Source organism: Streptopelia decaocto, assembly GCF_964273445.1.
Source record: "Streptopelia decaocto genome assembly, chromosome: 1".
NCBI lineage: Eukaryota > Metazoa > Chordata > Aves > Columbiformes > Columbidae > Streptopelia > Streptopelia decaocto.
In genome coordinates this window covers 208,962,647-209,023,392 of record NC_138663.1, presented here as the reverse complement: position 1 = coordinate 209,023,392, position 60,746 = coordinate 208,962,647, and the positions used below count along the sequence as shown (strand labels likewise).

At 40.9% G+C, this 60,746-nt stretch overlaps 1 protein-coding gene across 12 annotated transcripts; it reads left to right on the top strand.

Moving 5' to 3' along the window:
• Positions 1-8,143: 8,143 nt before the first annotated feature.
• EMSY (EMSY transcriptional repressor, BRCA2 interacting) lies at positions 8,144-48,804 on the top strand. Of its 12 annotated transcripts, none has more exons than XM_082074187.1 (21): positions 8,144-8,257; positions 9,625-9,733; positions 13,225-13,324; positions 13,962-14,036; positions 16,274-16,449; positions 18,082-18,234; positions 21,592-21,851; positions 26,329-26,599; positions 28,544-28,852; positions 30,836-30,985; positions 32,479-32,652; positions 34,921-35,057; positions 36,481-36,654; positions 37,558-37,756; positions 38,883-39,047; positions 39,301-39,456; positions 40,742-40,801; positions 41,818-41,972; positions 43,296-43,862; positions 44,745-45,254; positions 47,324-48,804. In XM_082074187.1, the coding sequence occupies exons 2-21, from the start codon at positions 9,664-9,666 to the stop codon at positions 47,516-47,518; spliced, it is 4,056 nt and encodes a 1,351-aa protein (XP_081930313.1). In that variant the 5' UTR covers positions 8,144-8,257; positions 9,625-9,663; the 3' UTR covers positions 47,519-48,804. The 12 variants fall into 12 exon arrangements, with proteins under 12 accessions (XP_081930313.1, XP_081930316.1, XP_081930309.1 ...); XM_082074190.1 differs by having other exon boundaries at positions 39,298-39,456; positions 47,359-48,804; XM_082074183.1 differs by having other exon boundaries at positions 39,298-39,456.
• Positions 48,805-60,746: the final 11,942 nt, after the last annotated feature.

Sequence of the window (60,746 nt, the reverse complement as noted above, 5' to 3'; positions counted from 1 at the left end):
TATTTGAAGTCTGAAAAACTTTCGGGACTCTTATCACTATTATATTGTCTTGCAAGTCTTACAGCTGCATTGTTGGGATAACTTGTTCGTAAGAACCCAAGGGACATCAGGTTAATCCCACAGAGGTATTTTTGTAGGTATCTCTTTGAGATGTGCTGAAATTCACAATGACAGGACGAAAAACACGTTGTTTATGTCCACGGTTTGTCTGCAGTCCTGGAGAACAGGAAGGGAAAGGTGGGGAATAACTCAAGTCTTGCACACTGTGTGAGAGGATCTGTGAGGCCACGTGGGTGCACACTCAGTGTGCAACGTTAGTTGCAACATGCAGCTTCGCTCACAACCCTCAGTTGGAATCATGCAGCGCCCTGCTTCCTCCCTCAGGGCTAGTTTTTTTGCAAATGAAAGCTAGTGATGTCTGTGATGATATTCAAGGGTTATCAGACCCATTTCCCACCGCATTTTCCCCTATTTCAGTAGCATCTTTTTTTTCTTGTCTGATTCAAAGACTGCTGATTTTTCATAGGTTTTGTATCAGGTCTTCAACATGAGGGAATCCAGAGGGCGGTTGGCGTTGCAGCACCGTACTTTTGTAGAATCATAGAATAGTTTGGGTTGGAAGGGACCTTCAAAGCTCCTCCAGTGCCACCCCTGCCATGAGCAGGGACATCTTCACCAGCTCAGGTTGCTCAGAGCCCCGTCCAGCCTGGCCTGGGATGTCTCCAGGGATGGTTCATCCACCACCTCTCTGGGCAACCTGGGCCAGGCTCTCATCACCCTCAGTGTAAAAAAAATCCTTCCTCATGCCTGGCCTGAGTCTCTCCCCGCTTTAGTTTAAAACCATCAGTCTTTGTAACACAAGGGTGTTGTGTCAGACTCTGCCCAAATGACGTGGTTTGGAGCTGCTGCAGCTTCTGAAGGGCTCAGCCAGCCCAAGGAGATGATACAGTACATGCTAACGGACAGACAGACATACATATCACCGTGAAGGATTTAAAGTGAGGGAATCTGAGTCACCTTTTATTTTCCCTATTTGCTTCCCCCAAACTGGGAGTGACACCTTGTCTTTATTTGACTGCAGAAGCCTTGATACTACCAGTATTAAGACCAATCTCATAAAAAGTACATGTGTTTCTCCCAAATTTTCAGGGAAGGCTGCACAGAAACGTTAATTCTTTCTGGTTTACAAACTCAGCGCTAGCTTGCTTTTCATTTCCACTGCTGTTTTCGCCCCATAACGATACAGTACGTTTAAATGAACTTCCTTTCACAAAGCGTTCCAGGATCAATATTAATTTCTTGAATCCGGGGCACAACGAATGAATAGGATCCTTCAAAAACAGTTGGGCATAAAGAGTTTGTAAATTATTGTATTGCTAGGAGAAACAAGGTTGGTGATTGTCCAGATAAACAAATGCCTAATTTCATTGGTAATTACAATCATTAATTGCTTATCCTGTTGGCTGTGGAGCTGCATTTGTTTTGCAGTCTCTGCAGAGTGATAAAATACATCCTTTACCAGTCAAGATGTTCACTTGCTTCCCCAGCATTTATTTCCCCATCTTAGCCTCGTAAAAATTAGTCAAAATCAGGAGCAAATAATTCACTTATGAGTTGTGTTGGACTTCGATGCAATACACTGTCACTCTTCATGGGTTAGAAGTGCAATTCAGGGGAGAAAACGCAATCTCCCCTAAAATACAATGCAAATCAGGTCCTATTGCGGCTGAATCTTACTTAATGCTAATCTGGGGTATGTTCATTGAATTGCAGAAGTATGTCAAGAGTTACCAATGGTTTGTAATACACGTATGTGACCATAGATAAGGACACAAGTTGCACGGCGAAGCGATAATTTTAATACTTCGCCTTATTCCCATGCTCGCTATTCTGAGAAGCGCATTTGCTTTCTTCGCAGCAAGTTTATATGTTCTGCACCAATACAGCAGGCTACAAAGAGGCTGCATCTGCCTCCCTAAATTGCAGAGGGCACCGACTTTAATTCGCTGTTTGATATGCTGCAGAATGACACAATGAAGTTGTGGGTATTTTTCGTTATCTGAGGTTATATAATCAAGTTTTTGCAAAGTGCTTAAATCGGCGCTCGGTTCAACGCACGGTGGCGTTTTGATGGATTTAAGCCTTGCTGAATTTAGGTACTTTCAGCACTGAAGCTCTTATGCTTTGTAAAATAAATACACTTTTAATATAATATGTCTTACTTACAATAAGGGGAAGAAAAATATATTAACTGGCAACACACAGCTGTCTTCCATGAAAGCAGTTGAAATATCTTTGTGGATTTAAATACAAATAGTCCTGGGTGACAATCCCTGTATCTGACAAACTGTATATAAAAGGCTTCTCTGGCGAACTGCCAGCACCCAACCATCGCTGAGGCTTCTGCTTTTATCTTAACCAGGAGAAAAAAATGTGATGGGGAAAGCGTTTGAGGGGGAAGAGAGAGTTTGGGAGTGGTCTGAGGGCGATGGAATGAAATTAAAATAGAGATGTTTATGTCAGGAAAGCACATCGAGTCACTGAATTATCTCTTCAGAGAAGTGGGAACTCCATTGATTAGACCATTTAACTCAGAAACAAAAAAAGGCCAAGAAATAATTAAACTTTTCACAGAATCACAGAATGGACTGGGTTGGAAAAGACCTCAGAGATCATCAAGTCCAACCCTTGGTCCAACTCCAGTCCATTGACTAGATCATGGCACTAAGTGCCATGTCCAATCTCAGCTTAAAAACCTCCAGGGCTGGTGAGTCCAGCACCTCCCTGGGCAGCCATTCCAATGCCTGACCACTCTCTCTGCACAGAATTGCTTTCTAATCTCCAGCCTCAATTTCCCCTGGCAGAGTTGAAGCCCATGGCCCCTTGTCCTATTGCTGACTGCCTGGGAGAAGAGCCCAATCCCCACCTGGCTAGAACTGCCCTTCAGGTAGTTCTAGAGAGTGAGGAGCTCACCTCTAAGCCTCCTCTTCTCCAGACTAAACAAGCCCAGCTCCCTCAGCCTCTCCCCATAGGGCTTGTATTCAAGTCCCTTCCCCAGTCTTGTTGCTCTTCTCTGGCCCCGCTCCAGCACTTCAATCTCTTTCCTGACCTGAGGGGCCCAGAACTGAACACAACACTCCAGGTGTGGCCTCCCCAGTGCAGAGCACAGGGGAAGGATCACTGCCCTTGTCCTGCTGACCACGCTAGTTTTGATACAGATATTTTTGTTAGACTATAGGCTATTTCTCTCTTATGCAAGACAGGGAAGATAATTTAAACCATCTTTAAATTCTTCACATTTAAATTACTTACAATGTTGCATTCATCTTAGTATAAAAGCATAGCTGGTTTCTTTCATCTTTTCTCAGTTGCTGTCAAACTGATACAAATAATATATATATATATTTTTTTTCCTTGATTTTCCAATTTTACTTTTGAAATTACCAACGTCAGGCTCTTGGAAGCTGAAAATTTAGTGTTTATGGCAGAAAAGAAGCAGCTGCATCGTTCTCATCTCGCACCAAGCTGATGTGCCTCTCATCTACCCAGGAAACCCTGCTCAAAAAAGAAAGGAAAAAAGGATTATTTTGGAGTCTGTATCCATCATGTTGTAGCAATGTGAGTGGAGGTGTAGTGAATAATCCAGCGAGAGCTATGAGCCTGGTGACCTGGGCTGCATACAAATCACCTTCTCCACCTGAAAATCTCCCCCCTGATGCTTCCGAGCTCATTGTCTTCCCCTTTCCATTGTCTTAAGGTATAAAAGGACGTGTGGTAAGACAGAGTTTATTCTGTTAGTGCTCAGAAAGCTTAATTAATTAGACCGGTGTCTGTAATTGATGAGAATCGTATTATTCAAGCTGATGGCGTACTCAAAGTTGCACAAAACAAAGTAAGAGTGGTTGATGGTTGCTACATTTCTTTCCCTTATTGGAAGGGGGAACATATGTTGCTTAAATGCATATAATTGAGCAATTTCTTAAACAGAAAACCCAGCGGTGTGCTGTTATAAATAATAATGCATGGCTTATGTATATCACTGATTAGTTTTTTAAATGCTTTATAAAAGGGGGAAGTGGAGGCGCAAGAGAGGTGACACAACTTGTGTGGGTTGCTCACTAGGTCACCATCAGATGAAGAATACTGCGGGTCCTGATAGATCCCCGTTTCATCTCTGCTGGCCAAACTACCAAAATTCACTGATTTTACCCCTTGAGGCTGTTTTAAATTATGCGAGTTCCTAGCTTGCTTCGACTGCAAAATAAAGCAGACTATTACAAACGACTTTTACCTCGTGGGTTTTTTTTATACTGTTGAGCTTCGCCTCCTTATGAAACAACAAAATGTAGCTGCTATCGACAAGTTTCTCTGTTGTTTTTGTCAGAAAGCGCTCTGTAATTTTGGGCGTCCTTAACCGATGACTCAGTCAGAGACTGCGGATGTAGGTAATGAGAACTAAGAAAGTGATTAACATCTGGAAGGCAACTCAGGCGAGAAAAAAACACTGGCATTTTCACATTCTGCATTTTCTTCCTTCACCCACGGTGAATTTGTTTATATTACAGGAATTAACTGGGAAAATTTCACCTGTGGGACGTTTAGCTATTCTTCTCTATTAGTGAAGTAAGTCTAAACTATATTGTTTTATTTTCATACCGACAATTTCAAAATAGACATTTCATTCATCAGACATAAAGAAATGGTGCCAAGTCTCAGCCTCCTTCAGGTGACCTCCCTGGATTAGGACAGAGGATCCAAACTGGCTCGTACGCTCATTCTGAGTCCAGATAACCTTAACTGAGTCTTCTGGAAAGCTCCATGATGCTCCTGGGTCCAGTTAGGTCTTCTTGACTTGAAAAGACTCTCATGACCACAAACCAGAACCTGCTGGTGCATCTGCTGGGACAACTTTGGTGGACCCATCCCAGGTGATCAACCACCTCAAAGCTCAGGTCACTTAAGCTTTTCAAGACTCATTATTTGTATGTTTTGGGTCTTTTTTTCTTTGCCCATGGTATCTCTGCCCTCACATTTTTATGGGTAATAAAGAAATTATTGTAGGTTAATCTGAACTAAATGGAGATGTTACTGCCGTAACTACATTCAGAATTTGGCCTTCAGATTTTCTGGACCAATCGCAGTTTCAGGTACTTCATACGTAACTGGCTCATTTTTTTATTATTCGCCTCTTTTCTGTTGCGTGTGCTGAAGGAAATTAAGCGTATATGTATTGAGTATATACATATGCACATATGTGAGTGTCAATGCATGTCTGTCCACCTTGCCCATAATACCTTTTGATCCCATTGGCTAGTTTCATCGACTTTTGGAAAAAACAAAAAAACAACCAACCAAACAAAAAAGATCCAAAAAACCCCACCAAACTGATCTAATTAAGTTTAACGAATATCAGTGCTGAGCAGAGCTAAGAAAACATATTTGTGCTCTCCCCGAGCTGCCTTCTTAGCAGAGATTGAGAGCAGGGTATGAGAACAAAGTGCATTAATAAACCCACGAACTCCAAGAACACATTCAGCTAAAATCCACACCTTGGTAGATGCATTTTCTTAAGAAGTTTTGATGGTTTCTTTGCTCGCGCAATGATTTATTTTGCAAATCTAAGGGCCAGATGTTAAACACTTCAGACGCAATAAAACCCATACTCTGCTAGAGCATCAGAGTTAAAACTGATGAATAAACCTCACAAAAAGCTTATTTTATTCTGCTAAGCAGTGACACTGTCCTGCCTGTTCCCATTGACCAGGGTAATCCACCTAAAAGCCACATTTTCCGATCTGTTTGCTGTGGTGTCTCCGACCTGCAAAGGAAAACTGCAACTCCTGATGCTGAACTGCTTTTCATCTTCCTCAGTTTTGTACAAAGCTGAGGACATTTATTTTTATTAGGTAATATTATGCAGATATAATGCTACTTGCCTTCAGCTTATTCTTGTTTAAGAAGGCATTAAAGGAAAATTGTTCTAGTTCTCCTGTACTGTTCAGCACAATTGTTCTCAAGTACTTGAGGTTTATGCCGCTGTGAAGAACAATAGGAAATCGGAAGCGAGAAAAATGTTCATTAATGATCACGGGGAAGAAACAATTTATCTGTAGTTAGGTGGGAAAATGAAATAAATAAAGATGTGGAAATAGGTGTTACGGTTCAACGCACACCATCCAATTGCCTCATCTTCACCTCAGCAAATGTCCATCTGTTTCCAGCACTCTGAACCCAAACTATACAATAGGATTGTGAAAAATGCAGCTGTGATTCGTGCTAAGATGTTTGATATTTACAGGTATAACCAAATGAGGCACGGACTCTGAACTTGGAAAAGGGAAAGGTGGTTAAGTTCTATGTAAAAAGTTATGAAACTTGTTTAGGAAGTTATATTGATAGAGCGAACTAACATTTTAAGGGTTAAGCAACTATATAATAAGGGCCTACTAACAAGCTAACATTTTAAACCACATAATTAATATCTAGTTTAGAGCTGTATGTAAATAATTGTGCTAAAAAAAGCAGGACTTCATTAAATGCCGAGATAAGAAGTTTTACAGCACCAGCTGCAACCTTGAGGAGACAAGTTAGCCAAGATTTACAGCAAAAAGGAGGCGCCAGTCTGGTTTCAGTCGGTTTGGTAGCTTGGGTTCCAGCCAGTTCCTCCTAATGAGCCAAAGGTAAAAAGTCCACTGTGACGAAGCTGAAGGAGCTTCATCCAAAGACCCCCAAAGACCCTTCCTCAAATTCACCAAGTGACACTGCGCAGGCGCAACAGGGGAGGGTCAAGGAGGGGAATATGTAAACGGTTATCTGAGACTCATTTTAATAAAAAGCGGGAAAGGTCATTAATATGTATAGGTGTTTCTGGGGTTATCATGAATATGTAACACCTTACTGTATTTAAGCACACTTCTTATTGTTAAAAGGGTGCGTGTTGGGTGGAGCGAATCCCCCGCGCACCCAGCGCTGTTTTGCTTATGCTCTAATGAACACGTGTTTAAAGAATACAATTAAGGAATTGGATTAAACGTTGTTTATCCATAGAAAAAGCGTAAGTTATTTATTTCAGGATTTTACAGGATAAAGCGGAATGAGGAGGAGCCCTTCCCTCCTCTTCATCAAACCTCCCGTCCCCCCAGGGGGGCCTGTTTGCGAAATCAGAAAAGCGTGCAAGACGAAGCGTGGAAAATAAGCGCCCACAGCAAAAACGAAGCGTTGTGAGGTGGAGACCCGACGGCAAACGCTCATCCTGAAGGGGTTTTCGTATGATTTTCCAGCGGTCGCCTCGAGGATGGTTTTATAGATGATTTTTGTTTGCTTTTTCGCAGCAACACGCGGCCACGGATGGATTGTTTTTAAGCTCCGGCGGCACCTCAGAGGTGTTTTCTATCTCTAGTCAGATCTACGGTCTTTTAGAAATGATACAATTTATTGCCATTCTTAGAAATCTGCAGGGAAAAAAACAAAAGAAGCTGTAATTCCTGTTATATATAAAATAACTGCCAGGCCATGGCTGTGAAAACAGCGCTTACGGCGTTTTGGAGCAGGTGGTTGCTCCGCTCCCCCAAGAATTACCGCAGGGAGCAAAAACACCCCGAAGCGGCTGTGAATGTGGTTTTAGGTGTGGATTTTATGACCTTTTTGCTCGCACGGCAGCGCGGTGACCGCAGCCCCGCGCGTAACCGCGGCTGCTTTTCAGCCAGAAAAGCTGGAAACGGCCAAATGACGTCAGGGCTGATGTTAACCCGCTCAGATTTCGTTGTAGAAGCGGCGGTCAGACGTTAAGGGCTTAAAGTTTAGGAGCGCGGGGGGCGCGTTTAAAACACGCCGAGACCGGAGGTATTTTACACAGCGCGCAACGCGGGCGGGGTTGTTTGACCCCAGTCGCTGCCCGTACCCGCCCGGCGGGCCATGGCGGGACGGCCGGCGCCGCTTCCCACCGCGTCGACAAACGCCGAGAGAACTACAACTCCCAGGTACACCCTGCGCGGCCGCGCATGCGCAACGCTCTCGCCCCGCGCCATCTTGCCACCCGCTTCTTCCATCTCCTCGCTGGCCAAGGGTGGTGGCAGGGACTACAACTCCCGGCGTGCCCCGCGGCGCGCGCGCACGCGCAGTGCGCCCCGCGGCCATCTTGGCCCGGGGAAGCACTGCCGCCGCCGCCACCAAACAAACCCGAGAGCGGCACCGGGAGGGGAGAGGAGGGGCCGTGGCCGCCGAGGGGCCTTTCGATGTGCAGGGCACGGCCGGGCAGGTGGGTCCCGCTCCCCGGCAGCCTCCGCTGCCCCTCCCCGGTGCGCTTTCCCCCTTCCTCGGGGAAGGGGGCAGCTCCCGTTCCCCGGACGGCGGGACCCGCCGCCCCCTCACGGCCCCGTGGGCAGCGGGGAAGCAGCAGCCGCCGCCCCGCTCCTTCTTCCCCTCCCTCTCGACATCGGGGGCGGCCACCGGGTACCCAGCGCCGAGGAGTCGGCGGGTGGCGGCCGCCCCCGGGCGCCCCTGAGGGGAGATTCTCCCGCTTTCCCCTCCATTCCCCCCCTCCAGGAACGTGCGGCGGCGCCGGGGCTTTTGTTCCCCCATCCCCCCACCCCCTCCCCGGCACCAACCGGCTCGTCCCGCTCTCCTCCGGCTCCTCTTTTATATATATGTATCTATATGTATTTTTTTTTTCCTTTATTGGAGATGCGCCCTCCTTCCCCGCCACCCCCGGCATCTCGCCGAGATGCGATCGGGCGAGGCGGTGTTCCCGTGTTTGTTTTTTTATTTTGGTTTGTTTGTTGGGTTTTTTGTTTTTTTGTTTTTTTGTTTTTTTTTGGTGAGTGTTGGTACGCGTAAAGCGAATTTTCACTTTTAAAAATTAATTATTTATTAATTTTGGCGTTGTGTCATACAACAGGCTGGTGATAAATGCATTGATCGGGCGAGGGGTTGTTCCTGTGTTTTGTTTTGTTTTTTTAATTTTTATTTATTTATTTTTTTTGGTGAGTGTTGGTATGCTTAAAGCAGATTTTCACGTTTTAAATTTTATTTATTTATTTAATCATTTTGGCATTCTGTCACACAACAGGCCGGCGCTAAATGCGTTCCCTGGGGCGAGGGGGTGTTCCCGTGTTTTATGATTTTATTTTATTTATTTATTTATTTTTTTGGTGAGCGTTGGTACGAGTAAAGCAAATTTTCACTTTTAAAAATGTATTTATTTATTTGTTTATTTATTTACTCATTTCGGCGTTCTGTCGTACAACAGGCTGGCGCTAAATGCGTTCCCTGGGGTTGGCCGGGGGGGGGGAAGTGGGAGCGAGTGGTGAGCTGGGAAGAAGTTCTTATAAATAGGTGCTCTGTGCATAAAGGAGAGGGAGGAGACTCCAGCATCAATTTGAGGAGCGTTCCAGTGTGGAAAAAAGCCTATAAGATACTCAATAAAAAGGTCTGGGCGATGGGTTTGAGTAAGAGAGTATAGGGAGCCTGTGCCCTTTTGAAACTGCTGGATTCCTGCATGCAAAACCCCATTACAGGGGCTGGGAGTGAACATGTTGGCGGAGTTACGAGCAGGCTGAGGAGAGTTTTGCATTCATTAATAAACGAGGGGCTTGTGCTTACTGCATTTATATTCCTTTTCTCCAGCAAGGCTGAGCTCTGTGGGAGCGCAGACGCGAGGGAAAGATGCCCGTGGTGTGGCCAACTCTTCTGGATCTCAGCAGAGATGAGTGCAAGAGGATCCTTCGCAAACTGGGTACAGTAAGATACAATTTGTGGGTCTGTATGTTCGCCCTTTTAAGATTCGCCTGCCTGCTGCTTCCGTGAAATACTTCAATATGTCTACAGGCAACTTACAAGTCATTTTTTTGTGCTTTGCATGTGTCATTGGTTTGACAGCGCTGGTTTGAAGTGATGTTTAGCAGATGCTCTCTGCCTGCGCAAAATGAATAGAGAAGAATTGGTTTTGGTCGAATCCTTCATGGATGCACCAGTCCATCTCTGCCTCGATGTCGCAGTGTTGCATTGCTGTTCTTTTTATGATTATTAACATGCAACAGGATACTCTGTGAGAGGAGGGTGTTTGTTTTTCAGTTCTGTGTTTGAGGCCTTTTTTTTACCAAAAAAAAATCATACAACCCTGACTTAACTGGCACTCTGGGACTCAGTTTAAGTTGTAAAGATACTATCATGAAGACTTGAAACAGGAGACAAAAAAAGAAGTGATAGTTTGTGATTTGCAGTTGCACAGATTATCAGGGAAATGTGACAACAGTCTTCTCTTTTAACTGTCATAACAGCAGGAGCTTTTAGCATTGTTTCAAATGTCTTGCAATATCCGAGAGTCCTGCCCAAAAGCCTTATAGTGGGAGATTTTTTTGTGCTCCATCCTTATAAATACATGTGTACAAGGAGACACACTTTTGCATTTTGGAAGGTAATAAAACTATTTGCTTGCATCCACTTCTGGCTACCACAGGAGAGAGAATCCTTTGTTAGACGTTTGATCTGATCCTGCCTGGTGGTTTTTGGGTTCTTAGAGCTGTATTTATTTTTTAGTTTAGCTGTTTGGCTGGTTAAATGATGTGTAGTATTAGAAGAGGAAAAAAAAAACACCTAAGATTTCTTTTCAAACTTCTGAGGAGCATAATCTAAGAAATTACGTCAGGAAGAAAGTTGAGACTGCCTCTAACTTCCTCTGACGGTCAAGTCACAGCTTTTTCTAGTTCTCATTTTACCTGAATGTTAAATGATGTGCTGCACTTCTTAACTGTGCCAAGGTTCTCTACATTATGAAGCCATCCACTTTCTTTTCTGAGAGTTGAGAATTTATTTTCCCTCGCTTTGCCCTATTTTTTTTTTTCATTCCTTTGGAATCTGGGATTTGCTTTCTGTTCAAACAGACAGTGATGCGGCTGTTGCGCGTGACACTGGAAGCTGTACATCCGTTAAGGCGACAGCCCTAGGTTTAAGTGAGGCTCAAGAAGCACGAAAACCAGGAGAAAGTACAGGATGCAAAAAGACTTGGACTGGATCTGCGCTACTAAATTTTGTTAACGCAGCTCCACTGGCTGGGAGCGTGGAAAAATAACCAAAACAACCAACTTCTAGCCCAGCTGACGGTGCTGTGCTGGCACAGCCTCGCTGGTGCAGCTGAGCCAAACAGAACTGCAGCTGCACCTCCTTCAATGACATAACCTAGGCTGACAGGAAAGAAAAAAAATAAAAAAATAAGTAGTGTTTTCTTTCTTTTTTTTTGCTGGCATGAGCTGTGTCCCCACAAGAGGGCCCTGCCAGCCTAACAGAGGAGCAGAGCCCTGTCTCTCTAGGGTACAGAAGCTCTCAGTTTAAATAGACGCTTCACAAGGTTAGAGGGGGAAGGAGCAGGGGCAGTGAGAGCAAATAGCTCTTTAAATGGTCATATCCTGCAATATTAATCTGCTTTAGAAGGTCCCACTTTTCCAGCTCTCAGCCCAACTGCTTATTTTTGACCGCAACAGTGGGATTGTCTGACATGGGTGAGATGCGGTGGTGCAGGTGAGAAATTGGCAATACCCGGTGTTTTTCTGCGGTGTTCATGGTTTGTAACTGAAATAGGGGATGTTGCATCTTATGCTTGAAATAATTATATTTATTTGTGAAATCTGTTTAGGCCGTTTGATGTGTTTTGTGTTGGAAAGAGGGCGCACCAATTACTGATTGCTACGTAGACATAAGGGTGAGGAAGCTGGTTAAAGCTGTTCTGTTATCTTTGCTAGCTTCCAGAAGGCCAGAATGTGCCTTTTTTTAAAGCACTAGTGTAGAGGATCGCTATTAAAAATGCAGAAAGAGAAAAACAACTATCCTTGCTAAATAATTATATGGTTGTATCTAAGAATTACTTTATGTGGTTAACAGAAGAAAATAATTAGTATCTTAAATACCGTAACGTGGTTGTCTAAATAAATGTTGATATTAGTAATAACCGTTGCTTTAATTAGTGAATGTTTTATAACTGAAGCTGCGAACGCTTCTGTAGGTCACTCAGCATCCTTGTGCAGGCTGCATAGTTAACCAAAGCGACTCTGCTTTGTGTGTTGTCTGCTTAATCAGGACAGGAGAGCAGGACTTCTTTTGAACCCAGTTCCTTGATTTGATTTGTAAATTAGCTCTTTGGAATCCCGCAGGCTTTTCAGAATAGCATCAGTCTTTCTTTTGCAGCAAACTTCAGAGGTGTTAGGTTTTGGTCTGCCCCTTTGATTCTCGCTTTTGGTTAACTGTTGGGGGGTGGGTTTGGGTTGACCACTGAAATGGGGGTGTCGAATGAAAGACACCTATGTAAGTATTGGGAAAAAAAAATCTGTATTTGTGGTTTAAAGCAGGAGTTTCAGTAACGTTTCCTTAAACCGTGCTAAGCTTAGAATAGCAAGTCATTTGGGGGCAAATTAGCAGACTCCATTATTTGTATGAGATGTATTTTCCTACTGCTGAGTAGGACAAAATTCAGAATGTTCAGCAATCTTTAGCTATTCTATTTTTTTAAAAACATCAGTGGACTGGTATTTACATAGGTCACCTGGAATTATAAATTTTGGTAAATCAGAGTTGTATTTTTGTGAATTAATCTTCATGCTGGCTCTACATTTAAGAATAACCAGATTGTTTCTTTTGTGTTGAGCAGGTTTAGTTCAGTGCGTTGCATTCTTTTCACACTCAAGCAGTTGTACATATCAAGTAAATGGGCATAAAAGATTATGATGATCGTATTTAACAAACTAGAGATTATGTTCTCCATGCTAATTAAGGGAAGGCATTATGGAAAAAATTAGTTGTTCTTTTGATAGTGTATTACTTTTTCAAGCCAAGCTTCTCTGTGGAACTTCTAACAATGATACGTGTTAAAGATTTTCTTCTCCTCCTTCTAGAGAGTTCTGAGCTACTCTCCAAATTTGGGGACTGTTTCTTCAAGCGTTCTGGCTGAACTGTCAGCTCAGAGAGAGCCTGAAATATTTGGTTTGGTTTATAAACTAGATAATCCTCTGTGACGATACAGTTGTTTCGTAGAAAAGCTGTACGCTGCAGAGTAATTGACTGAGAGAGCTCTAAATCATCAGTCTCTTTTGAAAAGCACTGAATAATTGAAAGACATGTTCCTTTTAATGATTTTCAAAATTAATAAAATACTGTCAGTAATAGTGAAAATAACTTTTCTCTTTCCCCCTTTGCTGTGAGTGTTAAATAGAAATATTATTTGCTTTAATTCTTCAGAACTGGAGGCGTACGCAGGTGTCATCAGTGCCTTACGTGCGCAGGGAGACCTTACGAAAGAGAAGAAGGATCTTCTTGGAGAACTCTCTAAAGTGCTTAGGTAACTCTGACCTTTTTAAAATAAGAACCGATGACCTGTTTTCTTTTAAGGTATCGCGTTCTTTTTCTGTTGCTAGTATCACCAAGCAAATATTAATTTACGGAAGTCATTCTCTGCCTTGTGGAGGTTTAATTCCTATTCTGCTTTGAGTTTTTAATAAGGAAAAACAACTGTGCTTTAGTGGTTGAATCGTTGTTGGTGTTTTGTGAGATACTGAGTGTTAAAGGATTGCAGCTGGTTCAATTGTGTGCACTAGCTTGGAGTTCTATCAAGATACGACTTCAAGGTCTTTGGCCCCAAGTTACAAGAAGAAAGAACGCTGCATATTCTGTGCAAATTTTCCTACTATAGGCATTAAATGTATTGCTCTCATTAGGATATTGGATTCTAGCTGTTTTGTAGGGGTACCCTATGAAATACAATGTTCTTTTTATTCTTCACTAATATTTTAGGACAATAATACATTAATTCTTCCTCACTGTGACAGCAGAAGTTAAGTGACAATCTCCTAAATGTAAATGGCCGTTCCCTTTTGTCTCTTGAGTAGATTATTCATAAGTTTAATTTTAGTTAGAAGTTTTAGATAAATGTTCGTGTCACGCTCTGACTAAAATATATTGCTGGGTTTTTTTAATAGTATTTCAACAGAGCGACATCGTGCTGAAGTTCGGAGAGCAGTAAATGATGAACGACTAACGACTATTGCACACAAGTAAGTTACAGGCCATTTTCTGTGTGGTTTCCAAAGGTGCTCTTTGGAAAATCCATTATACTTTAACTGAGCAGCAGAACTTGGAAGATTGATGCTGGTTTAAAGAATAGTGGTTAAAACAGTGTGTGGATGAAGGAATTACTGTATCAGATTTACATCCTGGAACTAGAAACAGTTATTTAATACTGTTGCATTTTGGATCTGAAGGCATCTAATTCCTTTTACAAGTACAATATAAGAAACAGTCTTTTGTCAGGAGGAGCTTTCTTTAAGATAGTCCAGAACAGAAAGTGGAGAAAATAGAGAAATCCATGAGCCAGAAAGAGATGTTTGCTTTATTATTGGTTATTTCACCTTTAATTTTGTTTAAATCCATTTGGAGAGGTTATGTGAGGAGGGACTTAACCATGTAGAAAGACAAAGGGAGGGAAAGAGGTGGCCGAGATTAGTGGAAAACAGTGTGTCAGCGCAGAGGGGGTTGAAAAATGTTAGAGTAGAGAAACTGCAGCAAGAGAACTGATGACATCAGTTCCACTGTTCTGTGCTTGATGCAGCTGCTGTGCTGACATCAACGGGGCTGGTTCCTCCTTGCGTTCCCTTTCACAAGCTCCACATGATTTTGAGAGGTGGAGAGGAGCAAGAGGGCAGCAAGTGCTTACTTATTTTCGATAAATACTTAACAGCCTTAATGTTAAGAACTGTCTTTAAACAGAGCTGGATGGCGAGTTGTCTGTATTTTTTTTCCTTTATCTGTGTTACAACCGTAGATTTTTAAGTTTGATTACTTAGGTGTCATACGGAGGAAAAGAAAGGAAATCGTACAAATAGGAGTTGGCAATTGTCCTTCCAAAATCAGCGTACTGTTTTAGTGCTGCAGAAGGATATTTAGCGTTTTAATGCTTTAATGTTCAAGTTTAAAGAGTTAGAAAGAGGCTGTTTACTGAAGAAAAACCACTGAGTTCCTTACTCTTCTTTAAAGAAAGGGGAAAAAGTAATGAAAACCAAGTATTTAATTTTCAAATCAGGATTCTTCTCTTAAATCAAGCTTCCTTTTTAAGTAGTAGTTCTGCTTTTAGCATTTTACAGAAGAAGCATAAAGTTTGTCCTGAGGTGTTGAACTTCAAATGGCTGAAATGTTATAATCCAGACAAGGTGCAATTGTGAAGTGCTGCGTCTCTTTATTTTTCCTGTGATAACTCGTTGTAAGTGATGGTTGATAATATAGTATTTGACTTAAATAATTCTCTAACTCATTAGGAAAGCCGACTTTGCCAGCTTTGCTATACGCAACATTTGTAGTCTTATTTTTGATTTTAAAGATGTATTTTTACCTCGGCTGATATAGCTCTGCTTACACTGTATGAATACGTATGAAGAACACTGAAGCGTATCAGGATTTAACAACAGAGCAGATACTCTGCATTTTACGAACTAATTTGTGGTAGCTTTTGCTGCAAGCTGCTTGTAATAGTTCATGTGAGGAGTTGTTTTTTCAGAATATATTAATACAGTGAATGGGTTGATTTGCTTAAGAACATAACAGCATTGAAAAATAATTCGCCTTTTTGGTTTTGCTGATTTGACAAATGGTTTATGTAAACCAGTCATAACCAGAAACACTTCTCCATCTAGATAAGAACAGCCTTTTTTGGAAACATTCTAGTCAGTGTGTGAGTACTAAGGTTAAGAGAAAATGAGAGCAGTAGGCTGGTTTCTGTTGAGGAAGATGCACAAGGTGCATTTAAATAATATAATGTTCTGTTACCTTGTTTGGGATTAATTTAATAAGTTGGAGAAACTTTTCAGGTAGAACAAGATTTGCTTCAGAAGCCAAGGGTTTTTCCCTGTAATATAACCAGTTTGAGTAGTCTTATGTTGGATGTGTAGGTATTTTTGTCATCCAGAAGCAGAGTGTGTAGCCACTCTACCTGAATAGTAGCTAATTAATAAGGGGGTTTTGAACACAACATTCACAGACCTCTGGACTTTTAAGGGCTCTGCAAAATCAATCAGCAAAAGAAGCAGCAACTCTTAAGTTTTACCGTGGGAGGATTTCTGTATCAGGTGGGAAAAATGTAAGGGCTTTCATGAAATGAATAAGGTTCAGGATTATTTCTCTAGAATACCTTGAGAAAGTGTCTTTTAGACTTTGGCTGTTGAAAAAAGGTGTTTGAATGAGAGCACTGAGTATTTTGGAAACTTGGCAGTGTACTTACAGAACCTTCATTTCTATTTAGTATGTCTGGACCAAATAGCTCCTCCGAATGGTCTATAGAAGGTCGTCGACTGGTGCCGCTGATGCCGCGACTTGTTCCACAAACAGCTTTTACTGTTACCGCTAATGCTGTCGCCAATGCAGCTGTTCAGCACAACGCGTCTCTGCCAGTTCCTGCAGAAACTGGAAACAAAGAAGGTGAGAGAAAGCCGGGATTCTTCTGCAATTGATGGGAATATCAAAATAATGTCACATTATAAGTTGTTATCTTAGATTCCAGGTCCCAGTATAAGTTGGGGAATGACCTATTAGAGAGCAGCATAGGGGAAAGAGACTTGGGGGTCCTGGGGACAGCAGGATGAGCATGAGCCAGCACTGGGCCCTTGTGGCCAGGAAGGCCAATGGTAGCTGGGGTGGATTAGAAGGGGGGTGGTCAGTAGATCAGAGAGGTTCTCCTGCCCCTCTACTCTGCCCTGGGGAGACCACATCTGGAATATTGTGTCCAGTTGTGGCCCCTCAGTTCCAGAAGGACAGGGAACTGCTGGAGAGAGTCCAGCGCAGGGCAACAAAGATGCTGAAGGGAGTGGAGCATCTCCCGTGTGAGGAAAGGCTGAGGGAGCTGGGGCTCTGGAGCTGGAGAAGAGGAGACTGAGGGGTGACCTCATTAATGTTTAAAAATATATAAAGGGTGAGTGTCAGGAGGATGGAGCCAGGCTCTTCTCGGTGGCAACCAGTGATAGGACAAGGAGTAATGGGTTCAAACTGGAACACAAAAGGTTCCACTTAAATATGAGAAGAAACTTCTTCATGGTGAGGGTGGCAGAGCCTGGCCCAGGCTGCCCAGGGAGGTTGTGGAGTCTCCTTCTCTGCAGACATTCCAACCCGCCTGGACACCTTCCTGTGTAACCTCATCTGGGTGTTCCTGCTCTGGCAGGGGGATTGCACTGGATGAGCTTTCGATATCCCTTCCAGTCCCTGACATTCTGTATTTCTGTAAACTCTAAAAACTTGGATCAATGGCTTAAGATTTTGTAAAGTTCTGTAAGTGATGGAAGGTGTTTCATAACACTTAAAAAACATAAGTAAGTTTTGGTGAAGGTCAAGAAAATTAAATTTTGTTGGTTTCCTTTTTTTTTCTTTTTACTTCACATTAAACATACCAAATTAACAAATTAAAAGCTACTTTCTGCTTTCCGTGTGCCTTTTAAATAATGTTAGTACACATTCCATTTAGCTTGGCTGAATAGGTTCGAGTTACGCTTCATGCAACTGGAGAATATGTGACACTTATTGAAATGGGCTGTTTTATTCCAGTTTTGTGAGAAATATTGGATTATTGCAATATTACTTATGAGCAAGGGTTTAAAAAAAGCTGGTTAGCAAAATGAGTTGTTCATTACGGAAGGAGTATTTTGGTTTCTTCAGCTGATGTACTGTTGAGGAGAGGCACTAGTGATCAGTTGCCTGTCTGGATGTGGTCATTTTCTGAAAAGCAAAAAGATCAAAATATTTAATGCTAAAAAGACAAATAACCAATTGTAAAATACAACATCAGATTAATACATATAAAAAAAACCTAGAATCGACAGCACAGACTTCTGGGGATGGGAGGAGGGGAAATGAGATTTCTATATTGTCTTTTGAGGCTGTTAATTCCAAGACCGCGCTTAAGTCAAACTGGGGACTGTTCAACAGTAACAGGACTGCAAAGGCAAAGACGTGGCTAATGACCCGAGAAGTCTTTGACTTCCATTTCAGCTGTTAAAATAGTGATAGAATAACGGGATTCTGCACTTCGGTTATACGGAAGGTGTCTTTTCTCCTCTTCAGTGGTGGTTTGCTATTCCTACACAAGTACCACTTCAACCCCAACATCTACCCCTGTTCCAAGTGGCAGTGTAGCAACAGTGAAGTCCCCCAGACCTGCCAGTCCAGCCTCCAATGTAGTCGTCTTGCCAAGTGGAAGTACTGTTTACGTCAAAAGTAAGTGATACTAGCAACTGATTAACAAAAGGGAAAGAAAGGGAGAGTCTCGTGGCTGAAGCATGGACTGAGTTAAACACTCTGACCTTGGGCAAGTCATTTAGTGCCTTTATGGCTTCATTTAATCTGAAGAATGAATGTATTGCTTCCCTTTTTTTAAAGAAATTGCCTTCAGGATAAACCCACTCACTGTAATATGCTGCAGGGAACGGCAATGACAAGGGACAACACCAGTGAGAAGTATTTTGAAAATAAAATATAGGAATTGCTGTGTATCAGTGGATTTCTAATCCATCTTGCTCAGAAATTGTTTTTAAGGTGGCTCTGCTGGTTGCTTCTGCAGAGGACTTACCTCTTCTTTATGCTTAAATAATGCATAGGAGTCACTTATTTGGGTTAGAAAAGGTCCTTTCTTTTCAATTCCACAGTTGGCCTGTACATTTTTAGAATACAGTAGTTTGGCAAGCATTTATATGCTTACATTAACTGTGTTGGCGCATTTTGTGATTTATTTGGAAGCGAATCTTAGTGACGCTTGCATTCCTGCGCAACTGTGAAAACTCCATACAAAATCCCACCAGATACCCGTTTTCATTTATTTAAATTTGTAAATCCAGGGTGTAACGTCTAGAAACAGTCATTTTTCTTGTCCCTCCCCATCTCTTTCTTTGGCTAATAAATCAGGTAGTTGTAAAAACAGAGTATATCCTCATACATATGTCTAGCTCATCAAAGGTAGTTTTATTTAACTAATAATTAAAAATGTTTCCTTTTGTCCTTATTTGATGCCTGTCGAAATGCGGGTGACAAAGATTAATAGTAAAGTTGATAAGAGCTATTTTTATGCTTGCCTTGGATACATTTAATATTTAAAGAATTATTTTAATCTTTATGACTTATGTGCCTGTTTGTATAAACTTTTAGCTAGTCAAATATGTCACATATTACTTTAATATAATATTACCTGTAAACCACCATCTTTAATGGCTATATCAACCCATGGAACCCATTAAGATTTTTCATTTTTCTGATTTAATGCACTAATCACTCATCTTTAGTTTAACGATTCAGGGGGAAAATGTTCTTAACCTCTTAAAAATTTAATTTCGACCTCTCTTGAATTATTACTTGGTAATGAGTATAAAACCAGTCTAGACACACAATGGAGGGGGATGAAAGGTTCTCATTTTTATTCTGCCCATCCCTAGATTTTATTTTTTCCCCCACTTCACATGCTTCATTTTGTTCATTTTTTGTTTTGTAAGGAAAAGTGTCTTTCAGAGTGTATTATATCAGTCATGTTAGTTTTAACAAACCTGCTCAAGAGCAAACTCAGGGGACCTGAGTTAGATTCATGACTTTGCTGCTGATCTGTTGTGTGACCTTGTCCAAGCCACAGGCTGATGGAGCCATTAGCCTCTCTGTGCCTCTGCTCCCTTGCTCACCAAGTGTGAGTTGTAGTTGAGCTGCATTAACTTTTAGCTGAATGCATGTGGAAAACTTTCTGCAAACACAGTTTCTAACATGAAATTATAGGAATAACATTTTTGCAGAACCTCAGCTGTGAAAACAGGAGATGCAGTGAGCTGTATTTAGCGTAAAATAATGTTCTGCTAGTTTAATCTGTGGTGTGTCCTATTTTTTGTTTTTTTTGTTGATGAGGACCACAAATAAATACCTTTCTCTGCAGTGTTTCTTGGTGACCCACCAAAATAACAGCTGTGTCCTAGCATCTTAGCTGCATGTGTTTTCTTGCTTGGAATGGATTCTGAAATTCCTACACATTTTCAGTGTGATTAGTGACCTCACAGTTATCAATCTGCGTAGTGTACTCAGAGTAATACTTAAAAGCCTGTTCATGATAGACCTTGAAGTCATGGAACCAAATCCTTGCTTTATAGGTGGAGATCACCACTAGGCTTGTGCAGGGCCATGAAGTGAATTCTTGATTAGAGCTTTGAAATCTGGGCTCATAAATCCATGCTTCATCTGTACTGTTACATCCACCTCAAACTATTTTTTGGGCTTCAAAGCAAACTTAAAAAATAGTTTTTGCTTCTCTTCTCTAGCTCGTTTTTCCATCTTTGTCAGCGTTCTGAAGTGTACCTGCAAATGAGCTGGTACTCGTGATAAGAAGGAATCCCATTTTTCAGAAATCACTTGCTGTTCTACTGGGCACTCTCTTGTCCATGTTAATTCCTGCGTCTTCACTTTTTCAATGTCAGAATATTTTAATTAGAGACTAATTAGATCTTAACCCTAATTAGAGATTGCCAACCAAGTTTGCTTGGGTTACCAGCAAGACTGTTTCTTGTCATGACGGCATTTTTTTGTCTTTAAGCTCCAGGCAAACGGAACAAGACACTTGGTCTTGTTTTGCATAGGGGAGACTGTGTCTTTTTGGCTTATCTCCGTATTTTAAAAAAACACTGGCTAATTGGTAAACCTAAATGCTACCCAATAGCTATAAGAAGTTTTCAGTTATTAAACTGGATCTTTGTGTAATGTATACCAATTTATGAACCTGTTGCCTGCTTTGGAAAGTTTCATATGGATTTAAGTTGCATTGATCACACTGTTATCCTGAATATTGCAGCAGACTTTATATGTGTACAGTAGATGATTGTGAGGAAGAATGAACTCCTTTGATACTGGACTCTGTTTTTCATTATTGTGTGTTAGGTGCTGGTTTATATCTGTGTGTGTGTGTGTATATATATATATTCATATATGCACCAAACAAGACAGAAGCTGATAAAGTGAGGTTTGACCTTCATAGTTAAAGTATGTAATTAAAAACAAAAAGGATCTCGATGCTGTATCGAGGTGAAAGGGAAAAAGGTGTTTTAATGATGGCATTAAAGTAGGTACGAAAATTGAAATCAGAGAAGACTACAGGAGGATAAACTTCAGTAGTCCAGGGGCTTTAAACAAAACCAGCAACAACAACAGTGTAGTGTAAAATTTTAAACTGGAATGTACAAGACGTTGTCCAGTCCCCTTGTGTATATAATCTCATTAGTCAAACTTCTGGAGATAGAATGAAATCCCTGTATTGGCTCCAATGTTCTTTTAATATCTTAAACTGAATGGAATTAACCCAATAACTGAGCGACTTGTTTTTTATGATGTTTTGTTTCTTGGCTTTATGGCACTGTAAGTGTGGTCTGTATAAAGGACCGAGACCATCTGTTGCATGGTGTGGATTAGTTGTGACCATAAGATGTGATTTATCCTCTATTTCTTTTTCTCTTATTTGAAAGTGAGTATAAAACTCAGCAAATTTATAGTGTTTTAGAAAACACCGAGACCCGCAGTTGGGGAAAAGATAATATAGAAAAAGTACTTCTTTTCCAGGTGTCAGCTGCTCAGATGATGACGAAAAGCCCCGCAAAAGACGGCGAACGAATTCTTCCAGTTCTTCCCCTGTTCTCCTGAAAGAAGTCCCGAAGGCGGTGACTCCTGTCACTAAAACTATCACCGTGCCTGTAAGTGGCAGCCCCAAGATGAGTAATATCATGCAGAGCATTGCCAACTCCCTACCGCCACACATGTCGCCTGTGAAAATAACCTTCACTAAGCCCTCAACACAGACAACAAACACGACAACACAGAAGGTATGTGGGGGAAGCTGCCAAATGTTACTTTATTCTGGTTTTATCAATGAATAAGATGCGATGTTTGACTCTTACTTTTGATGAACTGTCTGGCTGGTTTGTTGGTGTATTTTTTTTAAGGATTGCGCTTGGGATAAGGTAATCCCTCTGTAAAACAAAGAGAAAAACCAAACTCTTGTATGAATTTAGTTCACCTGTGTGTGAAAGGACCTGGATTGACAGCCGTGGAGACTGAAGCCCTCTTTTTATCCACAGAACAGGTACAGCACAGGCAGCGGGAGTGCAAGCTTCCCCCAGACTGCCCCACCAATGTGCCTCAACCCTGACCTGAAGGGACCACTTCTAGGGATGAGAGGGGATTCAGTCTCCATGCTCATTCAATTCTTGGCCTCTCTGGTGAGACTGCCAACAAGGTTACCAGTTAGGACCATTTGTGGTGTTGGGTTTTGTGATATGGACACTAGTCCACTGAGAACTGGATCACATAGGCCACTGAACAGCCTTCAGATGGTAACAACTATTGGTCAAAGGTAATCTTTCTTATTTCTATTTTCCTTATTTATAATGATTCTTTGCAGTAGTGGAATTCCAGGAGAGGTGGCGTGGGTTTTCCCTTGCCAAGCCTTTTGTCTAGAGCCTAGCTTTTTTTTCCGATCTATAAAGCTTATTTTCGGAGCCGATCAAAGACTGGGGGGCTTTATTTTCCTTTCAGTACTAGTGTGCCATTTCTCATTCTACATTAACAGCGTTATAGTGGTCAAAATCAGTTGCATTATTTCAGCTCAATGTGCCCAGCTTTCACCAGAATGCAGTTGTGTGGAGAAGCTTTTTCCATGCTGAAATTTTGTATTCAACTCAGATATTTACATGCCTGATCTATGGCATGACAACTGTCCCATACTTTAGGAAGCATTTCAGATGTGTCTGCTCTTTTGTTCTTACAATATAAAAAAAGATGACTGGCCCAAACCAAGCTTGTTCTTGCTGTGGTTATTAAGGCAGACTTGGAGAAGGATGGTCTGTGGAAATAATTTGGCCCTAATACCAACAGACTGATGGTAGCCTGGCCACTAACAGACATTTTCTTTTTCAACCCTGAGAGTTTGACTATTGAGCTCAAACCTTCACACAGTATTTGTGCTGTTAGTCGTCTTAATTGTTTTATGACTCTGTTTGGATTAGCAGAGTTCCCATGTCCTCATTTTTGGAAACTCTAAAACCAAGGAAGATTAACTGAAGGGATGTGCAATGAAGAACTTGCTTTCTGCCCTTTTCCCACTTCAGATGCTTTCATTTGACTCACAGTTCTGTAACAGTGTCCTTAATCAAATTTCATCTCTAAATACACAAATAGAAATTTGTGAATGAGCATAAACCATCGAATAAAATGTCCTGCTTTCATTGCCACAAATCCACATCTACGATAGGGCTTAATTTGCCAATCCTGTTGTTCTTGTTAGGCTCATCTTTTGTGCAGGAAGAATTTTTTTGCCTTAAATGTCTGTAGTGTTGTAACTATGAGTGTTATATCATAGTAGTTGACGGTGGAGTGTAGTAAATCTCTGAAAGGAAGAGAATGGAGTGATAGAGTCTTTGTGCAGTTGTGCCTCTGCTTGTTCTGACATGGAAGTTTTTGAGTTTGCTTTGCAGTGAATTATTTGACTCTCGCTAATCTGCAATGATGGAAAAATAATTGCTTATCTTGTTAGAGAGCTGTAGTAGCATTTGTATCTAAACTCATCACACTGCACTCTTGCTGGATTTAGGTATGCCAAAATATGTAACTATATCATTTTGGTGGGGAAAAAACCCTTTTAGTACTTTTAAATTAAGTGGCAGACTTATTACACTCCAATTGGAAGTGTACTATATTAAACAAGCACTGTCGGATGTGAGTGAAGTTGTTGGATGTGAATGAAATTCGTCGTTTCTGCATGCCAGCTTTCTGAATTGTTTTGACATTTTAGTAGGTTGGAGGAAGATTTGTCGTAACAACTACTAATGTCACAGCTCCAATTTCTGGATTCTCTTATAATCAAGTCCTCTGTCTAGGACACAGAAGGAATCTAGTGAGGGAAGCTTCTGGCGATTAATGCTTTTATTTCTTCAGAGACTGGGATTTAATGCCTCTCAGAGGTGACAGGACTAATTTCAGTGTTTGTTAGGAATTAGTTTTTACCTTAACAATTACAATCAACAACAACAACAAAGCAACTTATGTGTTGTTTTTTTTAAATTAGGCAGCCTTTCTGCTGTAAAAGATGTGATGCACTTTTGGTACCCATGATGACGTTACTTACATCATTTCAACATATATGAGAAAATAGTATCTCAAAAACGTCATTGTTGTGATTTGAGCTTTTATACTTTTAAACTTTTACCTGAGAATTCTGTTCTGAGGATATACTTCGTACATGAAAATCACTAAACTTTGTTCTGCTGTGTTAACTTTGAAAGAAGAAATAAAGAGACCCAAACCTGCTTAGTCTCGGGACAGCAGCCGTTGTTGGACTATAATGCTTTACAAGCTTTTATTTTTCCTCGCACAATTAAATAAGGTGTTATTAAGTGATAAGCTTGGACTGATGGTTTTATCTCTTGTCTTTCAATGAAGAACAATGGTGTTCAGGATTTGTGGTTACGCCAGATTCATCTTGCATATCTGTACTTAGTTGAGATGCTAAACTTGCCCTGTTGCACTACGGGTTATATAGGAAGTTTAATGTGAATAATCTGCCTTTTTTAACTGCAAGTTGTCATTTGGCTGTATTCCTAAATTAATTATCCTAGGTGCAATGAAGCTGGCCCTAAAATTCAAACACTTGGGGGAAGTATTTCTGGTTGTAACTGACTATTTAAGAAATGGGATAAAACTCCAGAGGCGTATCATCGTAGGATCTTTTCTCGTAGCAGAATCAAGCTGTGTTGTGTTCAGCTCATCTGCATGGTTGTAGCCTAAGAGCAATTTTGGAAAGGTGTTTAATTAAATCAAGGTTGAGCAGAAGGCAAAAATAAGAGAGATGCAGAGGACACATTCTCCCTGCAGAATGCAATGAAGTGGTAGAGCAGCAGATGTGGAAACCTTGTCCTTCCGACACTGCTCAGTTGTGGTCACCCTGCTGTAGCTGATGGAGGTGATAAGATTTTGGGTTTCACCAGATTGAGGTATTAAAGGCTAAAAACTAAATAATTTGGACCGTAAAACTAAGGACTGGGGCGAAAGGATAGAGAGAGGCAGCCATGGTGGTGAAAATTGCTGCTTTTATTCCATCCATGTGGTTATATATATTTTTTCTTTAATTATAGACTCCTTCTTTCTTACTCCTTAATCTGTCACTTAAGTGTATTTCTGGTGCCATTATCATGTTTTTTCTTTGTCAGGCAAGGTTTCAGTAGTCTTTGGGCAGCACTGTAAGACTTGGTTTGAGCTGACCCAGGGTTTCTTTGCTCTTTCTATACCATCTTTTTTCTATCTGCTTTTGTTACATCAAATCATTAATAAGTTTTTATTTTCAAGGTTTTTAATAAACGAGTTTTTTTTTATTGGGGCACTTGCATTATTAAAACAATTTCTCTGTGTTCTTGCATGGTAAATTGGAAGTATGTTGTATTTCTGTGCTGTGTGTTTCTATTTTAACTGTGTGTAAGTACAGTGAAGCACGTAGAAGCAGAATAAAAGGAATCACTTTAAACAGCCTTGATATTCAATACTTAAGAAATACTTAATTTTCTGGGTCAGTTGAATAAGAACAGACCTTGTCCAATGTTATAGTGAATTCTATACTTTTGTATGTCAAATCAGATTCATGGTGGTGTAATTGCAGCTCGCACTCAAGGTAATGTTTATTGTCTCTAAACAAATGGTTTTAAGACAGATGAGACAGAATTTCTTGTTATTGAAAGCACTAATTAAAGCAGAAATTGTTTTCAACCTAAACCAGGTTTTTCACAGATGAAATATTGATTGTTTGCAGCCTTGTGGATCAAAAATATTTCTCATTGCTGACTCAGCAATTGCTTGTTAATTGTTAAAGAGAAAAAAAGAAAGTAATCTGTTTTCTCATTGCCATGTCAGTTTGGGAGAATGGTGTTTAAAACTTCCTTGAAATCCCTTCAGTTGCATTTTAAATGGGCTTCAGGCTTCCTGGCCCAGTTTAATGAAGCCAAGCAATTCATTCCTGTCTGTTCGCCTTCAGACAGGAAATAATTCTACTTTAATTAGATAGTAATTGTTTTACTCAAAAGAAAAAAAGCAGCCCTTCTAAGGGAAGGGTTTCTAACAAAATGTTTATCAGCACTTCTTCAAACTATTTGAAATTTGTTGTTTCTAGGAAATGTGAATGAGACACTCTTAGATGGTCTTAATAAAAATGTATCCTTAAAACTAAATACACTCAGACAGATATATTACTGCAATTTCATGCCTTTAAATAAATGCGAAGAACAAATGAATTCCTTGTTCTTTTTCTTCTTTCAGGTGATAATAGTAACCACCTCTCCAAGCTCAACTTTTGTACCCAACATCCTTTCAAAGTCCCACAACTATGCAGCAGTTACGAAACTTGTCCCAACGTCAGTCATTGCCTCAACTACTCAAAAGCAACCGGTGGTTATCACGGCTGCTCAGTCCTCTTTGGTCAGCAGCAGCAGTAGTAGCTGTTCTACTGCCTCTTGTACTGCAAATACTGTTGCTGTGACTGCTGTGGTATCATCAACGCCATCCGTGGTTATGTCAACAGTAGCACAAGGTATGGCCATAATATTGTATTATTTCACTGATGAACCGGGCTTTATTTTGAGAATAGTGTAGAGGAAAATGCACTTTATATTTACGTATGATGAGTATCAAGTGCAGGAGATGTGGAAGAGGTGACAGAACTAATCCAAGATACTCCACAAAAGTTCTTGTTGAACTCTTTCCCTCTTCAACAAACATGGACATCCTCTTCTTGAAGAGAATGTGCTGAGACTGTGTGGCATAGCTTTTTATTTTAACAAGATCTTACTTGCAGCGTTAAAACACTATAGCCTCAAAATGACTGGCTTTAACAACTCTGTCTGATGTGTGAAAAAGGAACATTTCCAATATTTGAAGATGGTTGCTTCTCTTAAAGCCTGATTTACAAAAACATGCAAAGTCAACATAAAAATACAACTTATGCTTGACATACCCATTCTTTAGCATATTTCTAGTGGTAACTAATCTCGATGACAATTCTGAAAGGTAGAGAACTGTTTACACCTTTTTATTTGCATTTTTTTAGTGTGTCCTTTTCCAGGTCCTTAAAAATTAAGACCTGAGTGGGCCTGGATTAAGATTCCTAGGTTTCTGATCTTTAATTCCCACTGTGTGTGCCAACTTGACTGATTCAGCTCCACAGCCACAGGCAACATTTGGAAGGGAAGATGCGGATGAATGAAAGGGCTTCAGTGACCAGCACTGGAAAAATACTGTGCCTGACAATAACAAATATCAAATGGCAATTTTTCCTGGTCCATATTTTCCATCTTGCTCCATTCCACAAAGGTCAACCACATGAAGGCTGAGGAGGTGTTTTGACTTCCATATTGCTTCTGTTAATCAGATCCTGAAGATGTTGCTCTACAGAGCAGAAGGGCTTACAGCACAATTTCATGTTGTGGATTTTTAGTTGGATTTGATCACAGAAGAAACTATAAAATACTTTAGGTGGAATATCTCTAACAGTTTTTTTCACGGCTATAAGTGTCATTGCAGAAGATGCTGGTGAAATGTTTTGTGACATAAACTGATCATTGCTTCTTACGTGGAGGTTAAATTCATGAATGAAAACAGCCGACCAAGGAAATGGAGAAACCATCTTAGATGATGCAGTGAGAAAAGGATTGCTTATTTAGGTTGCTAGAATAGTAGTTTATTATGATTTCTGTCATTGTCACTGCCATCTGTAAATGTAGAGAAATAAGAAGGGAGATTTTCTTGCCATTTTCCACTACAGCTGGGACTTGGTTAAAAAGTGCCTTCATAAGACATGGGCTTTATATTTTACTTTTGATGCTTAAGGATGTGCACTTTAGAATTATAGATGAAGCCAAATTTTGCTGGAAATGTTGCAACAACTATATAAGAGAATGACAGATTGGGATTTATTTGGGAACTTTGTCTTTTCATCTTACTGCAAACTTGCTTTAATCACTTTATTACTTGTACAATCACTTAAACCTATCAGCACAAAAAACCTGTGTTTCACAGTTTTCTAAATTATATACTATTGCCTGATTCGTTAGTTTAAAATAGCGTTGCGCTTAGTAGCAGATACTCCCTTCTAATGTTGGTTGGTTTGATATTTATCATCCTCGTATCTCTGACTTTTTCTAATTAGGCTTTTCACTACAATATTTTGCTTTCTTGAAGCTTAAAGGTCAGGCTTTGGAAATATTTGTAGTTTGTTTATACTACCAAAGGTGCAGAAAGTAGACTTGCGATTGTGGTCTTTCCATTAACTGCTGTTCTGCTGCCACATAGAAAATCTGTATAAAAGTCCGTTGCCTCTGAACAGAGCACTTCTGCTATGTGGGAGCTTCTTTTACTTACGTATATCTATGGTTTTTATTACTAGTAAAGACAGTTTAAATGTAAAATTATTTTAGAAATGGTAATGTTTTCCTTCCGAGTTGCACCACTCCATCTTAAACCATTTACTCTTTCACAGGTGTGTCTACATCGGCAATTAAAGTTGCCTCTACCAGACTACCTTCCCCCAAAGGTTTGGTTGGGAATCCAACTCAGATCTTAGCACAGTTTCCCAAACAGCATCAGCAGTCCCCCAAACAGCAGCTGCACCAAATACAACAGGTTCAACAGCAGCAACAACAACAACAGCAGCAGCAGCAGCAACAACAACAGCAGCAGCAACAGCAGCAACAACAGTTGGTGCCGTCATCTGTAGCTCAACAGCAGCCACAACAATCTCAGTTGCCTCCTGGCATCAAGCCCACCATTCAGATCAAACAGGAATCAGGTAGTTGGAGTTAATCTCGGGTCATATTGCTGATTGGTGAGGTCCAAACTCAAGGAAGTTTGGCAGAATTCTGTCCCAAAGTGTCCTGTTGTTAAGGCATAATGACTTGACTAGAGGATGTGGCATTAAATATGGATATAAGTAAATAGTGAAGGATGTCGTAATGTTCTCATCTAACAATAATTGAAGAATTTGGTTCTGTCACTTTTCTTGTCTGGCTCAGGTACGCAGACCATGCTTTAGGACTAAATGTTTTATCTTTAGAGATTGAAAGGTATGTAAATATCTTCAAAAGTAATGTGATTGGCAACCTGGAGGACACCGGTTTTCTGAAGATCCAAGACCTTTTCAACTGTATCAACTGGAAAAAAGAAGTTAATCCATGTTTTAATTCTTTTTCTTGGGTCCAGAAATCAAAATCTACTTTTTAGGTACTTGTCAAAACGAATACAATTAGATCCGAGACTGGAAGTTGGACTAGATTCTTTTTGTAACGCTGATTCATTCCGTTGACTTCGGGCAAGTCATGTAATCTTCTGTGTTGGCCTTACTCTGCTATAGAATACGTTCTTTTTCTCCATACGATGTGGTAGGAAGTCATGCTTGAAAAGTTATCTTAATTTTAAAGGAAGAAGTGCTATAGAAGTGCAAAGTATTTTTATGTCCATATATTAATCATGCCAGTTAAATTAATTATATCCATACTATTTAGATCAAAGAGTTAAAATAGGCCATAGAATGAAAAAAATAAGCAGCCCTACTCCTGTCCTTTAATAAATTACCTTTTGGATTATAGGACTGTTGCCTAAGAAAAAATACCCACTAATGAAGACAGATATGAGGCCTCCATCCTTCAGTCCCTGAATAATATTTGATCAATAAGATGAATAAATAATTTGATCGATTAGAGCGTCACTACTATGTGGTAGCTATTCTTTCTGAAAAGTGTGAATCAGTTTTCACAGAGACTTTGCCTTTTATTCAGTTTTGTGTCTGGATGATGCAAAGGCTTTAACTTATGTTTTCTAACTTCAAGTAGTTTACATCCTGAGTGGACAAAATTCTTCACCTTAGAAATATTTGCGTACAAATGTAAGTGGGATTAATTCAGGCTGGGTGTTTCATGGCATTTGACCAACACAATGCAACACATTTACCTCATCGTGGAATGTAAAATGCAGGTGTCCCGGATATACTTTTGAACGGATGACTTGAATCTCCTGGTTTGCAACTGAGAAGTGAATCTGGCAGAGAGTGAGCGGAGTCCTTGCTGTCCTAAGGTGTCCTCATCCTTTGTTCTTGCTGATTCTACTTAGAGCTTGTTTCAGCCCAATTCCTTTGTGGCTTTGAGATAACCAGTAGATCAAGAGGAGAGCACTTTACTTAAAGCAACCTTCCCTAGCCAGTGTGGCAGTTGCTTCCTTACACACACTAATATTTTTTGCCAGAAAAGTGTGTTTTTAAAAATTTATTTAGAAGGATGAAATTCAGCAAGGCTAATTAAGACACGTTAAAACTTACAGACTAAATTGATGGAACTGTTTCACTTTTAGATGGTTCATGTATATGAACCAATTGAGTATTGGTTGTAACCTGTTGGTTCTTGGGAAACGTTCTGTTATTGGAATCGTGGACCAGAAAAGGCTAAAAATCACTGCAACGAGTCAATGATGGAACGGAATCGCACGCCTCAGTGGGAATAGTTAGGAATTGAAACAGGCACATGAAAGGCAAAGATGGTGATTGTCTTGGTATTTGCAAAAAAAACAAAACAAAACAAAACCCACAAACAAACAAACAAACCAACCCCAAACAAATGAAAAGGCAAAAAACCCCAACCCAAACAAAAAAATATATGTTTTCAATATCATGAATAGATGGGCCTTGTGAGGCTACTTGCCCACTAGAGCTTGGTCTGAGAAAGCATTTCAGAAAGTAACTTTTCGTGCCTGTGTTTTAACAGTGACCTTTCTCCTTTCCTAGGTGTTAAAATAATCACTCAACAGGTGCAACCCAGTAAAATCCTTCCCAAACCAGTTACAGCGACCTTGCCCAGCAGTAGCAATTCACCTATTATGGTGGTTAGCAGTAATGGGACTATCATGACAACTAAACTGGTCACTACTCCCACTGGTAAGTTATGGCTCTGAGAAGGGAAGGGAGGGTAAACCCAGACACACAGGTGATCAAACATGGTTTATTAGAGTAGAAAAAAGAGTCACTTCTCTCTTGTAAGCAGTGAGCGCAACAGCACATCCACAATCCTGTTGATATTTATTGTAGATAAGGATTTTTACACTGAGTGCTCTTTTATTGCTCTTACAACCTCTTTGAATTTGGACACAAAAACATGATTGTTCCTTCCCCACTAGGTTTTATTTTAAACAAAATTTCCTTGCAGCTTGTACTTTGCACTTCCGTAGCACCTTATATTAAATGATTTACATTAACTTTTCAGGTACCTCAAGCAGATAGGTCAGCATCCTTCCTATTTTACATATATGGAGTTTAAAAGGCATGTGACTTGCTCATAATCTTGCAGTAAATTTATGAAAAGGCCAGTAAACTGAATTTTATTTTTCTGGGGATCTAATTGTATTTGTGTTTTGTTACCGATGAAAGATTCAGAAATAATGCCAACTGTTCAGATTGTAAACTTGTATGGAGAAGACTTGAAAGGAAGCTTTATCCTAGTTTTGAGAACTTCTGATTTACTTTCTGAATTTTAGCATGGATTGGCAATATTAGCATAAAATAATGGCTAATATTATTTTTTTTAAAGTGCTTCACAAAAACATTCTTAAGTACGTAAAAAAAAAAAAAAATCCAGAAGTTTTGCAGTTCATTTGATCGGGAAAACCTGTGTTGTGCTCTCTTGGGTTTGAACACTTGGCTTTCTTGTTGTAACAGTCCGTTTTGCTCTGTAGTCTTAAGCAATTAAGGTCTGTAGTGCACTGTCTGCAGCCGTACAAGCAGAATGGAATTACAATCTTCGTGTAGCTGTCAACTCCTATTATTGTTATTTTGAGCAAGTTTATTTTATGGACTCATATCCATTTCCATTCTGAGAAGTGAGTAGGAAAAAACAACATTTATACTGTGTCAGGAGGTTTCTTTCGTGCTGCTGAATCTACAAAATTGCATTATCACTATAAATTAAATTTTTGTCTTAGAGTGGTATTTAGACCGGTCGTTGGTAAAATGATAAAGAACAGTACCAACGACCGGTCTAAATACCACTCTAAATGCCACTTATCATGTAGGAGAAGTGAGAGTAGGGGTGTCTTTCAGGACAGGAAGGGATTAGTTATGGCAGTGTCATCAAATGTAAGGGCCAAACATATGGGCAGAATCCAAACACCTATTGAAAATTAAAATTTTAGGCACAAGGACATAAGTCACAGAACATTTGGTAAAGTAGTTCAGAAAACTCTTAATTTAATGTTGGTGTATAATTCAATATTGCTCTGCAGGTTTAAAAAGTACTAGCATTGTAAAAGGTGGTAATGAATCACAGTGTGGGGTCTCTGAATAAGATCTAATGCCTTTTTTTTCCCCCCTAAACTTATTTTTCCACAAAATATCGTGTTCTAACGGCAAACTTTTTTATTCTGTCTTTAAAACAGGAACTCAAGCACCGTATACGCGGCCAACGGTGAGCCCGTCTATAGGGGCTCGGATGGCTGGAACTCCAGGGGCTGCTACATACGTGAAAACTACAAGCGGTAGCATCATCACCGTAGTACCAAAGTCGCTGGCTACGCTGGGAGGGAAGATTATCAGCAGTAATATTGTTTCTGGTAGGCACATGAGCACTTTGATATGAAGACTTATTTCAAGAGTAAATTTAGGTTGTTCAGGGCCTTTCTGTGGGTTGCTCAAGTAGTTACTGGGACCTTTATTGGAGAAGATAATTCAGAAGAAAAATAGCTGAGGATGAAGAAGAGAATAACAGGTAGAAGTTATGGAGGTGAGGTGTTCTTAAGAATTGCAGTAATTCTTGTGTCTAAGAAGGAAGCATCTAATGTGAGGGAAGCCTGGGAGGAAAAAAGAAATGTGGAGAAGGAGAACTGCTGTATTTTCCTGTGTTAGAGGGCTGAAAGATAGGAAAATCTTTTAGCCTTAGTTTAAAGCATTCTGTAATCTGGATGCTGTTTTTTTTTTTTTCTATGCCACAATACGTCCAAAGAATCAGAATAAAAACGAACCGTGTATGTTAAATTCAGCTATGCAGTCCCCACCTTACCCTGTTCTTCTTTTATGAGTGTCAGCCGGTCTTTCCCTTACCCCATGTTCTAAGTCAAGCTTTTCCTCCCAGCCTCAAGCAGAACCTGCTGCTTTATGTTAGTCTGCTGCCAAGCCTCAGTGCTCTCTGTTAGCATTTAAACAGGGTCTTTTTAGGACTGGGACCAAGCATTCTCGCACCAGTCACAATTTTAATATCTGTTTTGAACTTTACCAGCGCTAATGCAGAGAAGGTCTGCGGCATTTCCAAGCAGATGTCTGGCAGGATCTGTTTTTCATGTCTAGGAATATCTTTAAATTACTTAGAGGTCCCACTGTTGGGGCTTAGCAAAGGCTCGATGTAGTACCAGCCAGTTCCTGTCACTGGGAACGACCCAGTGTAGTCTGGTAGAGGTCCTGCAATTTTTCAGGTGCTAATTTCTCCAAAATGATGTTTTGGATTGATAAGTTGCTTCTTTGGGAATGAGTAACTCTCTTTTTAGGCTGTTGTGGGTATGACTACTTGTTAAGATTTCTAGATCTATTAGTGAGTTTATACTCAAATGCAAATACTGTTCTCCTGAGCACCAGCTAATGCAGGGAAACCCTTGGCTGGTCTTGAATAGCGATTGTATTGAAACAACACAGGTTTGGAAAGGATGTCTGGTTTTTTTGGTTATTGTTTCGTGGCGGGGGCTTTTTGGTTGATTTTTGGGTTGGGTTTTTGTTTGCTTTGGTTTGGGTTTTTTTTGCTAGGAAAGCAGTATTCTAGTAATCTAGATGCTTCACACAGAATCACACAATGTCAGGGATTGGAAGGAACCTCGAAAGATCATCCAGTCCAATCCCCCTGCCGGAGCAGGAACACCCAGATGAGGTTACATGAGAATTAAGAAAATCATAATCTCAGTGTGTCTTCCCATTCCCACGATTGGAATTATTACTCTGAAATATGTAGTGGAGTATCTGCAGGCATAACTAATTGGGTAGAAGGTAGTGAGGGGAATTGTTGAGTTTGCAGCTCTGCCAACTGAGCGGTATTTTCTTCAAGGAGAAAATGGAATGTGTGATTAAAAAGCTGTCCGAGTAGATATTAATTTACAGTCTGATAACACTGGTGACTTGCATATCGCTATGTACTCTTGTAGATTGTGAAGGGCTGATGAGAATTACCTGTCACTGCAGGTGAATAAAAACCTGATATGGGGAATGGAGCTAATTAAATATTGGGAGAGGAACAGAAATAACCCACAGAGCTCTTCAAAAAAGAAAACAAGAATCCCTGTACTTACGAACTCAACTTTCAAGAACTGATTTTAAAGCAATAGCGTATTTTTTCCTTCTTTCAATCCACTACTCGTCACTTGTATCACAACAATTCCATGCCAGAAAGAGATGGTATTTCTCCTGACCAGAGGTAGATTCTTGGTACGTAGATTCTTTTACAGAGGTGATCTGTAGAAGAATATTGTCTGTGCAAATAGGACGCTGAGTTGAGTGTTAGTGGTGTCCTTATCCCACTTACTTCTAGTCTTTAAAAAATTAAACATATTAGCCTGAGAAAGCTGTATTAGTCTGCTCTATAATTTGCAAAAAGGAGTTGACTGTCGTAATATAGAACAATTACATGCCTGTTTTTACTGTAGGTGAAAGATTTGTAGAGTGGGCATCTAATCTTTATACGTTGGGTTGGGTGACATAAATTCCCATTCCAGATACTGCCCTTTTTCTTTATGCTGTCAGATTTCAATACAATGATTTGTATATATCTCACCAGCTCCCACCGTAGAAGGAAATGTACATGTGATAAACCGCACATTACTTCTTTTCCCACAAAAATTTAGGAACTACAACCAAAATCACTACAATTCCAATGACGTCCAAACCCAATGTGATCGTCGTGCAAAAAACAACTGGAAAAGGAACTACAATTCAAGGGCTTCCAGGCAAAAACGTTGTCACAACGCTGTTGAATGCTGGGGTAAGTAAGAGTTTCAAGTCTCAAACCGATAGCGTGCGCTGGCTGCTTCATTTGTTTTGCTAAAGTCCTGATTAAAAGCAAATTGTGCATGAGCTCCTTAACAGAGCACGCATTAATGTCAGGGATGTTTTGCAGGATATGAAAGATACTTAAAGCAACTGGGAATATTCTCAAAGTTAAAGGAAAATAACTTTTGAGCTTGAATTTTTTGCATGATTAATGATTTTGCATTCCCAAAGGGTTTAAGTAGAAGAAAATTAATAGATTCTTACCCTGTTGGTGCTCTAGTGAGAACCACAGTGTCATTTTATAAACTCCAATCTCCAACCATTTATCTTTTGAAAGAAAAGATACCACCTTTCAGTTCCTGTGGTGTGTAACACTGTAACATCCTGTACCTGGGTATTGTGTAGTGTTGAATTATTTTCTGGATAACCTGATGTGTGCTAAGAACAAAATCAAGTTTCCAGTTTCAACTGGGTTTACCTATAAGTGCCAGTAACTAAAAATGATGAATGTGCTTTATGTTCCTAGATAGAACTGTGACATTTAATCCATTAATCATCTTTAAAAATCTACTTAAATAGCTAAGTAAGGAGTTGGAATTTGTGTAAACATTTTAGGTTTGGGCTTTTTTTAAAGATTTTGAACTTTCTTAATTTACAAAACTGAAAGCTCTGTTTTCACACAAGTGGAAATCTTGTGATGTTACACATTAGGAACCACCAGAATGTGCTGATATTTCTGAAACAAGTATGGTTCTTGGGTTTTCCAGCTACTTGATGGAAATTAGTAGAAATACTGGGAGAACTGGCAGCCAGTGTTGTTCCTTGTCTGGTTTGTTACTGTGCAGAGCTAAAAAATCCCCCATGCTTAATGCCTTTGCTCTTCTTAAGCGAGCAGGAGTCTAATAATTTGTCCGCACTGTTTCAAAGTCAGATGTAATATGACCATATGAAATTAATATCTTGGTCATGAGGATAATACAAAGAACTATATTTAAATAGCTTCTTTTTAGAATATCAGTTGAAGTTTTGTAGATGTCTTGCCCAAGTTAGTGTTAATAGAAATAAGAGGTTTTATAAAACATTTGAGAAGGATTTGAGGAGAGTTCCAGCTTACGTGAAGTCTTTGAAGCAGCTTCAAAAAACCTGTCAGCATCTTTTAGTTAATTCTTTTTGTTCACCTCTTCAGAGCTGCTCAAAAGGTAAAGTAATGGAAAAGGGGATTTTGGTAGCTTTTGCATTCAAAACCGTAGGGGTTTTTATTCATGGTCGTTGTTTTTTGTATCAAGTCTAGTTGCAGCAGCAGCAGGTTGATCTCATGGTACACACATTCACCTGTAACTGTGTATTTTTTTAGAGAAGTGGGTCTCTCTGAAGAATTTCACTAAGTTAACCTGTAAATTTTGACTTCTCTACAGGGGGAGAAAACTATTCAGGCAGTGCCAGCAGGAGCAAAACCTGCTATCATCACTGCCACAAGACCCATCACAAAAATGATTGTTACACAGCCAAAAGGAATAGGGTCCACGGTCCAGCCAGCCACCAAAATCATCCCAACTAAAATTGTTTATGGTCAGCAAGGGAAAACGCAGGTACAGTGAGGACCCATTTTTGTCTTGGAATGTACCCCTAAATTTTAATGGGAAGTAAATAATTTTTCACTGTGTTGCCGCATTTGTTGCAAGATTAATATATGTCTGTGGGGAATAAGGCTTTGAGGTGGCCTTGATTTTGATTTTTTTGAGCACCGTGTTTGCATTTCTTAGTTGTTTCTGGAGGCCTAGAGCAAAGCAAAAGGATTTACAAAGCCTTTCACAGAGCTGAAACTTCCTGTTCATGGCTCTGGATGCCTGTTTAAGTCTTACAGCTAATGGCTAGATTGCGGGAAATAAAGACGCAGAGTGTGGACATTGGTTGTCCATCAAATCTGAGGTGTTATTGAAGTTATTTTCTAGCTAAAGTACGTTCACGTTGTCCCTGCAACCTTATATAGCTGGTGGGGCTGTATACAGGGAATCTGGCTTATTGCTGGACACTTTCAGTTTCAGCTTTTTCTCTGGTTGTACCTAGTGTTTAAAAGAGCTAAACTTTTATCAGATATAATATTTTGTCTGTCTTGATTGTTCAAGAGTATTTATTGTGGGCTGTGGAAGGGAGATGCTTGTCCTTATCAGCGCAATGCATGTTGCAGCTCACTTGCGTAGCTTTCTCTTGTCACACCACAGTTGTATCCAACCCTGAAAAATGACTGTTCAGTGGTTTATTGTGTTAAGTATTCCAAACTACGGTGTGAAAAGTACATTCTTGTGCATTGCCATTTACTCGGGCTTTGTGGTTTAATGACCAGAGCTGCAGAATTTACAGGTAGCCGTTTTCAGTGAGTTATTTTGTTGGTCTTGTACATTGATCTGTTTGAGTGGCACCCTGTACTCTGATTGTTCAGATCTGTTTTCCTGAGTGCTCTTAGTATACACAAGGTTTCTCTTTCTAATTAGGTTCTCATAAAGCCAAAGCCGGTGACGTTTCAAGCAACAGTTGTGAGTGAACAAACCAGGCAGCTGGTGACCGAGACGTTACAGCAGGCGTCAAGGGTGGCAGAGACAGGAAACTCGTCTCTCCCAGAAGTGAAAGAAGAACCGCAAACCTACACCGAGAGCAGCTCTTCTTCTACAGAGTCCTCCCAGAGCTCCCAAGGTGTGTATTAGTGTCACATAAAATACAAACGGACCGTCTCCCAATCATTTATATAGTTTTATATAGAATCACAGAATCATTTTGGTTGGAAGAGACCAAGATCAAGTCCAACAGTTAACTTTCTGCATCTCTTTTTACACAGGTTTTCACCCAATCCGTTAGCAGTGAGTCTAATTGTTCACTTCCCTACAGCTCAGTGTATATTTTATGATCTATTTACTCTATGCCTCCACTTGTGTGAAAAGCAGAGATGATATATTTTTGCTGAGCTCTGGCTTGCTGTTACAGTATTTGTGGCTTGCAGCCTGTTTCTTCTTTTTGGGGAGTCACAGGTAGCCGGTGTAGCTGTTTTTTGTGTTTTCTTGGCAGCCCATGCCCTGCCACCCTCTTCCCCAAGTATATTGAAGCATCTCTCCAGTGCATGACTGACAGCTGTCATGGGACCAGCATAAATTTCGGTCCTTTTATGGGCACATATGTGTGCATCAGAACATAAATATCAGATATGCAGTTCCAGTGGGGATGCTGCAGTGGCTTCAAGCCTTAATACAGATCCAGCTGCTCTTACCTGGTAGAGGGGAATAAATAATAGGGCATAAGTAACACCCAACTTTCAGTCAGTAGAGACCATAGAATGTATCACTCCATTAAATAAAAAAGGAATGTCTTTTGGTGAAATGTGTACTTATTTTTGTGCCGTTCAGTCTCCTTGCCTATATTATTCCATAACTGTTAGTCTATACTGTTATTTTAAGCAAATTTTTTAAAGTTTTTAAGATTCAACACACTTTAAAAAAATAGGAGCTGTTAATTCAGAGCACTGAATACATGTTGATCACGTGAACTGCTAAAACCTGTTAATATTCGAGGCGAATTCACTGTAGAAAGAAACCTGCTGAACTTCGGTTGTTCAAACCAAAGCCTTTATAAGCAACTGAAATATAGAATCTTTTTTGCTGGTGGAAACTGCTCATAATATCAGCAGTGTTTTACTTCAAGAACCACTTGTAATAAAAAAGTATTGCAGAATGAGAGTATACATCCTTAGCAATGCTTAAAATGCTGATGGTTCATCCCAGAATGGTTCTATGATGACTCAATGTGCCTTTATTCTTTTTGCAAACAGATTCTCAGCCTGTCGTCCATGTGATTGCTTCAAGAAGTCAAGATTGGTCAGAACACGAAATTGCTGTGGACACAAGCCCGACAATAATTTACCAGGATGTATCCAGTGAATCTCAGTCAGCTACTTCCACAATAAAAGCTTTGCTGGAACTTCAGCAGACAACAGGTGTGAAAACGCACGTGGTTGTTTAGAATAACATCAAAGCTTATTACTTGCTTAAGCAGCCATTTGTAATCAATTTTGTAATTAAAAAGCACCTACCTTGAATCAACTTGATTCCTTTCTTATCCTGTAACAGTTTTTAATCTATTATATAATGTTCACTATTAAATTAAACTTTTGCATTTTTATCGGAGGTATTTTTAAGAATAGAAGTTCATGTTTTGGATGTTTATTTTATGTTTTTCTTCTAAAGCAGTGAAGGAAAAGTTAGAATCGAAGCCAAGGCAGCCTACCATTGACTTGAGCCAAATGGCTGTCCCAATCCAGATGACCCAAGAAAAGAGACATTCTCCAGAAAGCCCTTCAATTGCTGTAGTAGAGTCAGAATTAGTTGCTGAATATATCACGACTGGTAAGTTTGATGTGGGGGTTTGCAAAATTCATTTTGGAGTTTTCTCACAATGAGTTTTCATCGCTGTGTTTCACTATAATTTACTGTGGAGGAAACGCATCTTTTCTATCTAGAGGAGTCAGACTTTTGAGTTTGTTTAATCCATATTTGCAAAATGTTACTTCCTTACCAGGACTAAGTGACTTTTAAAGCCGGGTGTGCATTTAGCATGCTAACATAGTCCACAGCTTCTTCGTTTGCTGGAAGGCTTTGAACTGTTAAATTTGCACTCTTTAAACAAATAAATCATTCAAATTCGAATTATTTTGGGGATTCAGCTCTTAACTTTTTATAAACTTGACTCCTCCTATCTGGATGTCCTGTTGTATAGAAGTCCTTGACTTGCTTCCACTAATCAGCTCTTAATTATATCATGTGTCTGATGTACCCTGCTACCCCAGATCACTGGGTGTGAGCCACTTCCTATACATACATGAGAGGATAAAATTACCCATTTTCTATTTTAATTTCTTAAGTCTGCATTATCGATCTCCCTGCTCTACTTGGAAGATGAAAACAAAAGTGTGTTGAAAATCTTCATTGAAAAAAAGGAATAAAACTCAATTATATTAAATTTTGTCAGTATATATCTAACTCTGGAGTTTCTAGTGTTAAACATCTGAACTGATATTTTTCCTTTTGCTGCTCTGTACCTCCTTGCTTCCATCCTTTGTATGGTTTTACTTTAAGTTGTGTGAAATTGGAGCTGGGGGGATGTTACTGTTATTCTTTTAAATAACAATTACTGTGCCCGGCTTCAATTTGGAATGTTTGAGTCATGTTCCCTTGGATCTCTTTTAAAACAAGCTCAGAAGTACAACAAGTAGTGTTAAAGTGATCCGACTAACAGTCAGTTATCTTCACTGACACAGGTGCTGTGCATTGTGCTTCTGTTCAAGATTCCAGTTTTTGCTGGGTCTTGCTGGGAAAAGTGGAAATTAAACTCAGTATCTTTGTATATTAAGTAATTTTATGAAGCTATACAAAGTACAAAAGTTTGAGAATTCCTTGTGATTACTGTTTGAAATACTGGAACTTCTATAAAACTTGAGCTGCTACACAGGAGTCTACCGGTTAGTAAGATAATAAACAGTATAATCTGTTGTGAAATCTCCTGTGTGAGCCTGGACCAAAGGATTAAGCACATTTTAATCTTTGTGGGAGCTGGGATTCAACGTTTGCTTCCTCGTGAGATGAAGGGAGTGGTTCACACATCTTAGTGTCACCGTTTTTTGTCTGTCTGCAGACTCAGGAAGACAACACTGTATTGGTTCACATTCGGAAGAATATCTACACAACCATATAGGTTAGAAACTTTAATTTTAAATGAACTTTTGAATTGTGCAGGAACTTTTGGGGCATCTCCACAATGGATCTGGCTCAGCGTGCAGGCCAGTATTGATATAATCCAACTCCTTTCTTGGAGTGGGAAAGTAAAATTATAATATTAATTGAAAATATGACCTTTATTTTAACTTTCAGGAAGGCCAATAGAAACTTTAAAGTTCAGCTGTAACATGGCTTAATGTTGCTTGTTCTCTTTCAGTTATTATTTTGTCACTAAAGGGTTAATTAAGGCAAATACTTTATGCCTGTCCATACTGATATGGAAATAATTTGATCAATGTCTTATAAGTGATTGCAATATAGAAGGGTTTGTGTGGTTTTTTTCTCAGCAGATCATTTCTCTGTCAATCCACTATTTAATTACACAACCATCCCGGTAGCTCCATAAATCATGTTGGATCTATTCTAAAAAGTGACATAGATGCATGAAAAGGTCTCCCAATTTTTGCTCTGTGGTTTCTGATCAACCTCACTTGTTTTCATAATAGCTGAATGTTTCCTAATTGCTAATCTTTCAAATTTAGCCTATGCTCTGGAGAGCATGTCTTGCAGTTCATCAATGGTAGAAATTCAGTGAGCAAGCCTTGCTGTTCTTAATTGCAGTCAATTGTACAGGTCCTTTTAGCAGTGTAAAAACCACAGAATAACTTGTGCTGTGCTGGTGGTGTATAAAGAATCCAACTGAAAATCAGGTATAAATTCTACTTGCAAAGAGAGGCCAGAGGAGGTTTGAACCAAGCATGATTACTTAGGAAGTGGAGACAAAAGCAAAACCCCTGAGTTACTATTTCAAGAGGCTTCTCAGAATAGATCTGTGCTTTAAGGTTGAAGCTAACCTGCAGTAAAATAATTATTTCATGCTCAGATCTTTAATTTCGCTCACATATGCTTTCAGTTGAAGCTTAAATGCAAAGCCAATAGCTGAAATCACTGCAGTTAGTTGTGGAGAAGTGCCAGTGACCTCTTTAATTTCAGTCAGTCATCGGTCCCAGCCCCACCAGCAATCGTCCCAGCCCCAGAGGACTCTGCTCCAGCACGTGGCTCAGTCGCAGACAGCAACGCAGACTTCTGTCGTGGTGAAATCCATCCCCGCATCCTCCACGGGCGCGATTACCCATATCATGCAGCAGGTTGTACCCTTTCTTTTCCCAACACTCTATAGAAATAGCAGTAGGTTAAATTAATTATATAGGACCAACGCTGCTTCTCAATGGATATGTCATGTTGCTGCCACTGAAAATGCGAAGTGTAAGGGTCAATTAATAATTTTAATATTGCATGTTTTGATGGTGAGGGTGGTGGGATAAAAGGTGAAGCAGTTAGTGAGATTATTTGAGACTGTTAAGTGAAATGTATTAACAGTGCTTCCTAGATGAGTTCTTCCTGTCTGTTTATTACCTCTTCAACAGCGACAAACTGCTTTTTTTCTATATGTTGTATTGCAGGGGCTTAGGCTATTTATATTATCTTGATGTTAGTGGGGGGGGAAGAGGAATGAAGCAGAATCTGGTCAGTACACAGAGCACACAGTGTCTTTTTCACTTGAAGGCTTTAGTCGATGAATAAGCAAACTTCTCAATCAAAAAGTAAAATAATATTTAGACCAGTACCACAAGGATCCCAAACACTTCAAATAAAGTGTAGATTGTGGTGAAATCTCACTGAAGCCACTCCAATGCCTTTGTTCAAGAACTGCTCAGCTCTGCAGTGCTTTAACTTCTAGGAACTTTGCTGTAGACCAGAACAATACTGCGTTTGGGTTATAAACCCACTTCATAGTGTATTTTCACAGGTGTTTGAATAGGCTGCTTCATCTTGCTAAGGCCATTTATTAATACATGTATGCTGTGGTATACAAAGCATAGTATTGTAGATATCTTGCTCCCTTAAACCCCTCAAAAAAATGAAACAATGTGCAGTGCCCAAGAAAAATTTCAATGATAATTTGAGGAAGAAAGGAAGGAAGAAGAGAGGATCTCTGCTGAGATAAGGTGGACTGTAGGTATATGAGGGGCTGCAGGAGGAGCCATGGAGATGATTAGGCTCTCAAAAGGAAAGAATAAAAATTTATTGTGGAGAGAGCCTCACTTTAATGAGGAGCTACTGTTCAACCACCTGCTAATCCCCGCTGCTTCATACCCAAGTGCCATTGCAACCTTAGGGGCTTTGAACCTTAGTGTGACGCATTTGAGGGCTACGTGGTCTCCACTGAGGATTAGTTATGTGGTTATTGTCACACAGAGACATGCCACACTTTAACATGATGGAAATAGCTATTGATTGCTTACATATTGTGGAATCTCCATGCAAGGGTATTTTTATACATGAGCTGGGATTCTGTGGTGGTAAAATAAGTTGAAGTAGTCCGGTTGAAACATTAAAAATTATTTTTATATTGTGTATTCTTATTTATATTTCTCTTTACTAACTTGCTGTAACTTCTTCTTATTAAGGCCTTAAGCAGTCACACTGCATTTACCAAACACAGCGAACAACTTGGAACTGAGGAAGGAGAAGTGGAAGAGATGGACACCTTAGATCCTCAGACCGGCCTGTTCTACAGATCTGCCCTGACACAATCTCAGGCACAAAAACAGCAAAAACTGAGTCAGCCACAGCTGGAACAGACTCAACTGCAAGTGAAAACTCTGCAGTGTTTCCAGACTAAGCAGAAGCAGACAATCCACCTGCAGGCTGATCAAATCCAGCACAAACTCCCACAAATGCCCCAGCTTTCCATAAGGCATCAAAAGATAAACCCCCAGCAGCAGCAAGAGCAAGCACAGACCAAACCAGATGCACAGCACCCCCCACCCCACATGATGGCCAAAGAAAGGCAACTCCCTACCTTAGTGGCACAGCCACAGCAAACTGTAGTGCAGGTGCTTGCAGTCAAAACCACGCAGCAGCTGCCCAAACTGCAACAGGCACCAACGGCACAAAAAATCTACGTGCAACCCCAACCCCCCCAGGGTCAAATGCAGCTACCTGCCTCTTCAGAGAAACAGCCAGCAAGCCAGGTAACGGAATATTGATAGCATGCAAAATACACGGCGCTGTTCAAGGAAAAAAACACAAAAAAAGGCAAAAAAAAAATATATCAAAACACCGACACTGTCGCTGTAGCAGTGTTTTGTCCTGGCAAGAGAGAACTCCTCATTCCACTGGTTTTAAGTGCCCCATCAGAAGGTTGACACTAGGAAAGAGAAGCACATGTTATAGGGGAAAAATCTGTAGAGCTCACAGAAGTGTTTCATTGGACAGTTCTTACGAATTTCTGCCACCATTGGTGCATGGAATTTGTCCCCAGTTGTTTCCTTTTAATTTTTAGATATGACACATTATTAATTTCCGTTCCCGTAGCACTTTTTATTTCCGTGGAAATAAAGATGAATACACTGCAGTCTCCTAAGGCTCTCCGTTGTACATCTTCCTTTGTAGTTTACATTCTCCTGAAGTTGTATGGCTTTCATGTACAGGAGTAATTTGATTTTTCCTTGGGAGGGGAAAATGTAAAGACTGAAGAATGAAAAAAATAATGTATTTTAACTAGCTCCAGAAAAGTATAGTTTCTATTTTTTTGGCCCTTTAAGGAATACATGTGAAAACAAGAGGGTTAACAAACATCACATGAGGGTGTAAATCCCAAAGGAAAATGAGGCTGCTGTGGTGTTATACTGCTAAAATCTTTATCTAGCAGCATAAAGAGCTGCTTTTCCCCAGGCTTCAATTAACTGTTACTACATCATTGCTAATTCCTTTGTTAAAACACTGAGTTTCAACTGTCTTCCTAATAGCAAGTATGTTGTTTGTGCCATGCTGTCCTTGGAAATATTGAGTTAAATTTTCAATTGAAAAACAAAATCTAGCTGTAACATGCACAACAAAAATTTGATTTTCAGGTGCAGCAGCCAGTTATAACGCAAGGATCCACTGTTACAAAGATAACTTTTGAGGGGAGGCAGCCTCCTGTTTCAGAGGTAGCAGGTGCCAGTTCTGTGCCCAAACTGGCCTTGCCGGTTACCAGTTTATTCCCCACGCAGTCATCCACGAAGACAGCGGTAGCGGATGTTTTGAGAGTGTCTATGGTGGAAGCTCAGATTGATCCAAACGTAGAACATACAACAGTGGATCCCTCAAAAAAGGCCATATCTGCTAGTAAGCTCGTTAGCGAAGCAGAGTCGTCACCTTGTCCCCAGGTGCCGAGGGTGACTGCGGTAGGGATGACGGCAACTTCCATCCCCCAGCAACAGACACGTGCAGAACCCGGTTCAAGTCCTCCTGCTGTTGGTCCTGCTTTGACAGAGAGGAAACTCGATGCACAAGGAATGCCTACAACAAAGCAGTTTATACACATTCAGAATATATCACAAAAGAAAGCTGAAGAGAGTTCATCAGAAATTGTTGTCCAGGTAAGAGAAGACTGGAGCAAATAAGGCGAAGGTTGAGCAGAGCAAACTGCTGTCTGATGTGATGATTGCAACCGAGCAATGTTCGACTATTTTTGTTTTCCTTCCCCAGTTTTTGGTTCTTTTTCTACACTTGTGATAGATTGGTACTTCAAAGTGTGTGATTCTTCTTAAACTGAGCTCAAGTTTGTCTAGAACTGTATCATTCACTGTGTCCTCGGTGTCTTCCTTTTTCTGTTAAGAAAACAAACCAAGCTCATCTTATTTTACCAAGTACTTTTATTTGAAATGCTTAAAAATATGACTTTCAACACTTAGTGTGGAACTATGATTTAGAATTTTTTATAGTATTTATTAATATTACCTCTGAGTATAAAATTAGTGCAAAAAATGAAGCAATGGGGTTCTACTTACTGGGGAAGTTCAGCAAATAAGGTCTAAATTCAGGAGAAATCTTGTTAACTTCACTTACAACCCATCTCACCAATTCTGAGATAAAATGACTATTGATCTTTATCCTAAATGCTTTGAGTCACCTAACCGATGATTGATATTTTCGTTGATTCTCTTGTCTTAAATATGATGTCTTATGATGTAATACGTATTCAGAATGTCAACTGAGGAAGTATTTAAGTCATCCGAGGACTCAGAATGGTATCATATGAATCTTTGTAGAGAAGTTTGTGAACTGTGGGGTTGTCCTGTGCAGGGACAGGAGTTGGACTCGATGATCCTTGGGGGTCCCTTCCAACTCAGGACATTCTCTGATTCTATAAGTTGGCATGGTGTATGTTCACACAATGATGGTGTAGATTGAAATGGCTTTACTGTCTTATCGTATTTGTGTTTACAGGGAAAATGCTTCTGATGTGGGAAATTATTTGTGTACAGAGCTTTCAAATTTTTCATGCTCCTTTATAAAATCGTCATTGCAGCTAACTTCGCTTTTGTAGAAACCATCCTTTTTGTACTCATTTTTAGTCCTCATTTCCCTAAATAGACCAAGGTAGATTTCTATTTTACTTCAAATACCGCGTATTTTGAGAATCTGTATTGTTTATCATTGTGGCATAAGCTGTTTCAAAAGTAAAATGCTACCCAGAATATCAGTTGTATAGTTGTAGATTTAGTTTCTAGAACCTGTGAAAGCACGAGCAGAAAAAAATAGCTTAGATCCATTTGGTTTCCTCAACCTCTGTGCCACCGCAGCTCTGAGCAGGGCCACAGGTTCTGTTGTGTTGCATACAAAAAATATAGCTAGTCCTTATATCTGAATGTCTTGTCTGAAAAAGATGAAGCTGAAGAAAGTGTTATCTGTGCTTTATGTTGGAGGAATAGGGCAACAAAGTTGATTAAGGGAGTGGAGCATCTCCCTTATGAGAAGAGGCTGAGGGAGCTGGGTTTCTTTAGTTTGGAGAAGAGGAGACTGAGGGGTGACCTCATTAATGTTTACAGATATATAAAGGGTGAGTGTCAGGAGGATGGAGCCAGGCTCTTCTCGGTGACAACCAATGGCAGGACAAGGGGTAATGGGTACAAACTGGAACACAGGAGGTTCCACTTAAATTTGAGAAGAAACTTCTTCTCAGTGAGGGTGGCAGAGCCTGGCCCAGGCTGCCCAGGCAGGTTGTGGAGTCTCCTTCTCTGCAGACATTCCAACCCACCTGGACACCTTCCTGTGTAACCTAACCTGGGTGTTCCTGCTCCGGCGGGGGGATTGCACTGGATGAGCTTTGAGGTCCCTTCCAACCCCTGACATTCTGTGATTCTGTGAATGATGGATGGTGGGCATCGGTGGTTTAGCGGTTGGTTGTGCCATCACAGGCCATTAGGGATTACGCAAGGCTGTGATCAGTGCCTTAAGAGCCAGATTATTCAGATTTTATCTGTCACCATCTGATCTGGTGAAAGGGTGCTTTGAAACTTTAGCTAATTAATGTAACATGCAATGGGCCTTAGCTGGGGAAAACTGCTCTTGGAAACCGAATATCCCTTTTCCATGAGTGCTTGCACAGATGCATTTACCCGTGGAAACTCCATGTGTTAAAACTCAAATCTCTTCTTTCTTTTAGACTATCCCTCACTATTCCATCCCTTGTCACTCCAGCTCCAATGTGGTGGTGGAACCCAGCGGGCTCCTGGAGCTCAACAACTTCACCAGTCAACGCCTTGACGATGAGGAGACAGCGATGGAGCAAGACGTGGACAGTAGCACAGAGGATGGCACCGAGCCCAGCCCCTCTCGAAGTTCTGCTGAGCAATCCTAAAGAACTGGGACACTGGAGTGCACTTTAAAAATATTTCGGGGATTTTGAGTATCCGAGATACCCTTTTATTGTGATGTCCTAGAGCACTTTTGCTTATTAGAGTTGTTCATTGGACCCTTGAAGCATCAGTGTGTTTTAACAAGACGGTGTTGCAAAAGCTGCGTCTTAAAAGTTCGTTTCCAGCGACAAAGATGGAATTACTGAGATTTAGTAAACCCGTGACGGTGGAATGTACTGTTAAAAAAGCAAATCTGCAGCGAATTCTACAGCTCATGCTATTGAAGCCTTTGCCCAGATGCTGAAAGAGCTTTCAGTGAAAAGGGATTGTTATTTTGCTGTGTCTTTTTCTTAGTGTTGAGCAAAACGCCATCAAAAAAATAAGTTGGATAAATACTTGTATTTTTAAATAGCATGTGAGAGAAAAAGTGTCTCTGACAGTGCTGGAAAAGCCCCAGGAATTTTGGAATTTGCTTCCTTGCACTTGTGCTCACTTAAAGATTTTCTTTCATAAGCTTAAAAAGAGAGATTCCTTTTTAATTCTTATTGGTGAATGTTTGGAAATAAGCAAAATCAGTCACTGGTTGCAAAGTGCATTTGCTAATGGATTTCTGTTTGCAAGTAGGGTAACACTGTATGAAGCATTTCTTTGTGCCATTAGCACATGAAATGCCCATCTACCCCTGTTAATCTTGGATTATTTATTGAAATATAAAATCTGAAGTGAGGCCAAGCTGTTTAAAAGGTTCCTGTGAAACAGACAGGTGCGTTAATTCAGATACAAATGGGGCAGGAAGGGATGTATTTTGCTATAAACCGGTTTTCCAAAATGGGCTATAAGTGGTTCGGCATCTTTCCAAGTTGAACCCCTGAATTCAGAAGCGAGCTACGACTTCTGAAAATCCGTATTTTACTCTTACATGCTGTTTATAAAGTGACCGTTTGGGGAGTTTAAAAGCTTAAATCGGGATACAGTGGTAGGTTTCAGAAATTAGCCTTATGACTTGGCTTGTTGAAGCAATACTTTGGGAGGTTTGCATTCAGATGGGGCGAAAGAACCAGTTTTAATACATTCTGCTAATGAAGAAAATACTTTTTTTTTTGTCCGAATGTATATAAAAACACGTTTTTAACTGTTTTGTATAGATTTCATTATAAATAACTAAGCATTTTAAGACTTTGACATATCATTTCATTGTATATACATCTATCAGCCTAACTGCCCAGGTTTTGGAGCTGAAGTACTGTAAGTAGATTTCATCCGAAGTCTAATACAGCTTTTTGCGTCAGTCTTTTTTGTTTCTTTTTAAGCTGTGATTTTACTGTTGATATTGTAGTTAAGATTAAATTCCAGCAAGAGTAACTCAAACTAAAAATACAAATCCTAAAACAACCCATTTATCTTACTTGTCCTGAGTATCCACCGCTGTAAGAACATACAGTAACCTGTAGGTGGTGCTGTTGGTTTTTCTGTAACCTCATTTATTTTATAAACTAAGTCCCTATGACTTTCATACACTTTTTTTCCCCTTCTGTTTTCCATGAGCATTAGTTGAAAAAATCACGTAGTTTATCACAGTGGAAAAGCATCTTGATAAATTCAACGTGCAAATGGCAGAGTAGTGGGTTAGGAAACATCGTTTTTGCATTATTTTTATGTTGGAATAGGTATTGGCTTGGTTTCTACTGTACTTAGTGCTCAGGATGGAAGAGAATAATTTATATTAAATGAACAATACCATATTTCTTTCTCCAGTAAAAAAGATAATAACCCTACCAGTGTGCCATTCTAGGTGGTTCTGGTTTTGATAGTTTGGGTGCTTTTTTACTCTTGTTTTAGTGAAATAACGGTGACCCACAAAGTGACCACGTTACGATCCAAGTCCTGAAGGTTCCACGTTGCTACAGAATGGCAAAAAGCGATTTAATACCAAGTTTACTGCCTGATTGGACAGTCTGTTGTGCTTTGCAGATGCCAGTGCCAGGTAATGTCTGTACTTTTCCATACACAGTTACAAAAAGCCCAAAGCAGATGACACACAGTTCTGGATTTTATCAAATTTTCATTGTCACCATGCAATATTTTGAGTGTCCCTGGCTTATCTAGGACTGAAAGGCCATGAGAATATGGAGTGAGATTTTTATTAAGCGCTTTTGCCCAAGAACTTTGCCTTAATTAATGGTTTAAGGTTTCAGTGAATGTACATTCTCTCTCCAGCCAAAAAAGGGACACTAAGAAATAGCATAAGGTGTATTCATCACTTCTAATACATTAAGCATATTAAGTTCTGATCCAATTTATTTCCATGTTTTATGACTTGTTTGCATCCTTAGCAACGACTTTACAACAAAGGTATGAACGACTAAGTGATATATTTGACAGTTCCTTGAAGACAGCAAATATTTTAAAAGCACAAAAGCATTTGCTGTTGCTGTGAGAGAATTACAGAATGTCAGGGGTTGGAAGGGACCTGGAAAGCTCATCCAGTGCAATCCCCCCATGGAGCAGGAACACCCAGATGAGGTTACACAGGAAGGTGTCCAGGCGGGTTGGAATGTCTGCAGAGAAGGAGACTCCACAACCTCCCTGGGCAGCCTGGGCCAGGCTCTGGCACCCTCACTGAGAAGAAGTTCCTTCTCAAATTTAAGTGGAACCTCTTGTGTTCCAGTTTGTACCCATTACCCCTTGTCCTATCATTGGTTGTCACCGAGAAGAGCCTGGCTCCATCCTCCTGACACTCACCCTTTATATATCTGTAAACATTAATGAGGTTGTTTTCAGCCTGGCAAAGTGAAGCACATGGTGGAGTCAAGTGAGAAATTTAGACTTTTGTAATCAACGCATCCATTCTTGAGACTCTTTTCTTGATGCTTTTCTAAACGTAGATGATTCTTTTTTTTCAGATTCTCTTATTTTAATTTGTTCCAGCACTTTGCCTTATAAATACTTTCAATGATAAGGAATAGACAAGGTGAGCTAAAATTTAAGATCAAGATGTTATTTTTTTTCCTGGTTACTTGATTTTTGAGGACAACATTAAGAAGATAATCTCGGAGCATTTGGCCTTCTCCTCCTTTTCGTGACCTCCAGGCAGCTCTGCCCATTCCTTGTCCTGCCCTGTGCCCCTGGGATACTTATTTCATCCCACTGCAGCCAGGTATCCACTTCTCACAGCCTTATAAATATCACCGAGCTGCTATGAATAACACATTGGTGTGTAAGGTAACATTTGCAGATCACTTCTCCTTGATAAGCTGCATTTGCCTTGCTTAAATGAGTTTGATGTCTCTCTTTGGAATAGACAAAGGTGAGATACTGTGATGACGATGATCTTTGGTACTAGGAATTAGCAGGTAAATAGGCTTATAATTTAGCAGGAAGCTGGAGGGGGGAATTGGAGAGCAGGTAAAACAGTGTGAAAGAGTCGTTTTGAATTCATTTTAACAGATGGTCTCTGGTGCTGCGATAGTAAATGAGTTTTCAAAAAAGGATGCTACAAATAAAGTAAAATTAGATGAGGTTCTGAAACAGGGGAAGAGTTTTGTGTGCTTTAAAGACATGCACAATCACAGACGGCTACATGTTTTCTAGAAGGATTTAACTGTTGGGGTTAAAGTGTTTTCAGTTCCCTTCCAGTGACAAAATGAGCTTTTGAAATGTCAGGGCAAAACAGAAAAACAGCAGCTACTTGCGGTTGTGAGTCTCATCTTACACGTGGAGGACCCTTTGAACAGAATGTGTGATTAAATAGATGGGATTAAAGAAAGAATCAAAAGTAAAGGCAATTTAAGACTATTTGCTTTTTCCTCTAGCATTTTAATAGTTAAGCCCAGGGGTTTCACAGATGAAGTTTTGCATCCCCATGGCTACACCAACAAGGCAGGTGATTTCAGAGAAGACTCAGCGTATAATTTAAGATAATGAACTAGAAAAAACACATTGTTTTGGAGTTTGTCTGTATTTAAAAAACAGTCTAATGCCTTAATGTCTTTGCTGGGCTCAGGGCTTGCTCCTTTCCTTGGGTTTGATGTCAACCATGAAGAATTACTTCTAACAGGCTAAGTTCCCTTCAATGCTATAGGGATTATTTTTCCCCTACCCAAAGTCTGTCCTGAAAAACCTGCGAATCTGGTTTCTTCTAGTAATGCAACACATAGTTTATGATGAATTTAGAGCTTAACATCATTTGTCGAAGAGAAAGTTAGACTAAGTGCCTTAATATATTTATGGGTTCCTATGCAAGAAGAAATTGTCATTAGTGGCTCTTTAGTCTGTACAGAGGCATAGAAATGGGAACTTGAAAATATCAACACCAAGACTGATGATAATTAATTAATGTTACCAGGGAGTGTCGTGTTTTCTGTCATTTGGAGTCTTTTCAATGAGCACAGGAGCTGCAGGTTGAAATTCAGTGACTTCATGTGTCATATAGTGACATTTAAACTAGACAGTTGCATTAGTATTGTAAAGCTTCAAAGTATAAGAAAGAAAAATATATATAAATACTTTGTTGATACCTTAGTGATCTTGGATGGGTTGTGGTGGTGGTGGGTTTTTTTTCTTCTTCAGCTGTAGTTGCTGAAGTGTAAATAGGATGGTGAGTAACCGGGAACTTGTTCATAACTTCTAGAGAAAAGGGTCTTTGAATTATGGGGAGCAGGAAAGATCTTAAGAGGTTTTTAAGCATTAAGGACTGAAGAGTAACAGCATGGCCTTGAATCAGTTTTGGAGTCTGGGATTGTCAGAATTTTCCAATAGATATTAGTCCAGATCAGTTCCTGCTCAAAACTTTGTATGATTTTGGTTTTACCCAGAACTTGGCTGCTTTTGAAAAACAGAATTTCTTGTGATTATATTTTGATGTTTGTCTCTAAGTTTTTAGCAAGTTCAAAATTTTCTGGGATCGTGTTTTCTGTTGCTGCCTTTATTAAATGGATTTTGTCATAAAGAAGAGCTATATCACCATCTGGTGGGGTTAATTAGGACCTTGGGCTCTTTAGGAACCCATCAGAGGGCAGTAGGCACATCAGCCAGCCTCTCATGGACGACGTATGGGATTTACACCCCAAGGAGGACACATCATAGAACAGTTTGGGTTGGAAGGGACCTGTAACAATCATCACGTCAACCACGTCAATTTGAACGTGCAAGGAATCCTCTGTGATACAAGTTTTGCCAAAACCTTTGGAACTTCCTTTGCCTCAGTCTCTACCAGAGGCCAGCTAAAGACTCTGGAAGTCTCTTTGCACAGGCTTTTATTGCTGTTAAGGATGCTGCTTTATATTTATATATATAGATAAATAGATACAGAATGCATAGCAGGCTGGTTGTCTCTAGAGATGACAGCGGGTCTGTCATTGCTGCCCTGTAGTCACCATGGCTGTTGTCTCCTTACTGTAAACCCTTTGAGCTGGATATTTGGTTAATCTTTAACTGCCAAGTTATTCTTTGATATTGCAGCCTTATTTAAAAGCAAAACAAGTCAATGTGCAGGGGATCTTTTGCTTCGTGACTGTTTTCAGGTCTTAATTCTCTTTGTTCCTAGGAAGCTGCTTTTCCCCATAAATTTAATTCAGATATTTAATCTGCTCTGCTATCTCCCGTTCTTTTTGCAAAAAGATAAAGCTGTGTATAATATATGATTTAATAGAATCATTTTAGTTGGAAGAATCCCTCAGGATCATCAAGTCCAACCATAACCTAACCTAACCTAACCTGGCTCTAGCACTAAACCATGTCCCTAAGAACCTCGTCTATGTGTCTTTTAAACCCCTCCAGGGATGGTGACTCCACCACTGCCCTGGGCAGCCTGTTACGATGCCCGACAGCCCTTCTGCTGAAGAAATTGTTCCCAAGATCCAACCTCAACCTCCCCTGGTGCAACTTGAGGCTGTTTCCTCTGGTCCTATCACTTGCTACTTGGGGGAATGGGAATGCTCGCGTCCCTTCCTTGTAAGAAACTTCTCAGTGCCTGAGACCTGAGTAGCAAAGGGCTGGGAAAGGTTCTTCGTGCACTTGCAAGGTCAATAAAGTTGGCAGGAGCATCTGGAGATGATCTAGTCCAACCCTACTGCTCAGAGCAGGGTCAGCTGGGGCAGGCTGCTTGGGACCGTGTCTAGCTGGGTTTTGTGGAAATCTCCTGTGATGGAAACTCGACAACCTGTTCCAGTGTTTGACCACTTGCACATTCTTATTATTTTCCTGGTATTTAAGTAGAATTTTCATGGTTTTGGTTTATGCCCATTATCATAGAATCATTTTGGTTGGAGGAGACCCTCAAGATCATAAAACCCAACTCTTAACCCACCCCTGGCACTGCCCCATGTCCCTGAGAACCTCATCTACACGTCTGTTCAACCCCTCCAGGGATGGTGACTCCAGCACTGCCCTGGGCAGCCTGTTCCAATGCCCAACAGCCCTTTGGGGAAGAAACTGTTCCCAAGATCCAACCTCAACCACCCCTGGTGAAACTTGAGGCCATTTCCTCTCATCCTGTCACTTGCTACTTGGGAGCAGAGCCCGACCCCCCTGGCTCCAAGCTCCTCTCAGGCAGTTCAGAGATCAGAAGGTCTCCCCTCAGCTCCTGTTCTCCAGCTGAACCCCCCAGGTCCCTCAGCCGCTCCCATCACACTTGTGCTCCAGCCCCTTCCCCAGCTCCGTTCCCTTCTCTCAACTCGCTCCAGCACCTTAAGGCCTTTCTTGGTGTGAGGGACCCAAAACTGCCCCCAAGATTAGAGGTGCGGCCTCTTGTCCTTTCCTTGGTCACCACTGAGAAGTCTGGCTCCATCTTCCTTATCCCCCACATTAGGTATATAAACACATGGAAAAAATACCCCTTTCAGTCTTATGCCCAGAAACCTGAATGGCTGTAAACCCAGCGATATAAAATAATTTGAGAAATCACTTCCAGTTTTAGTTTTCAATAACCTGGCCCAAGGCACAACACTTGTCTTGGGATGTTCAGCTTCTGACTTGCGTCCCCACTGGTGGGAGGATTTCAGCTGCAAGCGATGCAAAATTTGTTGCTTTTGGGGCTCTGGGAAATCAATGCAGTTATAAACATTGTCAAGGCAGCTTGGAGGGATCATAGCCATGGGCTTTTGGGAGCGTGAAAATAATACCAGGAAATGGTTCCAAATTATACCCAGAGAGGCTGGAAAAAAGATTTTCCTGTTGTGTATCACATGGAGAAGATGTTGCCTCCTCCAGACTCAGGATCAACCACTTTCTATTGAGTATCTACAACCAAAGACTGGAAAACAGGACTTTATTCAAGGTTATGAATTTATCCAGAAATTACTTTTCTCTCAGAGATACAAGAACTCATGATCTTAAGGTTCTTTTTTAAAATGTATTTTATTCTTTGTTTCTTTTTTTGTTTATTTCCTGTCAAGGTTTTTTTTTTCCCTTGTTTGAACTAAATGTCACAGGGAGATGTCATAGCAAGCCTGGGCTATTTATAGTGGAAAGCAGCAGTATCTTGACTTTCAAAGTCTGAATTAAAAGCACAACTTTTCTGGTCAGGAAATGGCAAAGGTTTGTTTTGAAATAAGCAGTAAAAGCAGAGCCCGTGGTATAAACAGCTACTTTGGGGTACTGCGAGGGAGGGGGAGCGCCTTTTTGGGCTGTGTTACTGATCCTGAGCCAAAAGTGAGGGGTTTTTTAAATTTTCTGTTGTGATTGCCTTTCTCCTTGTCCTGGCAGGTGGCTGAAGAAGACGCTTTTCCTTTTGTAGTCACACCTTTGGGACCTTTTCTCCTTTCATCAATTTTTCAGCCCATCTCCTGTTAGCATCTGCTGAGAAGGGTGCTCACAGGAAGGAAAAATAGCCCAAGTTATTTCCATCTATCAGTGGAGAGCGGACGTGTCTTATTGCTGCACCTGGGAACGTGGCTGGTTCACGTTCACTTGGCTGTGTTGCTTTTTGATCAAAATGTATGTTATTCCGCGGTTATTTGAATAATAAGTTATTTCAATAGTCCGTGATGGTAGGAAGAACCGTCCTACGTTGCTATATCTCTTCTGATGCTGTCACAGAGGTACCCCGAGGTTAGTTTAATGGACAACAGGGTCCAAAACAACTTTTATTAAACCGGTGAGAAACAGGGTTTTAGCACTCCAAAAGTGACTTGAATACAGGTTCGGATATCAGTTGAGGAAAATTATTAAGAGGCAGTAACTAATAATTCAGGAGGTCCACAGTGTGCATACATGTGGCATCTCCAAAAACAATACTGGAGCCGCCCCTGAGTCTGGGAAGAGTACATACTCTTGGAATTATTTTAATGGGATACATGTACTTGTATTGAGTGTGGAAAGTGTACACTCGTGATTCTGCGAGGGTTAAATTTACACATGTTTGTATTAAGCACGGGAAGTACGCGTGCAAATGTTCACAGAAAGTTACACGTGCTTATGTGGAAGCACGGGAGGAAAATACACCCGCGATTATGCGAGGATTAATTTTACACGTGCTCATATTGAGCACGGAAAGTATGTGTGCAAATGTGCACGGAAAGTAAATACACTCGCAATCCTGCAAGGGCTAATTTTACACCCGTGGCGGCACGGCAAGTGGAGTCTCCATACCGGGAGGGCTCTCCGCGACAGCATCTCGCTTGTGCTTCAAGAGATCCACGACAAGGGGTGGAGTCTTGACGAGAGTCCCATTTTTATAGGCTGATCAGATCTGACTGTGGGCATTCCAGAAGCTTCTCTGCACCCCCACCCTGGCTGTGGGTGCCCCTGAAGCCTCCAAACATCCCCCACACTGGCCGCGGGCGCCCAGCAGGTCCATGGCGCCTTGACACTTCTGAAGCGCGGAATGACCTTACAACCCTTGAAGTTATAAGGAAGGTATGCATTTATTTATGACGCCGGACACACGGGAATCATTTCACCTAATGCGTGTGTAAAATTACAGTAGCTGTGAGTTTGGTTAAATGCAGTAAAGTGTTACATATTCATGAAAGTTTTAGGAACGCCTATACATATTCATAACCTGTCTCCTAGAAGGCGGTTTGTATTACAAAGAGTTCCGGGAGACCATTTCCATAGTCCCCACCTCCGGCTCCTCCTGGTTGCAGCTGCGCAGTGATCGTGACCCCGGGTCCTCTTTCTCTGTACACGGTCACCTTTGGTCCAGTGTGATGAGCTGGTTAGGTCTCAGACTGATGAGTTGGTTAAAACTGGTGTATCTCCTGTCCTGTGCCCAAGTTTCTGTTATCTAGTTCACCCAAGGATGCACCCAAGGATTATTATCTTTGCAAGACGTCAGTGAAGTCCTGTTTCTCGTACATTAAGTTACACAGAGCTAAGCAAGGCTAGGCAATAGTGATGTGGGTTAAAGGGTTAGCTCTCTAAGTGTCTTTAGTGATGTGGGGTAGGGTTAGTTCTTTAAGTGTTAATAAATTAGTTGTCAATTCCCTGTATCACTCCCTTCTCCTAAGGGCTCTGGCCAGGGTGCTCTGGGGCCAAACAAAAGAAGCTGTCGGCCTCAAACAGCAGAGAGAGAGGGAGATGTGCCTACTCCTTCCATGATGAAGGAGAGAGGGGGGTTTGCATCCTGCCACAGATGCTTAGCAGCCTGCATCTGGAATTCAAGAGCATCCTTAAGAAGCATCCCAGCCACGTGAGGGCTGAGCATGAAGAGTCTTTGGATTGTCCATGCTACAGGATCCCACTGTGGTTGAATTGAAAATCCAGTGTAATGGGTCAAGAAAAAGATGCACCTCTTCAGTAGCTCTTAAAAAATATTTGCTCTCCGCATACATCAGTTTTGCATGTTCTCGAAACACATGGAGGACATTGTCTTCTGGTCCCATCCGGCCATTTTACTTAATATGAGGATGTAGTAAAGAGACAAGAAAAATCACCTTTAAAGCAGACTGTTGACACAGAAATTCATCAGGGCTTTAGTTTTATTTTGTTTTTCCCAAAGCCAAACTTTGTTATTTAACTGGAAAACAGAACCTGCTCTTTATTTAGACGCTGCTTTTTGTAATAAGTTAAAATAGGAAAATGTGAACTCATTAGGAAGAAGAAAAAAGAATCGACCTAAATTGTGGCTAAAATCCTTTTGGGAATGAAAAGGTTTCTGTTCAATTGTTTTTCATAAGTGCTGTGTTTTCTCTTTTTTTCCTTGGTTTGTTTTGGACATGAAATAGAAATACTATATTGGTTTGAGAAGAAGTTAAAAACAGCATGAGAACAAACCGCGAGAAGTAGGAAGCAGCACAAGTTTAGTGAGAACAAAGTTTTGGAGCTCCAGTGTTCCCAGAAATAGGGTTATTTGTTTTCCTCTCCAGACTTTTCCTCATACGTTCTCCCTGCAGCCACTTTCGGACTGCGGTGACGCAAGGCACCAACAAAGCACTGCAGTGACCTCCCACTTTCTAGTATTTCTTAATATTAAAAAAGTGTCTGGAGAAGGTTTTGGATGCTCAGAAATGTTTTTTTCAACTGCTGGATGCAATAGCTGTTAGTGAGCAGTCCCCAACCTCCTTTTTTTGCATAACAATATATATTATAGATCCATGGATGACCACGTTTTAGCTCTGATTTATGATTTTTTGCTCTAACCTACCATGTAAACGTGCAACACGTGAACCCAGAAGGGCTAATTTGAGAATGGGAGGTCTTCCTTCCCTGTAAAGCAGTGATTTTTGGTCAGGATGGAGCCTGGCTAGCTGTGCCTTGAGGGCACACAAATTCATTTGGTTGCTGATACTGCTTCAGTGCCTCCCTCTGAAATTGTCCTGAGGGATGGACAAGTTCTCCTGTGATAGATGGAATCAAGGAGACCAAAATAACGATAAAGATCTGCCAAAGCATCTTAAGACAAAGAATCCAGGAAGGTGCTGCAAAACAGAGCTGGCTGAGAGCACAGGATAGGGTTTTATTACAAGTAACTGTTATGGAGGGAGGGCTGGAAGAACAGGCTGAGAGAGTTGGGGCTGTTCAGCCTGGACAAGAGAAGGATCCAGAGAAACCTTATTTTTGCTTTTCGGTGCTATAAGGGGGCTGATAAGAATGAAGGGGACAGACTTTTAGCAGGGCCTGTTGTGATAGGACAAGGGATGATGGTTTTAAACTAAAGGAGGGAGATTGAGGTCAGACATGAGGAAGAAAGCTTTTACAGTGAGGTGGTGGATGCTCCATCCCTGGAGACATCCCAGGCCAGGCTGGACGGGGCTCTGAGCAACCTGAGCTGGTGAAGATGACCCTGCTCATGGCAGGGGTGGCAATGGATGAGCTTTCCAGGTCCCTTCAAACCCAAATGTTTCTATCACACAGAATCCCAGAATGTCAGGGGTTGGAAGGGACCTGGAAAGCTCATCCAGTCCAATCCCCCCACCGGAGCAGGAACACCCAGATGAGGTTACACAGGAAGGTGTCCAGGCGGGTTGGAATGTCTGCAGAGAAGGAGACTCCACAACCTCCCTGGGCAGCCTGGGCCAGGCTCTGCCACCCTCACTGAGAAGAAGTTTCTTCTCATATTTAAGTGGAACCTCCTGTGTTCCAGTTTAAACCCATTACCCCTTGTCCTACCATTGGTTGTCACCGAGAAGAGCCTGGCTCAATCCTCCTGACACTCACCCTTTAGATATCTGTAAACTTTAATGAGGTCACCCCTCAGTCTCCTCTTCTCCAGCTCCAGAGCCCCAGCTCCCTCAGCCTTTCCTCACACGGGAGATGCTCCACTCCCTTCAGCATCTTTGTTGCCCTGCACTGGACTCTCTCCAGCAGTTCCCTGTCCTGCTGGAACTGAGGGGCCACAACTGGACACAACATTCCAGGTGTGGTCTCACCAGGGCAGAGTAGAGGGGCAGGAGAACCTCTCTAACCTACTGACCACCCCCCTTTTAATCCACCCCAGGTACCATTGGCCTTCCTGGCCACAAGGGCCCAGTGATGGCTCATGGTCATCCTGCTGTCCCCAGGACCCCCAAGTCCCTTTCCCCTATGCTGCTGTCCAACAGGTCATTCCCCAACTTACACTGGAACCTGGGGTTGTTCCTGCCCAGATACAAGACTCTACACTTGCCCTTGTTCTATTTCATTAAATGTTTCCCCGCCCAGCTCTCCAGCCTGTCCAGGTCTCTGATGGCAGCACAGCCTCTGGCGTGTCAGCCACTCCTCCCAGCTTGGTGTCACCAGCAAACTTGCTGACAGTCACTCTATTCCCTCGTCCAAATCATTGATGAATATATTGAATAATACCGGCCCCAGCACTGCCCCCTGAGGCACTGCACTAGATCCAGGCCTCAACTGGACTCTGCCCCATTGACCACGACTCTCTGGCTTCTTCCCTTCAGCCAGTTCACAGTCACCTCACTACCCGATCATCCAGCCCGCACTCCCTCAGTTCAGCTGTGAGGATGCTGAGGGACACTGTGTCAAATGCTTTACTGAAGTCAAGACAGACCACATACTGCTCTGCCTTCATCCATCCATCCATCTTGTTATGTCCTCATAAAAGGCTGGTCAAGCACGACTTCCCCTTGGTGAAGCCATGCTGACTGCCCCTACTGACCCTCTTATCCTTGATATGCCTTGAGATGGCACCAGGGGTAAGTTGTTCCATCACCTTTCCAGGGATGGAGGTGAGGCTGACCGGTCTATAGTTACCCAGCTCGTCTTTCTTGCCCTTTTTGAGGACTGGAGTGACATTTGCTTTTCTCCTGTTCTCAGGCACCTTTCCCATTTCCCATGACTTAGCAAATGAACTTCCATGATTCAAAGTTAAACTGAAATTAGTGCACAGCAATTGCCTGGTCTGATTTGCCACTCTGAAGGCACCATGGGGCTCAGATTTGCCACCAGATTAGGGTTAGCACATGTGCTCTATGGAAGATTATTGTGGCCATGTTTGGAAATAAAATAGGAACCTCAAGCTGAAGTAAACTGGGATTGGGTAATGGGGGTTGCAAACTTCGAGTGTAAATGTAACCTGGATCATTTCAGTTCTTTCAGTCAAGGTGCAGGAAGACCCAAGGACAACTCTGTCCCTGGAGCTTTAGTCCGCTTGCAAGAACTGAGCAGAAGTAGTGATCTGGGAAACTGCTTGCCCTGGATGTATGTGGTATCTATAGATGGTGAGTGGGACATGGAAACGATGGTGTGCAGAAGCCAGCAGGACAACCAGAGGGGAGCTACCAAAATCCCCTGCTGAGAGCTGCAGCTCCTGTTATGGTGAGACACAGCCCTTGGTTGTACCCAGATGATTGT

What these genes read in the sequence shown, in the direction of transcription:
- EMSY (XM_082074183.1), top strand. Translation starts at nt 9,664, where the DNA reads ATGCCCGTGGTGTGGCCAACTCTTCTGGATCTCAGCAGAGATGAGTGC. An exon ending in AGAAACTGGAAACAAAGAAG is followed by an intron (nt 16,450 to 18,081) that starts GTGAGAGAAAGC and finishes TCTCCTCTTCAG; the next exon opens with TGGTGGTTTGCTATTCCTAC. An exon ending in ATATCTACACAACCATATAG is followed by an intron (nt 40,802 to 41,817) that starts GTTAGAAACTTT and finishes CTTTAATTTCAG; the next exon opens with TCAGTCATCGGTCCCAGCCC.